The following is a 71,437-nucleotide window of genomic DNA, read 5'->3' as shown; positions in this document are numbered from 1 at the left end:
CGTGAACCCAGGAGGCGGAGATTGCAGTGAGCTGAGATTGAGCCACTGCACTCCAGCCTGGGCGACAGAGCAAGACTGTCTCAAAAAAAAATAAAATAAAATAAGGACATAAATAAATTGGGCAACATAGGGGGACCCCATGTCTACAAAAAAAAGGAAAAGAAAATAATTTCGTACAGCTGTACAATGTGTTTGTCTTAAGCTAAGTGTTATTACAAAAGAGTCAAAAAATTAAAAACATTTAAAAGTTTATAAAGTAAAAAAGTTATAATAAGCTAAGCATAATTTGCTATTGAAGAAAGAAAAATATCTTTTATAAATTTGTGCAGCCTGGCCGGGCGCGGTGGCTCACGCTTGTAATCCCAGCACTTTGGGAGGCCGAGGTGGGCGGATCACGAGGTCAGGAGATCGAGACCACGGTGAAACCCCGTCTCTACTAAAAAATACAAAAAATTAGCCGGACGTGGTGGCGGGCGCCTGTAGTCCCAGCTACTCGGAGAGGCTGAGGCAGGAGAATGGCGTGAATCCGGGAGGCAGAGCTTGCAGTGAGCCGAGATTGCGCCACTGCACTCCAGCCTGGGCGACAGAGCAAGACTCCATCTCAAAAAAAAAAAATAAATAAATAAAAAATATAAAATATAAATTTGTGCAGCCTAAGTATACAATGTTTATGAAGTCTGCCACAGGGCATAGTCATGCCCTCGACTTTCACATTCACTCACCACTCACTCAATGACCACAGCAACTTGCAGTCCCACAAGCTCCAGGCATGGTAAGCACCCTATAGAGATGCATCTTTTTTTTTTTTTTTTTTTTTTTTTTGAGACGGAGTCTTGCCCTTTCGCCCAGGCCGGAGTGCAGTGGCGCTATCTTGGCTCACTGCAAGCTCCGCCTCCCGGGTTCACGCCATTCTCCTGCCTCAGCCTCCGGAGTAGCTGGGACTACAGGTGCCCACCACCACACCTGGCTAATTTTTTGTATTTTTAGTAGAGATGGGGTTTCACCGTGTTAGCCAGGATTGTCTCGATCTCCTGACCTCGTGATCTGCCCCCCTCGGCCTCCCAGAGTGCTGGGATTACAGGCGTGAGCCACTGCGCCCGGCCGAGATGCACCATTTTTATCTTTTTTTTTTTTTTAATTGAGTCAGTCTCACTCTGTTGCCCAGGCTGGAGTGCAGTGGGGTGATCTCAGCTCACTGCAACCTCCACTCCCCGGGTTCAAGTGATTCTCCTGCCTCAGCCTCACAAGTAGCTGAGATTACAGGCACACGCCACCAAGCCTGGCTAATTTTTGTATTTTTAGTAGAGTTGGGGTTTCAATGTGTTGGCCAGGCTGGTCCCATACAGCCTAGGTGTGCAGTAGGCTCTTCCATCTAGGTTTGTGTAAGTGTACTCTGTGATGTGCACACAACAGAATTGCCTAAGGAGGCATTTCTCGGAACATATCCCCACCGTTAAGTGACACATGACTATACTTTAAACTGTCAGTCATGTGGTCTTTCTGCTTCCACATTCTCACTGCCTGCCCTATCCTTGTGAGAGTCAATGGGCAGGGTAGCAAGAGACAGGGCTTTAAAATCAAGAACCTGCATTCAGTTCAGGAAAATTACTTAAGTTCCGGGGATTCTCGACATTTTGTCTGTAAAAGAAAAAAGTGTCCTTTTTTTTTTGAGACAAAGTCTTGCTCTGTAGCCCAGGCTGGAGTGCAGTGGCACAATCTCGACTCACTGCAAGCTCCGCCTCCCAGGTTCACGCCACTCTCCTGCCTCAGCCTCCCGAGTAGCTGGGACTGCAGGCACCTGCCACCACGCCTGGCCAATTTTTTGTATTTTTAGTAGAGATGGGGTTTCACTGTGTTAGCCAGGATGGTATCCATCTCCTGACCTTGTGATCCGCCCGCCCTGGCCTCCCAGAGTGCTGGGATTACAGGGATGAGCCACCGCGCCCAACCCAAAAAGTGTCCTTTTTAACTGGTGTGTGGGGGTCCCAGGTTCAGTGATTTGCTAGGGGGACTCACAGAACTCAGAAAAGCTGCTATACTCATAGTTATAGTTTATTACAGCAAAAGGATACAGATTAAAATCAGCACAGGAAAACGTGCTTAGGGCAGAATCCAGGAGAGAGCAGGTGCGAGTTTCCATGTGGCCTTACTGGAAGACTTGTAGGGACCGTGCTTCATTCTCCCGAAAGGATGTGTGGCAGTCTGCAGGGAGTGTTGCCAACAGGGAAGCTCACCCAAGCCTCAGTGTGCAGGTTTTTTATTGAGGGTCAGTCACACAGCCATGGAGCACCCACCTGCTTGATCTTAGTCTCCAGCATGACCCTGCAACCACGTCAAACTCAGTGCAGCCCAAGACCCCAAGCAAACAGAAACAGACATTCACCCAAAAGCATATTTTTAGCACAAGTATCTGGCAGGGCCGAAGGCCCCAGGTATGCAAAGCCACTCTGTCAGGCAGGATATTTCAACTGTTTATAGGTTATCTTCCAGGAGCCAGTCTTTGGGATGTGCAGGGTTTGAGCATCGCAAGCCTGCTGAGTCACCTCTTTACTGCATAGCTTGGTCTGAACAATTACCGTGTGTATCAGCCACAGCCCAGGCAGAAGCACACAGAATTCAGTACAAGGAATTATTACACAGGAATGGAGGAGCTGGGAAGCCAAGCAGGAAGCGGTGAGGGAACTGGGAGATCAGCAACAGGGAGGACAGGAAGCCTCTCCTGCCTCTAGGATAGAGGTGGAAGTGGAGCCCAGGGGCTGGAGCCATCTGTGGGAACCAAGGTCGTGATGGGGGCCACCTGATGGGCACTGCAGCCACAGAGAGAGGGGCTGTCCTACTGGGAACCAGTATTCAGAGGAGAATTAGTTGCCCTCCCACCCCAGGCAGAGGGAGAAAGGGAGAAATACCCTGGTTACTCCCTCCCCCAAGCCACCAGTCTCCCACATGCATCTCCCAGCGGCTGGACCCGGCCTAAAACAATTGGCAAGGGAGCCTGGGAATGCAGTGTCCACAGGAGTGAGGACTCCTAGGAAATTATCACACACCATTCACTTAGGGCCTTTTCCACTGTGCCTGACACCGTGCCAGGCACATCCACCATTGCCATCCCACACAGTCCTGTACGAGCACTGCCCTGCGAGCAGACACCACCATCTCAGTTTTATGGGTGAGGAAATTTAGGGACTCTGGTAAAGAAAAACAGTCTGTTGGGAATGGAAATGGAGCAAGAGGGCTGGAGGAAAAGAAGGAGAGCTGTGGGCTTCACCCAGTCATAGAATGCACAGAATGTCCTGTGAAAACCTTCCAGGGCAGGAAGGACCCCCAGTAGCCAGAGCTACAGGTGGGAAGAGTAGGGTATTCATGAAGCACATTCTTTACTAACTTAACACAGTAAAGGATTTTCTCCTGCCAGTGGCGAGGTGGCTCACGCCTGTAATCCCAGCACTTTGGGAGACCAAGCTGGGCGGATCACGCGAGGTCAGGAGTTCGAGACCAGCCTGGCCAACATGGGGAAACGCTGTCTCTACTAAAAATACAAAAATTAGGCCAGGCGCAGTGGCTCACGCCTAATCCCAGCACTTTGGGAGGCCGAGGTGGGCGGATCACAAGGTCAGGAATTTGAGACCAGCCTGGCCAATATAGTGAAACTCTGTCTCCACTAAAAATACAAAAATTCGCCGGGGGTGGTGGCGCATGCCTGTAGTCCCAGCTACTCGGAAGGCTGAGGCAGAAGAATTGCTTGAACCCAGGAGGTGGAGGTTGCAGTGAGCCCAGATGGAGACATTGTACTCCAGCCTGGATGACAGAGAGCAAGACTCCGTCTCAAAAAAAAAAAAAGAATTTCCTCCTGCCTGGAGCCTCATTTCCTTCCTCAATCAAATCGCCCCCACCCATTTCTCCCCCTGGGAAGACCTGGGTCCATTCACAGCAGAAATTGTCTGCACTGAATCTTTTCTGTCTTTTTCCCCTTGCTTGCTAGGATGACTTGTGGGTATAGTTTGTTTCATCGCTCAAAGGCTTATTCACGTCTGTTTTTCATGTTATTTCACCCTGTTCATCAGTGGGGTCTTCCCAGGGCTTGCTAATACACAAGGCAGTTAATCACACGTGCTCAAGATCCAGGCAGCTGAGGCCTCCCATAGATGGCTTTAAGCACAGCTCTGAATGATGCTAACTTCAAGCATTTGTCCTAGCCTTCAAGAAGCACAAAGCCCTTTCCTTCCCACACCCTACATTTGGCCTAGCACCCTGGCTGAGTTTCTTGTGATTTCAGATATCTCAGTTATCTCCTTCCCCAAAACCCTTTTTCAAAGATTCTGTCTAAATATAGTTAATTTTCCTCAGTGTGACAATGCTATGGTGGTGACGTAGGAGAATTGAAATTACCTCTGAATCTTTGAGGAAAGGCCAGGCGCGGTGGCTCACACCTGTAATCCCAGCACTTTGGGAGGCTGAAGTGGGCAAATCATGAGGTCAGGAGATTGAGACCATCCTGGCTAACACGGTGAAACCTCTCTACTAAAAATACAAAAAATTAGCCCGGCATGGTGGCGGGCGCCTGTAGTCCCAGCTACTCGGGAGGCTGAGGCAGGAGAATGGCATGAACCCAGGAGGCAGAGCTTGCAGTGAGCGGAGATCGCGCCACTGCACTCCAGCCTCCGGACATGGTGTGAGGGAGCATGCAGTGAGAGGTCTTGTTGGATCTTTGGACGCTGCCTTGAAGCATTAGTTGAGTCAGGAGCTGCGACCCTTATTTTTCAGGCCGTGAGCCTGCCTCCTAAATGTTCTCCTCTGCATTTCCAGAACCTATTCTAAGAAGCTAGCTAGGTCTGGGGACTGCCAGACAGGGAGGGGCTCAGAAGGAGGTTAAAAAATATTGTAGCCTTGGAGGACTAACATCCTGTTGCAGACACTCTGACACAACATACACACAATCAGATGTGGTGTCTTGAATTAGATTCAGGACCCTGTTACCCATTTCTAATTATAACTAACATTTGTTTTCACATACACCATCCAACATAATCCTCACATCCAGCCAGGAGGAGACAGTCAAAGGGAGCAAACATTTGGGCAACCTACATGCTGAAGTGTGCTGTGGGCTTTCCTATGTGTTATCTTGGTGAATCTTCCCCACAACTCTGCGAAGAAGGTTTTATTACTATCTCCATCTTACAGTGGATGATATAGGCTCAGAGTTGACACAAGAAGTGGCAGAGCTGCAATTCCGCCCTGAGTCTTTTGATTCCAAGTCACAGGCTCTATCCACTCCCTGCTCTGGCTTTCCCACAGCAGGGCATGTCATGGGCGGGTGGCCAGGCTGCACACTCTCCAAGAGCTTCCTCTCCATACAAGGGTGTGCATGAGTCAGAGACACGCTGGCAGGATTAAAAGAAGATGCTTATCATATTACCTTGAATTTGTCTTTCTTTATCCAACCATAACATCTGAAATACACTATGCGTAGATAGGATATATATAAAATGTTTCTGTGTGTTCACTATACTTTTACAAATTAACAGTGGACTCCATTGTATTTTGTGGGGTTTTTGTTGTTGTTGTTTTTAAGACAGGGTCTCAGGCTGGGCGCAGTGGCTCATGCCTGTAATCTCAGCACTTTGGGAGGCCGAGGTGGGCGGATCACGACGAGGTCAGGTGTTCAAGACCAGCTTGGCCAACATGGTGAAACCCCATCTCTACTAAAAATACAAAAATTAGCCGGGCATGGTGGCACGTGCTTGTAATCCCAGCTACTTGGGAGGCTGAGGCAGGAGAATTGCTTGAACCTGGGAGGCAGAGGTTACAGTGAGCCAAGACTGTGCCACTGCACTCCAGCCTGGCAACAGAGCGAGACCCCATTTCAAAAAAAAAAAAAAAAAAAAAGACAAGTCTCATTCTGTCACCTAGACTGGAGTGCAGTAGTGTGATCTCTGCTCATAGGCTCAAGTGATCCCCCTACCTCAGCCTCGCCAGTAGCTGGGACTACAGGCATTCACCACTGTGCCTAGCTAACTTTTTTTAAAAAACAATTTTTGTAGAAATGGGGTATCACTTTGTTGCCAAGGCTGGTCTTGAACTCCCGGCTTCAACTGATCCTCCTGCCTCAGCCTACCTAAAATTAGGATTATAGGCATGAGCCACCATGACTGGCTAACTCCATTGTTTTAAATGTAGAGGTGCTTTACTTGAAAAGGTGACTAAAGGTTTAAAAAATTGTATATTACTATTTTAAAATAAGCTTACCTGGCCAGGCACGGTGGTTCACACCTATAATCCCAGCACTTTGGGAGGCTGAAGGAGGATTGCTTGAGCCCAGAAGTTCAAGGCTTCAGTGAGCTATGATTGTGCCACTGCACTCCAGCCCAGGAGACAGACTGAGACCCTGTCTCTAAAAACAATTCATAAATAAAATATAGCACACCAAAATTTTTAAGTTGTATTTACTATTTCCTCATATTCAATAAACAAAATTAGAAGTAGCCCAAGTCTCTCTCACTCCCTGAGATGCCCTGCTCCAGCTGATTTGAACCATGTCAAGTCTAGGATTTACGTTGCTTTTTAAAATTGCAGGGAAGTGATCTGCTTGGATTACGTTCAACTTGCAGTCCATGTTTAGCCATGGCAAAAACAAACTTGAGGGCAGATAATACTTGTTTGGCTTGGCAGAGCTTGCAGAGGAAGTCCTGTGGCTTCCTTCCACGTCCCAGCTTGCTGCAGATCCTCCTTCCGGTGCCCAGTATGCAGTGGCTGCCAGCATGTCCCAGTGCCCTGCTGTCCCTAGGCTGGAGCTGTAACTGAGCAAGAGGCTGTGTCCTAAATAACTCTCACAGTCACCGAGGCTGATTACAATTCTTTCACAAGATAGTTCTGATTTGCTTTCCAAAGGTCAGAAGCTTGAGCTAATTGTTTCAGGGACGCCCCAGTCAGCTTGTATTTAAAAAAGAGAATTTTTATAATTTGAAAAAGAAGATAGAGCATCCGGAAACTGAGAAAACAAATTAAAAGTTCGTTCTTCCCATTCTTGATGTGTATCTTTTTGGACTATAACAGGAAAGGAAATAAAAATTTTAAAACCCTTAACAGTCTCAGCATTCCTCCTTCAGTCCTCATCCATATAGGACTATAGTTTGATAACACTGTAATTCTAACAGGATACAAATTTCTGTTCTGTCTTCTCTCCTGTAATAAATTCCAAAAAAGGAAACCTAGCTTTTTATGGGGTAGGAGTTACTTTTTATTCTAAAGGCAGTGCAATATTACATAAAGTTTAAGGAAATTGAAAAAAAAAATTATTCATAAGCCTGTCATCCTTACTTAACAGCTTCTTGGCCGGGTGCGGTGGCTCACGCTTGTAATCCCAGCACTTTGGGAGGCCGAGGCGGGCGGATCACGAGGTCAGGAGATCGAGACCACGGTCAAACCCTGTCTCTACTAAAAATGGAAAAAATTAGCCGGGCGTGGTGGCGGGCGCCTGTAGTCCCAGCTACTCGGAGAGGCTGAGGCAGGAGAATGGCGTGAACCCGGGAGGTGGGGCTTGCAGTGAGCCGAGATCGTGCCACTGCATCCAGCCTGGGCGACAGAGCGAGACTCCGTCTCAAAAAACAAAAAAAAAACAACAAAAAAAACAGCTTCTTCTTTTTCTCTTTTTTTTTTTTTGAAACAAGGTTTGGATCTATCGCCCAGGTTGAAGTGCAGTGGTGTGATCTCGGCTCACTGCAACCTCCACCTCCTGGCCTCAAGTCATCCTCCCACCTCAACCTCCTGAGTAGCTGGGACTACCTGCCACCATGCCCAGCTAATTTTTTTTTTTTTTTTTTTTTTTTTTTGTAGAGATGGGGTTTTGCTATGTTGCCCAAGCTGGTCTCCAACTCATGAGCTCAAGCAATCCATCCCCCTCGGTCTCAAAAGTGCTGGGATTATAGGCCTGAGCCACCATGCTCAGCCAATTTTTGCATTTTATTTTATTCTTGTTTTTTTTTTTTTTTTTTTTTTTTGAGACGGAGTCTCGCTCTGTCACCAGACTGGAGGGCAATGGCACGATCTCTGCTCACCGCAACCTCTGCTTCCCGGATTCTCCTGCCTCAGCCTCCTGAGAAGCTGGGACTACCGGCGCGTGCCACCATGCCCAGCTAATTTTTGTGTGTTTTTTTTTTTTTTTTGAGATGCAGTCTTGCTCTATCACCCAGGCTGGAGTGCAGTGGCCCGATCTCGGCTCAATGCAAGCTCCGCCTCCTGGGTTCACGCCATTCTCCTGCCTCAGCCTCTCCGAGTAGCTGGGACTACAGGCGCCCGCCACCACGCCCGGCTAATTTTTTTGTATTTTTAGTAGAGACGGGGTTTCACTGTGGTCTCGATCTCCTGACCTCGTGATCCACCCGCCTCGGCCTCCCAAAGTGCTGGGATTACAAGAGTGAGCCACCGCACCCGGCCAATTTTTGTGTTTTTAGTAGAGATGGCATTTCACCATGTTGGCCAGGATGGTCTCTATCTCTTGACCATGTGATCTGCCCACCTTGGCCTCCCAAAATGCTGGGATTACAGGTGTGAGCCACCACGCCCAGCCTAATTTTTGCATTTTGTATCTACACTTTGTCCACTGCATCCATAGTTTGCATCTTTTACATAATAGAGCTGTTATGGTTATTCCCCACAAGTATTCACAAGTATTTATTTTAAAAAGACTATATCCTAGCTTATAAGTGGTACAGAAAAAAACTAAAATAAAAAAGATTACATACTTCATAGCATTCTAAAAAACCCTAAAAAACTTTTAAGTTCTTACCAGTCCTATTCACATGCATATTTTATTTTTACAGTTGTGAATAAAGCAGGAATTCAATTTAATATTTTTGTTGTCATTTTGTATTATAAAAAATTAGTATTTCCTTATAGTCTTTGTCATTTTTTCCTTAAATTTTCTTTAAGAATTGAAAGAATTACAAAAGTAATTTATGCTTATTTGTTACACACAAAATCCAACATTATGTGAAAGAAAAATGATATCTGCCCCACCTTACCCTAATTTCATCTCCTAAAGTAATAAATATTAACAACATGAAGTGTATAATCTCAAATCTTTTTTTCTCCATCTTTCCTATATGAACAATATCCAAACTTGCCCATTTTTTTGAGACAGGATCTCACTCTGGTGCCTAAGCTAAAGTGTAGTGGCATGATCTTGGCTTATTGTAGCCTCAACCTGGGCTCAAGCGATCCTCCAACCTCAGGCTCCCAAGTAGCTGGGACTATAGGTGTGCACCACCATACCTGGCTACTTTTTGTATTTTTTTGTAGAGTCGGTGTTTCATCATGTTGCCCAGGTTGGTCTCAAGCTCCTGAGCTTGAGTAATCTGCCCACCTTGGCCTCCACGAGTGTTGGAATCACAGGCATGAACCACTACACGTGGCCTACAAATGCTTTTCTTAAAACAAAACTGGGGCTGGGAGCTGTGGCTCAGGCCTGTAATCCCAGCACTTCGGGAGGCTGAGGCAAGTGGATTGCTCTAGGTCAGGAGTTTGAGACTAGTTTGAGACTAGTGAAACCCGCTCTCTACTAAAAAATACAAAAATTATCTGGACATGGTAGTGTGCACCAGTAATCCCAGCTACTAGGGAGGCTTAGGCAGGAGATTGGTTGAACCCAGGAGGCAGAGGTTGCAGTGAATCAAGATTGTGCCACTGCACTCCAGCCTAGGTGACAGAGCAACACTCTGTCTCCAAAAAAAAAGAGACTATGGACTATGTACATTTCTTGGCAACTTGCTTTAAAAAAAAAAAAAAAAAAAGGCCGGGCGCGGTGGCTCACGCTTGTAATCCCAGCACTTTGGGAGGCCGAGGCGGGTGGATCACGAGGTCAGGAGATTGAGACCACAGTGAAACCCCGTCTCTACTAAAAATACAAAAAATTAGCCGGGCGTGGTGGCGGGCGCCTGTAGTCCCAGCTACTCGGAGAGGCTGAGGCAGGAGAATGGCGTGAACCCGGGAGGTGGAGCTTGCAGTGAGCCCAGATCGCGCCACTGCACTCCAGCCTGGGTGAAAGCACGAGACTCCCTCTCAAAAAAAAAAAAAAAAAAAAAGGCCAGGCGCGGTGGCTCACGCCTGTAATCCCAGCACTTTGGGAAGCCGATGTGGGCGGATCACAAGGTCAGGAGATCGAGATCATCCTGGCCAACATGGTGAAACCCCGTCTCTACTAAAAATACAAAAAATTAGCCGGGCGACTCCAGCACACACACAAAAAAGGTTATAGCAAGTCACATTCCTACCAGCAATGAATGGGAGTTTCATTTTCTCTGAATCTTTTTTTTTGAGATGGAGTCTCAAAGTAAGCCTCCTGAGTAGCTGGGATTACAGGCACAAGCCACCAAGCCCGGCTAATTTTTTTGTATTTTTAGTAGAAACAGGGGGTTTCACCATGTTGTCCAAGCTGGTCTCAAACTCCTGACCTCAGGTAATCCACCTGCCTAAGCCTCTCAAAGTGCTAGGGTTTTTTCCCTGAATCTTTGCAAGTACTGGATTTTATTTCGCTTTTTAGTTTATGCCAATCTCACAAAAGAATATTACCATCTCATTATTACCTGAATTTGCATTTCCTTGATGACTGAGGTTGTGTTTCTTGGATTTCCTTTTATGAATTATCTGTACATATTATTTACCCATTTTTCTATTGGATTTTAATTTGTAGAAATTCTTGGTATGCTAACAATATTAACATTTATTGTAGGCCGGGCGCGGTGGCTCACGCCTGTAATCCCAACACTTTGGGAGGCCGAGGCAGGCGGATCATGAGGTCAGGAAATGGAGACCACGGTGAAACCCCGTCTCTACTAAAAATACAAAAAATTAGCCGGGCGTGGTGGCGGGAGCCTGTAGTCCCAGCTACTCGGAGAGGCTGAGGCAGGAGAATGGCTTGAACCCGGGAGGCGGAGCTTGCAGTGAGCCGAGATTGCGCCACTGCACTCCAGCCTGGGCGATAGAGCGAGACTCCGTCTCAAAAAAAAAAAAAAAAAAACAACATTTATTGTAGGTATTATAACTTTTTTTTTTTTTTTGAGACAGTCTCGTCCTGTCGCCTAGGCTGGAGTGCAGTGGCTCCATCTCAGCTCACTGCAAGCTCCACCTTCCGAGTTCACGCCATTCTCCTGCCTCAGCCTCCTGAGCAGCTGAGACTACAGGCGCCCGCCACCACGCCCGGCTAATTTTTTTGTATTTTTAGTAGAGACGGGGTTTCACCCTGTTAGCCAGGATGGTCTCGATCTCCTGACCTCGTGATCCGCCTGCGTTGGCCTCCCAAAGTGCTGGGATTACAGGCGTGAACCACCACGCCCGGCCAACTTTTTTTCTGCTCTATGCTTTGTTCGTTTGACTTCATAGTATCTTTTGTCACAAAACTTTAAACATTTTAAGTAGTCAAATATGAGTATCTTTGCTTGCTTCCATAGCTTCTGGATTCCCTGATAAGCATCACGCATTTTATTTATTTTGTGTTGTTTTTCCTTTTAAGATATAAGTGGCCAGGTGCAGCGGCTCATGCCTGTAATCCCAGCACTTTGGGAGGCTGAGGGCCAGAAGATCACTTCAGCCCAGGACTTCAAGACCACCTTGGGCTCAAGTGAGACCTTGTCTCTAAAAAAAAAAAAAAGGCTGCGCGCTGTGGCTCACGCCTGTAATCCCAGCACTTTGGGAGGCCAAGGCGGGCAGATCACAAGGTCAAGAGATCGAGACCATCTTGGCTAACATGGTGAAACCCCATCTCTACTAAAAATACAAAAAAAATTAGCCGGGCATGGTGGCGGGCGCCTGTAGTCCCAGCCGCTCAGGAGGCTGAGGCAGGAGAATGGCGTGAACCCGGGAGGCGGAGGTTGCAGTGAGCTGAGATGGCGCCACTGCACTCAAGCCTGGGAGACAGAGCGAGACTCCGTCTCAAAAAAAAAAAAAAAAAAAAAAGCTGGGCCTTGTGGCTTGTACCTATAGTCCCAGATACTCAGGAGGCTGAGGTGAGAGGGTTGTGGGAGCCCAGGAGTTCAAGGTTGCAGTAAGCTATGGTCATACCATTACACTCCAGTCTGGATGATAGAGTGAGACCCTGTCTCAAAAAAAGTAAGATGTAAATATTTCCCATTTGTTGCAATTCTCAAAATTATAAGTATTAATGGCTACATAATATCCCATCCAGTGGATGGCCCATAAATTAATTAAAAGTAGTCTTCTCCTGTATATTTAGGTTGTTCTTTTTTTTTTTTTTTTTGGAGATGGAGTCTTGCTCTGTCACCCAGGCTGGAGTGCAGTGGTGCCATCTCAGCTCACTGTACCCTCCACTTCCCGGGTTCCAGTGATTCTCCTGCCTCAGCCTCCCGAGTAGCTGGGATTACAGGCATAGGCCACCACGCCCAGCTAATTTTTTGTATTTTTGGTGGAGGCGGGGTTTCCACCATGTTAGCCAGGATGGTCTCAATCTCCTGACCTCATGATCCACCCGCCTCGGCTCCGCAAGTGCTGGGATTACAGGCATGAGCCACTGCACCTGGCCTATTTTTCATTTTTAATTGAAACATCTTTGTGCACATGCCTTTTTCTACTTATTCAATTAATTACTTTCAATAATTTCCCAGGAGTAAGGCCCTGGGTTTTGAATAGACATGTAATTTAAAGACAGTAATGTAAAGGAATACCAGCCTAACATCAGCAAAGATTTCATAGTTCAGTATAAAATGACATTTATAATAGACCTAGAGTTTCAAGAGTTGACCACAACAACCCCAAGTGTGCTTAGAACCCACTGCTGGCTGGGCATGGTGGCTCATGCCTGTAATCCCAGCACTTTGGGAGGCCAAGGCGGGTGGATTGCCTGAGGTCAGGAGTTCAAGACCGCCTGGCCTGGCCGGGCGCGGTGGCTCACGCTTGTAATCCCAGCACTTTGGGAGGCCAAGGCGGGCGGATCACGAGGTCAGGAGATCGAGACCACGGTGAAACCCCGTCTCTACTAAAAATACAAAAAATTAGCCGGGCGTGGTGGCGGGCGCCTGTAGTCCCAGCTACTCGGAGAGGCTGAGGCAGGAGAATGGCGTGAACCCGGGAGGCGGAGGTTGCAGTGAGCCGAGATCGCGCCACTGCACTCCAGCCTGGGTGACAGAGCGAGACTCCGTCTCAAAAAAAAAAAAAAAAAAAGACCGCCTGGCCAATGTGGCAAAATCTCATCTCTAATAAAAAACACAAAAATTAGGCCAGGTGCAGTGGCTTACAACTGTAATCTCAACACTTTGGGAGGCCAAGGCAGGCGGATCACCTGTCAGGGGTTCGAGACCAGCTTGGCCAATATGGTGAAACCTGTCTCTTGTGTCCGGGTGAAGAGACCACCAAACAGGCTTTGTGTGAGCAACATGGCTGTTTATTTCACCTGGGTGCAGGTGGGCTGAGTCCAAAAAAGGAGTCAGCACAGGGGGGTGGGATTATCATTAGTTCTTATAGGTTTTGGGATAGGTGGTGGAGTTAAGAGCAATGTTTTGGGGGCAAGGAGTGGATCTCACAAAGTACATTCTCAAAGGTAGGGAGAATTACACAGAAACTTCTTAAGGGTGGGGGAGATTATAAAGAACATTGATCAGTTAGGGTGGGGCAGAAACAAATCACAATGGTGGAATGTCATCCGTTAAGCTATTTTCACTTCTATGGATCTTCAGTTGCTTCAGGCCATCTGGATGTATATGTGCAGGTCACTGGGGATATGATGGCTTAGCTTGGGCTCAGAGGCCTGACAAAACCTCGCCTCTATTAAAAATACAAAAATTAGCTGGGTGTGGTGGCAGGCACCGGTAATCCCAGCTACTCGAGAGGTTGAGGCAGGAGAATTGCTTGAATCCAGGAGGCAGAGGTTGCAGTGAGCCAAGATCGTGCCATTGCACTCCAACCTGGATACAAGAGCGAGACTTCATTTCAAATAAAAACAAACAAACAAACAAAGACCCAAAAATCAACCAGGTATGGTGGTGGGTGCCCGTAATCCCAGCTACTCGGAGGCTGAGGCAGGGAGAATTGCTTGAACCCGAGAGGTGGAGGCTGCCGAGAGCGGAGATCACGCCACTGCACTCCAGCATGAGCGACAGAAGGAGACTCAAAAAAAAAAAAAAAAAGAAAGGAAAAGAAGAAAGGGAAAGGAAGAAAGGAAGGAAGGAAGAGAGAGAAAGAACCAATCCACTGCTGCCCCTGGCTCAGGGTAGAAAAGAAACCGACTCTTGGTGTCCCCTGCGCTGAGCTTGCTCTTTCCCTTATCTCATTTAAGTGTTCTCTACCCACTCTCTTATCTCCGTTTTACAGCTGAGTAAGCAAGCTCAGTCTGAGTGGGTGGACCCAGGATTGCATCCCAACTGTGACTATAACTCCAAAGCCCACGGTCCCTCCACTGTATCTACAGGTGAAGTGGCATTTGTGGAGCTTGTTAGTTTACAAAAGCCCTTCCACAGCCTTCCTGGCCTCCCGGGAGTTCCTCCTTGTTCTTCAAGACTCGCATGAAATGCCTCCTTCTCCAAGTGGTTCTCTCTATCTGCATGGTGACTCCTCTTTCTGTAACACCACTCACACCACTGATTTTCATGGGTCGTTTATGTGTCAGTCTCCCTGACTGAACCCAGCTACTCTTCCCACTTTGAATTCATCGGAAGAGCTGGCTGTGCCTTTGCTAGCTAAGCATGGGAAGGGGCCGCATGGTGAGTTCAGCGTGGGGCGGGGTGGAGGTGGGAAAGACCTGGTACAGTTGGCTGCAGCCAGTGACCAAGAGCCTTGCTCGCCATGCAAGGGATTGAGCTCCAGCCCATGTCAGTCAGGAGCCGACTGCGAGGCTTGAGTACGATCAGACCTGGTAAGTCGTGGTAGTGTGCCGACTGACGACAGTGTCCAGATAGCAAGGTGCCTAGCAGAGGCAGCTGGGATGGAAGACAAGGATGTGTCTGGATCTCAGAGAAACATCAGGTTTTGAAACAATTTTTGGCCACTGTGGTGTCTGCGGCTATTCAGGACTGATTTCTCTCTTAAAAACTTTACAAGTCAGGGCCAGGCGCGGTGGCTCACGCCTGTAATCCTAGCATTTCGGGAAGCCGAGGCGGGCAGATCACCTGAGATCAGGAGTTAGAGCCGAGCCTGACCAACATCAAGGAATCCCATCACTACTAAAAATACAAAAATTAGCCGGGCTTGGTGGCACATGCCTGTAATCTCACCTACTCGGGAGGCTGAGGCAGGAGAATCGTTTGAACCCGGGAGGCGGAGGTTGCAGTGAGCCGAGATTGTGCCATTGCATTCCAGCCTGGGCAACAAGAACGAAACTCTGTCTCAAATAAACAAAACAAACAAACAAACAAACTTTACAAGTCAAACTTTCTGGCACTGACGACCTCCCCAGGAGAAAATGCCTCTCGAAAAGGAGCTCCCTCATCCTTCTGCAGAAAAAGAGATAAGGAAACACAAGAAGCCCCTAGCGCAGAGTCCCAATTCCTCCCTCACAGATGTGAAACGCCAGGATGCTGGAAAGCCACTATGGCCTCTGGCCATGCACCAATTGTAGTTTTGTGTGTTGGCTGCTCCACTGTTGTCTGCCAGCCCACAGGTGGGAAAGTGAGGCTCCTGGAAGGACGCTCCTTCAGATGGAAGCAGCATTGGAAGAGCCCCAAGTTGAGGTGCATGGGACACAAACTAAGTGAACATATTTTGGATTTGAAAAAAAAGAACTTCATAAGTCATGCCTGGGTGTGGTGGCACATGCCTGTAGTCCCAGCTACTTGGGAAGCTGAGGCAGGAGGATGGCTCGAGCCCAGGAGTTTGAGGCTGCAGTGAGCCATGATAGCGCCTATAGATAACCATTCCAGCCTGGGCAATATGGTGAGACCCCCATCTCTCCCTCTCTCTCTCTTTTTGTTTTTTTGAGACAAGAGTCTGGCTTTGTCACCCAGGCTGGAGTTCAGTGGCGCAATCTGGGCTCACTGCAACCACCTGGGTTCAATCGCCTCCAGGATTCAAGCAATTCTCCTGCCTCAGCCTCCAGAGTAGCTGGGACTACAGGTTCACACCACCACACCAGCTAATTTTTGTATTTTTAGTAGAGACAGGGTTTCACCATGTTGACTAGGCTGGTCTCAAACTCCTGGCCTCAAGCAATCCGCCCACCTTGGCCTCCCAAAGTGCTGGTATTACAGGCATAAGCCACCAGGCCTGGCTGAGACCCCCATCTCTCTCTCTCTTTTTTTTTGAGACGGAGTCTCGCTCTGCCACCCAGGCTGGCGTGCAGTGGCGCCATCTCGGCTCACTGCAAGCTCCGCCTCCTGGATTCACACCATCTTCCTCCTTCAACCTCCCGAGTAGCTGGGACTACAGGCACCCGCCACCATGCCCGGATAATTTTTTTGTATTTTTAGTAGAGACGGAGTTTCACTGCGTTAGTCAGGATGGTCTTGATCTTCGGACCTTGTGATCCGCCCGCCTCGGCCTCCCAAAGTGCTGGGATTACAGATGTGGGCCACTATGCCCTGCCAAGAGCCCCATCTCTTAATTAAAAAAAAAGAAAAAAAAAGAAAAAAAAGGTAGACATTGTCAATGTTATTTAGTGTGGTGAGTTACAGTCACTCCACTGGCTTTGATTTAATGATGTGGAAACAGAGGCAACTTTAACAACTACTTATATTTTTTATAAAATTATTCAACATAATAAAACATTGTTCAATATAAAAGTATCTGATATAGCCAAGTTTCCTGTGAAAACAACAGCACACACAGGCATATCGCTGCAGGGTAGGACCAGACAGTCCCTTCACTTCTAGGTGGGTGTCGCATTAGGGATGCTCCCTCCCTGCGGCTGCCGATGTGCTCCCTCCCTGTGGAGTGGATCCAGAACAAGAGCTCCCTCATCACAGGGCGGGCCAGAACCCTCAGCCAGAGACTCTTCACCTTCAAGGGTTAGGACAGTGGAGAGACCGCATGCCACTCCTGCTGTGGTGGGCACAAATGCCACCAAGCTCTGCAAGCTCAGGGCTCTTTTTTTTTTTTTTTTGAGACAGAGTCTCACTCTGTCGCCCAGGCTGGAGTGCAGTGGCATGATCTCAGCTCACTGCAAGCTGCATCTCCCAGGTTCACGCCATTCTCCTGCCTCAGCCTCCTGAGTAGCTAGGACTACAGGCGCCCGTCACCACACCCGGCTAACTTTTTGTATTTTTAGTAGAGACGGGGTTTCACCCTGTTAGCCAGGATGGTCTCGATTTCCTGACTTCGTGATCTGCCTGCCTCAGCCTTCCAAAGTTCTGGGATTACAGGCTTGAGCCACCATGCCCAGCCCCTCAGCTCAGGGCTCTTGCACTCTGGAGTGGGGAATGGCTTTCCGAGATTGATTTCTTTGGGGATGTTGCCTCACATAAGCTGCTCTGATGGGCTGCCTGCAAATTAGTAAACCCTAGTATGCTGGTCCCAGATATGACAAGTGCACCCCTTGCTCTGATGTAGATTTTATGAACATGTAAGTAGGCAGTCCTAGTATATTGATAGTGATAAAAGATATGTTGACCCTCACTGGGTCACGTAGGGCAGCCCCCATATGTTGGAATTGATAATGTGCCCAGAACTGAGACCTAGGGTCATAGTTCATATAACAGCCCACTCTACATGCATAAATGAATAGGAAGAAAATCTTAATTTCTCATAATCCTGCTAGCTAACAGTTTTTTGAGGTTACACACATTTATGTATTCATGCATTTGTTGTGATTTTTTTGTCTTTTTTTTGGTTTTTTGAGACACGGTTTTGCTCTTGTTGCCCAGGCTGGAGTGCAATGGCATGATCTCTGCTCACTGCAACCTCTAGTTCCCAGGTTCAAGCGATTCTCCTGCCTCAGCCACCCAAGTGGCTGGGATTACAGGCATGCGCCCCCACACCCAGCTAATTTTGTATTTTTAGTAGAGACGAAGTTTCTCTATGTTGGTCAGGCTGGTCTAGAACTCCCGACCTCAGGTGATTCACCCGTCTCAGCCTCCCAAAGTGCTCGGATTACAGGCGTGAGCCACCGCACCCGGGCTGTTTTAACTTTTTCAAAATATGTATCTGTGCATATAAAACATCACAACAGGCCAGGCGCAGTGGCTTATGCCTGTGATCCCAGCACTTTGGGAGACTGAGGCAGGCGGATCACAAGAGGTCAGGAGTTCGAGACCAGCCTGGGCAACATGGTGAAACCCCTTCTCTACTAAAAATACAAAAATTAGCTGGGGGTGGTGGCAGGTGCCTGTAATCCCAGCTACTTGGGAGGCTGAGGCAGAAGAATCTCTTAAGCCTGGGAGGCAGAGATTGCATTGAGCTGAGATGATGCCACTGCACTCCAGCCTGGGCCACAGAATGAGACTCCATCTCAAGAAAAAAGAAAAAAATTAAAACAAAAAATACAGCAATAAAATTGAGATAATACTATGCATACTGTCGCATACCTTATTTTTCACATAAACACATATTAGTGGACATATTTCTGAGTTTGCCCAGAAATGATTAATTAGGTGGTCTCGAGCAGGTTACTTTCCCCATGCTTCAGTGTTGTCATCTACAAAGATAAAAATATAAGTAACTTTTTTTGAGACGGAGTCTTCACTCTGTCTCCCAGGCTTGAGTGCAGTGGCGCGATCTTGGCTCACTGCAACCTCCACCTCCCTGGTTCAAGCAATTCCCCTGCCTCAGCCTCCTGAGTAGCTGGGATTACAGGTGCACTCCACCATGCTCGGCTAATTTTTTTGTATTTTTTTTTAGTAGAGATGGGGTTCACACGTTGGCCAGACTGGTCTCAAACTCCTGACCTCCAGCAATCTGCCCGCCTCAGCCTCCCAAAGTGCTGGGATTACAGGCGTGAGCCACCATGCCCAGCCAAAAATACAAGTATCTTAATCACAAGGAGTATTGTCAGGATTAAATAAAATAATGTCTATAAAGCGCTTAATACAGGTCTAGTAAATTAAGTATTTTTAAATATTTTTCTCCAAAATTTTAAATGGCTGTAGAGCATTTCATTGTTCTGATATACTGGCATATGTATAAATAAACATACATTTACGTATTATAAATGTGTTTAAATATTATTTATGCTATACATTACTTATATATGATATATCTGACATAGATATTGATATATTTATATACTGATATATGTATTAATCAAGATTTCATATACATTATATAGTTTATATATACACACACACACAAACCAATTCCTTACCTTTAAACATTTAGATTGTTCTTTTTCAAGATTATTAAAAAATCCAGGCCAGGCACAGTGGCTCACACCTGTAATCTCAACACTTTGGGAGGCCAAGGCAGGTGGATCATGTGAGGCCAGGAATTTGAGGCCAGCCTGAGCAACATAGGGAGACCCCCATCTCCACAAAACAATAAAATTAAAAAAGAAAATTGCCGGGTGTGGTGGTTTGCACCTGTAGTCCCAGCTACTCAAGAGGCCTAGGTGGGAAGATAGCTTGACCCCAGGAGTTCAAGGCTGCATTGTGCTATGGTCACACCACTATACCCCAGCCTGGGCAACACAACCAGAACACATCTCAAAATAAATAAATAAAATTATATCTTAAATATTTGTCCAGTTATATATTATATTTCATTTTATTATTTTTTTTAGAGACAGGGTCTCAGTTGTGTAATCCAGACTGGAATATAATGGTGCAATCATAGCTCATGGCAGCCTCTACCTCCTGGGCTCAAACAATCTTTCCACCTTGGCCTCCCAAAGTGCTGAGATTACAGGTGTGAGCCACTGTGCGCAGCTTCATATGGTATTTTAAATACCAAAGTGTTGGCCAGGTGTGGTGGCTTCTGCCTGTAATCCCAGCACTTTGGGAGGCCAAGGTGGGTGGATCACCTGAGCTCAGAAGTTTGAGACCAGCCTGGCCAACATGGTGAAACCCCGTCTCTACTAAAAATACAAAAATTAGCAGGGCATTGTGGCATGTGCCTGTAATCCCAGCTACTCAGGAGGCTGAAGCAGGAGAATCACCTGAACCTGGGAGGCAGAGGTTGCAGTGAGCTGAGATCGCACCACTGCACTCCAGCCTGGGCAACTGAGCAAGACGTCATCTCAAAAAAAAAACCAAAACAAAAAACTAAAGTGTTAATCCAAATTGAAATCAGGAAAAACATCATTGATTATATTTACCCATTTCTAAATGTTTTATAAAGGGAGTCATATAGCGTGTATGATTGTGAGACTCATTCATGTTGTTGCAGGCAGTTGTGCTTAGTTTGTTTTCCCTGCTGTATCATATTCCATGACCCTACCTGTTTCACCACCTCCTTTTAGTTGCTTATAAAATTTTTAAAAATTGACATGTAGTTTCACTACATTGCCCAGGACAGATTCAAAGTCCTGGGCTCAAGTGATCCTCATGCCTCAGCCTTCCAAGTAGCTGGGACTACAGGTGCATGCCACCAGGCCCAGCAGTTGCTTCTGCATTTAACTATGTGTTGCTAATATCCAGATTCTACCAAAAGTCCTAGACTTACATTGATGAGCTAAGGCCAACAAGAATAACTATCATTTTCCTTTGGCTAATTTATTTTGTGGAAATCCTAATAACGTAACAAACACTAAAATTCTTGACTAAGTCAATATCGAAACTCTTAATTTTGGTGAGTTAAAGATTTTTTTCAGCTGAATGCAGTGGCTCACGTCTGTAATCCCAGCACTTTGGGAAGCCAAGGCAGGAGAATTTCTTGAATCCAGGAGTTCAGACTAGCCTGGGCAACATAGTGTGACTGCCCCCTATCAAAAAGAAAAAAAAAAAATTACCCAGGCGTGGTGGTGCACACCTGTGGTCCCAGCTACTCAGGTAGCTGAAGCTGGAAGATCTGGTCTTCCTGGGAGGTTGAGGCAGCAATGAGCCATGATCATGCCATTTGCACTCCAGCCTGGGTGACTCATAGAGACTGTCTCAAAAAAAAAAAAAAAAGATTTTGTTTCCATTTTTCTCTCAAGAAACTTTAAAGACTGCCCCAATAAGAATAAAATCATCAACTGAACATTTCAGGAAGGCTTTCTCCTCTAAAGAAGGTTACCTCTACCCTGCAGTTCTTTGCTACCCAATTTTAGTCACAAAACCTTGGAATGGGCCGAGCACGGTGGCTCACGCCTGTAATCCCAGCACTTTGGGAGTCGAGGAGGGCAGATTGCCTGAGGTCAGGAGTTCGAGACCAGTTTGGCCACCGTGGTGAAACCTCGTCTCTACTAAAAATACAAAAAAAATAGCCAGGCATGGTGGCGTGCGCCTGTAATCCCAGCTACTCAGGAGGCTGAGGCAGGGGAATTGTTTGAACCAGGAGATGGAGGTTGCAGTGAGCCAAGATCGCACCACTGCACTCCAGCCTGAGCGACAGATCAAGAATCTGTCTCAAAAACAAACAAACAGAAAACCTGGAGTGAAAAACACCCTTGTAATCCCAGTTCAGTCTCTCATTTTGCAGAAGAGAAAGCAGACTCAGGGAGACAGGGACTCTTCCAGGGCCACCAATGAACTGGAGGCAGAGACGCTAAGCTCAACCACCTTCCTGACTAGTGCAACTCGAGTCCTAAGGCCTGGCCATGGCCAGCCCTGCCTCCACCTGCTTGGCTTCCTCTCCTGGTCCTTATCATGACTGAGCAGAAAGCCCTGGGCAAGCCCAGGTGACTCAGAGCTGAGGGTTAGGAGGGTCAGGGTGGGGTAGTGGGTGGTGCAGGAGTGCCTGGTTACTCACAAGAGGGAGAAAGGCTCTTAGACCGGGAACCTGGGAAGACTTCATGGAGCAGGGCCAGTCGGCTTTGGACTCAGGCCAAGAGCAGCCTAGAAGCTGCACAGGAAGGATCTGAGGAGGCAACTGGTGGGAAGAGAGGGCTGCAGAGGCCGAGCGGAGCCAGCATGGGGCCTCCCTGCCAGTCATGGGGCTGTGGAGTTTTCATTCTGCAAAGCTACAGAGCCACTGAAGGGCTGGTTGGTTTGTTTTCTTTCTTATTTTGGTGGCCAAATGTATATAACAAAATTTGCCATTTTAATCATTTTTAGGTAGCAATTCAGTGACATTAATTATATTATTGTGCAACTATCACTGATAACTATTTCCAAAACTTTTCCATCACCACAAACAGAAACTCCGTACCCATTATGCAATAACTCTCACTTTCTGTCTCTATGAATTTGTCCCCTTTTATTTATTTTTTTAAGACAGGGTTTTGCTGAGTCGACTACCCAGGCTGGAATGCAGTGGTGCCATCATAGTTCACTGCAGCCTCAAATTCCCTGGATTTTGCCTATTACAGATGTTTCTTATAACTGGAATCATACAATATTTGTCTTTTTGTGCCTGGCACATTTAACCTAGAAATGTTTTTAAGATTCATCCTTGTTGGCTGGGCGCGGTGGCTCACACCTGTGATCCCAGCACTTTGGGAGGCCGAGGCGGGTGGATCACAAGCTCAGGAGATCGAGACCATCCCGGCTAACACGGTGAAACCCTGTCTCTACTAAAAATACAAAAAAATTAGCTGGGCGTGGTGGTGGGCGCCTGTAGTCCCAGCTACTCGGGAGGCTGAGGCAGGAGAATGGCGTGAACCTGGGAGGCAGAGCGTGCAGTGAGCCGAGATCGTGCTACTGCACTCCAGCCAAGAAAAAAAAAAAAGATTCATCCGTGTTGTACCTACCATGTATCAGAATTTCTTTTCTTTTTCCTTTTTTTCTGAGATGGAGTCTTGCTCTGTCGCCCAGGCTGGAGTGCAGTGGCGCTATCTCAACTCACTGCAAGCTCTGCCTCCCGGGTTCATGCCATTCTTCTGCCTCAGCCTCCCGAATAACTGGGACTACAGGCACCCACCACCACACCCAGCTAATTTTTTGTATTTTTCATAGAGACGGGGTTTCAACGTGTTAGCCAGGATGGTCTCGATCTCCTGACCTCGTGATCCACCCACCTCAGCCTCCCAAAGTGCTGGGATTACAGGCGTGAGCCACTGCGCCCAGCTCATGTATCAGAATTTCATTTCTTTTGGTTTTTGGTGGGGCTGAATATAACATGGTTTTTTTTTTTTTTTTTTTTTGAGACATAGTCTCGCTCTGTCACCCAGGCTGGAGTGCAGTGGTGCGATCTTGGCTCACTGCAGCCTCCGCCTCCTGGGTTCAAGTGATTCTCCTGCCTCAGCCTCCTAAGTAGCTGGGACTATAGGCATGTGCCACCACGCTCGACTAATTTTTGTATTTTTAGTAGAGATGGGGTTTCACCATGTTGGCCAGGTTGGTCTCGGTCTCCTGACCTCCTGATCCGCCCACCTCGGCCTTCCAAAGTGCTGGGATTACAAGCCTGAGCCACCACAGCCAGCCAATATCATGCTTTTGTTTGTTTTTATTGTGGTAAAACATACATAACTTAGAATTTATCACTTTAACCATTTTTATATGTAAAATTCAGTGGCATTAAGTGTATTCACATTGTTGTGAGCCATCACAACTCTCCATTTCCGGAATTTTTCATCTTCCCAAACTGATACTCTGTACTCATTAAACACTAACTCCCCATTCTTTCTCATCCCAGCCACTGGCAACCAGTACTTTCTGTCTCAAGAAATTAGACTATTCTGCATACCTCATATAAGTGGAATCTCATTTGTCCATATGCAGTTAGTTTATTTCACTTAGCATACATTTCTCAAAGTTTACCCCTGTTGCAGCATGTGTCAGAATCTCATTCCTTTTCAAGGCTGGATAATATCTCATTGTGTGTGCAATAATACTCCATTCTGCATTTTGTTTATCCATTAATCCATTGTTGGATGTTTGGGTTACTTCTGCCTTTCAGCTATTGTAAATGATGCTGGTATGATGACTGGTATACACAAAACCGTTAAAATCCTTGCTTTTGATTCCTTGCAATATATACTTAAAAATGAAATTGCTGGATCATATGGTGGTTTGGTTTATATTTTTAAGGACTCATCAAACTGTTTTCCAGAGAGACCCACCAGCAATGCATGAGGGTTCCAATTCGTCCACATTCTTGCCACCACTTGTTATTTCCTATTTTCATTCCATTTTAAGGCCAAGTAATCTTCCATTGAAGAGTATATACCGTGTTTTGTGTACCTGCTTATCTATTGATGAACATGAGTTGTTTCTGCCTTTTGGCTGTTGTGAACAATGCTAATGCTTCAATGACCATTGGTGTTTGTGTCCCTGTGTTTAATTCTTTGGGGTATACACCTAGGAGTAGAATTGCTGGGTCATACAGTAAGTCGATGTTTAACTTTTTGTTTTATTTTGTTTTTGAGACAGAGTTTCGCCCTGTCGCCCAGGCTGGAGTGCGGTGGTATGATCTCGGCTCACTGCAACCTCTGCCTCCCAGGTTCAAGCGATTCTCCTGCCTCAGCCTCTTGAGTAGCTGGGATTACAGGCACCCACCACCACGCCCAGCTAACTTTTGTAATTTTAGTAGAGACGGGGTTTCACCATATTGGCCAGGCTGGTCTCAAACTCCTGACCTCAAGTGATCCACCCACCTCGGCCTCCCAAAATGTTGGGATTACGGGCGTTAGCCACTGTGCCTGGCCTGGTTGGATTGTTTTCTAGAGACACCAGCAGTTATTTCTTTGACTTTGGTTTGATTAACTGACGACTAGAAGAGGTGATAAAATTACTGTACTTGGAAAATATTATATGAAATATATATATATAGGGGGGCTGGGCGTGGTGGTTCACACTTGTAATCCCAGCACTTTGGGAGGCTGAGGTGGGCGATCACTTGTGGTCAGGAGTTCAAGACCAGCCTGGACAATGTGGTGAAACTCTGTCTGTACTAAAAACACAAAAATTAGCCAGACGTGATGACGGGTGCCTGTAATCCCAGCTACGCAGGAGGCTGAGGCAAGAGAATAGCTTGAACCCAGGAAGCGGAGGTTGCAGTGAGTGGAGATCGTGCCATTGCACTCCAGCCTGGGTGACAAGAGTGAAATTCTGTCTCAAAATAAAATAAAATAAAAATAAAAACAAAACTTAGCTGGGCATGGTGGTGGATACCTGTAGTACCAGCTATTTGGGAGGCTGAGGCAGAAGAATTGCCTGAACCTGGGAGGCAGAGGTTGCAGTGAGCACAGATCATGCCAATGCACTCCAGGCTGGGTGACAAGAGCGAAATTCCATCTCAAAGAAAATAAAATAGGCTGGGCACAGTGGCTCACGCCTGTAATTCTAACATTTTGGGAGGCCAAGGCGGGCAGATTGCCTGATCTCAGGAGTTCGAGACCAGCCTGGGCAACATGGTGAAACCCTGTTTCTACTAAAATAAAAAAATAAAATTAGCCAGGCATGGCGGCGTGCGCCTGCAGTCCCACCTACTCGGGAGGCTGAGGCAGGAGAATTGCTTGAACCAGGAGGCAGAGGTTGCAGTGAGCTGAGATCATGCCACTGCACTCCAGCCTGGCAACAGAGTGAGACTCCGTCTCAAAAAATAATAATAATAATAATAAATAAAATAAAAATAAAAACAAAAATTAACTGGCCAGGCACGGTGGCTCACACCTGTAATCCCAACACTTTGGGAGGCCAAGGCGGGCAGATCATCTGAGGTCAGGAGTTTGAGACCAGCCTGGCCAACATGGAGGAACCCTGTCTCTACTAAAAATACAAAAATTGGCCGGGTGTGGTGGCATGCCCAGCTACTCAGGAGGCTGAGGCAGGAGAATCGCTTGGACCCGGGAGGTGGAGGTTGCAGTGAGCTGAGGTCGCACCACTGCACTCCAGCCTGGGTGACAGAGCGAGACTCCCTCTCAAAAAAAAAAAAAAAAATTAGCTAAGCATGGTGACAGACGCCTGCAGTCCCAACTACTTGGGAGGCTGAGGCAGGATAATTGCCTGAACCCAGAAGGCGGAGGTTGCAGTGAGCCGAGATCACGCCACTGCACTCCATCCAGCCTGGGCAACAGAGCGAGACTCCATCTCAAAAAAAAATATATATATATATATTATATATTATAAAAATATATTATATTATATATAATATATAGTAGAATATTAAAGTATAAGAATAAAGCATAAAATATTTTATGTATTGCTAGTTTCATATAGACTACAAATGTCCTTGAATCAATTAATGCATTCCTTTTATAAAGATTTATATAATGCTATAAAATCCATGATTTATATTTACTTGGCTTGTCCTAGGCTGGGACAGCCTGAGATATTTTGTACGTGGACTCTGCCAACTCATTTGTGTTTATTTCTCAGAAAGACAGTTCCAGAACGCAGGCTGATTATCTGAAAGCCTGCTGGATAAAGTAAAATATTTAAAAGCAAACAATGTTTATAGTTGTTCTGATTCAGCACAATTTAGATTCTGTTTTGGCAAAGAAAACTTAATGTTCTGCTACTTCTCAGCCACCATCAATAGGAGAGCTTCAAGCCCCTTGTCCAAGTGACCATCCTTGCAAAGACAGCCTTTGGAGACAGTAGCTGGCAGCCAGCGTGGACAGGCCTCTCAGGCTGCATCGTGCCTTTATGTCGCTTTGGCACATTTGTTTGCAAAATCAGGGCTGACTCGTGTTGTTTTAATTTGAGGCGAAATGAAGGGATAAGAATTCAACTAGAGACTTAAAAAGGAAATAAATTCTGAGCATGAGCTACAACATGGGTGAACCGTGAGGACATCATGCTAAGTGAATAAGCCAGTCACAAAAGGAAAACACTGTATGGTTCTACTTACATGAGGGCCCTAGAGTAGTCAAATTCATAAAGACAGAAGGCAGAATGACAGTTGCTAGGGGGTGGGGGAGGGAAAATGGGGAGTTAGTGTTTCATGGGGACAGAGTTTCAGTTGAGGAAGACAAAAAAGTTCTGAGACGGATGGTGGTGATGGTTGCCCAACAATGTGAATGTACTTAGTGCCACTGGACTCTTCACTTAAAGTGGTAAATTTTATGTTATGTGAATATATATATATATATATATAGTTTTTTTTTTGAGACAAGAGTCTCGTTCTGTCGCCCAGGCTGGAGTGCTTTGGCGCGATCTCTGCTCACTGCAAGCTCCGCCTCCCGGGTTCACGCCATTCTCCTGCCTCAGCTTCTCGGAGTAGCTGGGACTACAGGCGCCCACCACCACGCCCAGCTAATTTTTTTTGTATTTTCAGTGGAGACGGGGTTTCACCATGGTCTCGATCTCCTGACCTCGTGATCCGCCCGCCTCGGCCTCCCAAAATGCTGGGATTACAAGCGTGAGCCACCGCGCCCAGCCATTATGTATATTTTACCACAATAAAACATTCAGATAGAGAGTCCAGGCCGGGCGCGGAGATCGAGACCACGGTGAAACCCCGTCTCTACTAAAAATACAAAAAAATTAGCCGGGCGTGGTGGCGGGCGCCTGTAGTCCCAGCTACTCGGAGAGGCTGAGGCAGGAGAATGGCGTGAACCCGGGAGGCGGAGCTTGCAGTGAGCCGAGATTGCGCCACTGCACTCCAGCCTGGGCGACAGAGCGAGACTCCCTCTCAAAAAAAAAAAGAGAGTCCACTCCAAAGCCGCAGAAGGCCTTGGCTTGTAAAACAGAAATCTGCTAGCCAAGCATGGTGGTATATACCTGTAGTCCTAGCCACTTGGGAAGCTGAGATGGGAGAATCGCTTGAACCCAAGAGTTCAAGGTTGCAGTGAGCTAGGATTGTGCCACTGCAGCCCAACATTCCAGCCTGGGCAACAGAGGGAGACCCTGTCTCTAAAACAACAACAACAAAAACAACCAGAGATCTGTTTAGTCTTCCTTTAGTGAACACTGACCCTTTTAAAAAAATCAACTTAAAATATAGTGAGGTGGGCAGGGCGCAGTGGCTCACGTCTGTAATCCTAGCACTTAGGGAGGCTGAGGCTGGGGGATCACTTGAGGTCAGGAGTTTAAGACAAGCCTGGCCAACATGATGAAACCCCTTCTCTACAAAAACACAAAAAGTAGTCGGACATGGTGGTACATGCCTGTAGTCCCAGCTACTCAGGAGGCTGAGACAGGAGAATTGTTTGAACCCAGGAGGTGGAGGTTGCAGTGAGCTGAGATCATGCCACCGCACTCCAGCCTGGGCAACAAAGTGAGACTTCATCTCAAAAAAAAAAAAAAAAAAAAAAAGTGGTGAGGTGGAGACTTAGAAATTAAAAAATAAATCCTTCCAGATTAAAGTTCTAAGTCAGACTCCGTGTCAGATGCAGTGGGCGCAGGGGGTCAGTATCCAGGGCCATCATTCTGCCACGTACACAATGTAGCCAGGCTGATGATGGGCTCAGCCTGCCTTTGTACACTTGTCCCTTTCAATTTAACAAATGGCTGTAAGCACCTACTCTAGACCAGCACTGGGGAGACAGAAAAGTACTTGTGACCTAGTCCTGTCCTAGGAGCAGCCATCCTGGTGGGGAAGCCCCCATGTGTTTCTGTAGAACCTTTCAGCCCAGTACATAGCATACCTGGTGGAGTGGGGGCGGGGCTCTGCCAGGGCATTTCCTCCTGAGGGTGTGTGGGCCACTGCCTGCAAAGACCGTGACCCAAGGATGCGTGATTCACCTGGGAGTTGGCAGGAGGGGCAAGCACAAGAGTGGTCCAGGCAGAGTATGTGCAGGGCATGAAGGCAGGAAACTCCCGAAAATTCTCCACAGCCCGTGTGGCTGCAGGGAGAGGCAAACCTAGAGCACAGAGGCCCACGCGTCTTTAGCGTGTCCTGGCGTCATAGGATACTCTGCTTGTGTGGTAGGCTCTTGTCATTTGTAGGCTGAAGCAGTCTTAGTTTGGCCTGTTCTCTGGTGACCCTGAAGGCCCAGGACAGTGTTACCTGGTCATTCTGCTAAGGCATAGAGTTGGGCTTTTCTTGGCTGAGAGCGGGAGAACTTTGTTGTTGCTATTGTTTGCCTACCTCACTACGTGGCATTCTCCCGTTGGCAGTGTTTGTGTATTTATGTTTTGGCAAAGCTCTCTCTAAACACAGCCCTGGTAAAGTAAACTCCATAAGGCTGGGCACAGTGGCTCACACCTATCATCCCAGCATTTTGGGAGGCCAAGGTGGGTGGACTGCTTGAAGCCAGGAGTTCGAGACCAGCCTGGGTAACATAGGGAGACCCTACCTTTACAAAAAATACAGAAATTAGCTGGGACTTACACCTGTGGTCCCAGCTAGTGGGGAGGCTGAGGTGGGAGGATCATTTGAGCTTGGGAGGCGGAGGTTGCAGTGAGCCGAGATCATGCCACTGCATTCCAGTCTGGGCAACAGAGAGAGACCCTGTCTCAAAAACAACAACAACAACAACAACAACTCCATAAGCCAGATGATCCTCTGTGTCATCTGCAGTGCCTGGAACATGCCTGTCACACAGTAGGTTCTCAATAAATGTTTGCTGAGTGTACTTTTTTTTTTGCAACCCTATTAACTGAAGAATGAATTATTGAATCATTTGCCAGAGTTCTACTGCATTTGGTTCTGTATTCTTCTCTACTGGAGTGTAGCCTGTGGGCAGGGACAGTGTCTCTTTAGTAGGAGCCAAGAATTAAATGAATCCTGTTAAATTACCATGTTGCTTATAAGCAAATGCAGGTTCAGGGCTGATGCAGAAACAAAAAAATTTTTGCTAATGTGATTTGGGCTATATGTTTTTTACATTCATTTACATACCAAAATTCGAGTAATATCTATTTTTTAATTCTAAATTTATTCAGTTATTTAGTTTATTTAATTACATAGTTTTTCTAAAGTTTCAACTAATTAAAATTTCCTAGCTTTATTTTATTATTTTGATCAGAATTTGTATATTGATTATTCCTATGTATTCAAACTGTGTATAAAACTGTGTAAAACAGCTTTTCACATGAAGAAATATGATGTCTATTTTAATGCCTCTTTTGTTTTTTGTATAATATAGGTACAGAGGGAATGAAACTAATAATTATTCAGTGGCCAGTAAATACTAGGCTCGAGCTGGGCACTTTTACATATGCGATCTCATTTCATTTAAGCCTCACAAAGTCATGTGAAGATGATCTATGTTTTGGAGACAAGAAAACTGAGCTCACAGAGGTTGAAGGACTTGCTCCAAGATAAAGTCCTGATTCAAACCCTGTTCTGACTGTTTTCAAAATGTATGCTTTTTTGGTATTTCTATTATTATTATTATTATTTTTGAGATGGAGTCTTGCTCTGTCGCCCAGGCTGGAGTGCAGTGGCACAATCTAGGCTCACTGCAAGCTCCGCCTCCCGGGTTCACGCCATTCTCCTGCCTCAGCCTCTCCGAGTAGCTGGGACTACAGGCACCCGCCACCACGCCCGGCTAATTTTTTTTTGTATTTTTAGTAGAGACGGGGTTTCACCGCGGTCTCGATCTCCTGACCTCGTGATCTGCCCGCCTCGGCCTCCCAAAGTGCTGGGATTACAAGCGTGAGCCACCGCGCCCAGCCGCTTTTTTGGTATTTCTATAGCACTCAGTAATGGTTGTTGGACTATAAGCAACAGAAATTGTGTATTTAAGGTATGAGGACACTCTGGGCACAGTAGCTCCTGCCTGCAGTCCCAACTACTCAGGAGGCTGAAGCAGGAAGATTACCTGACTCCTGGAGTTTGAGGCTGTAGTGAGCCATGATTGTACCACTGCATTCCAGCCTGGGCAACAGAGCAAGATCCCATCTCTAAATAAATTAACAAAAATTTAAATATAAAGCAACAATTATCAATATGTTAAAGGTTACAACAGACATAATGAATGAAAAGATTAGTTATTGCTGGAGAGAAATGGAAACTTAAAAGTAGCCAGGCTGGGCATGGTGGCTCACACCTATAATCCCAGCAGTTTGGGAGGTCAACACAGGAGGATCACTTGAGGCCAGAAGTTCAAAACCAGCCTGGCCAACATGGTGAAACCCCGTCTTTACTAATAATACAAAAATTAGCTGGGCATGGTGGCATGCACCTGTAATCCCAGCTACTTGGGAGGATGAGGCAGGAGAATCACTTGACCCTGGGAGGTGGAGGTTGCAGTGAGCCAAGATTGCGCCACCACACTACAGCCTGGGCGACAGAGTGAGACTCCATCTCAAAAAAAAAAAAAGAAAGAAATACCTGAGACTGGGTATTTTATTAAGAAAGGAGGTTTAATTTCTCACAGTTCTGTAGGCTGTACAAGCGTGGCACCAGCATCTGATCAGCTTCTGGGGAGGCCTCAGGGAGCTTTCACTCATGGAGGAAGGTGAAGCAGGAGCAGGCACATCATCACATGGTGAAGGCAGGAGCAAGAGAGTGTGGGGGGAAGGTGCCACATGCTTAAACAACCAGTCTCATGATAACTCACTCACCATTGCAAGGACAGCACCAAGCCATGAGGGATCTGCTCCATGACCCAAACCCCTCCCACCAGGCCCCACCTCCAACATTAAGGATTACATTTCAACATGAGATTTGAGTGGGGACAAATATCCAAACTATATATCGTATGCCCTTAGGGAATTGCAAATTAAAACAAAAATGAGATACTATTACACATCTATTAGAATGGCCAAAATCTAAAACACTGACAATATCAAATGCTGACAAGGATGTTGAGCAACAGGAACTCTCATTCATTGCTCAGAGGAAGGGCAAATGGTACAGACACTTTGGAAGACAATTTGGCAGTTTCTAACAAAAATTAAATATACTCTTACCATATGAACCAGCAATTTGCTTTGTGGTTATTTAACCAAATGAACTGAAAATAGGTCCACAAAAAACCTGCACACAGATGCTTATACCAGCTTTATTCATGATTGTCAAAACTTGGAAGTCACCAAGATGTCCTTCAGCAGGTGAATGGATAAACTGTAGTACATTCAGACAATGGAATAGCATTCAGCACTAAAAAAATGAACTATCAAGCCATGAAAAGACATGGAGGACCCATAAATGCGTATCACTAAGCCAAAGATGCCAATCTGAAAAGGCTACATACTGTGTGATTCCAAATACTGTACATAACAGTCTGGAAAGGCAAAAATACGGAGAAGTTCAAGTTGCCGAGGATTAGGAGAGAGTGATGAATAGGCAGAGCACAGAGATTTTGGGGGCAGTGACAACCACTCTGTATGATACTACAAAGGTGGATACATATCGTTATACTTTTGTCCAAACCCATATAATGTATGGCACCAAGAGTGAACCCTAATGTAAATTATGAACTTTGGGGGGTAACGATGAATCAGTGAAAGTTCATTGATTGTAACAAATCTATCACTCTAGTGGAGATGTTGATCCTTGTTTATGCATGTGTGGGGGCAGGGGATGAATGGGAACTCTGTACTTTCTGCTCAATTTTGCTGTGAACTTAAAACTGCTCCAAACAATGTTCTGGGCTGGGCACCATGGCTCATACCTGTAATCTCAGCACTTTGGGAAGCCGAGGCACTTTGCATCACTTGAGTTCAGGAGTTTGAGACCAGCCTGAGCAACACAGTGAAACTTCATCTCTATCAAAATTTTTTAAAAACCCAATGTTCTGGAGTTAGTGATAACAACTAATTTGATGTCATGGCACTGTGAATGTACTAAAACCTACTGAATTGTACATTTTAAAAGGGTGGCTTTTATGGTATGTCAATTATATCTCAATAAAGCTGTTATTAAAAAGACACTATTTCACAAGATTATTGTGTGGATTAAACAAGATCATGTGGCATTTTATATATGTCTGTTATAATACTTGGTAAATATTGTTTTGTAAATACTTGTTGCCTTCTACCCATAGACATTAACACCTGCAGAGCCTGGCCTGGGCTGTCTTTTCAACTTTAGTTTTATTTTTATATTTTACTTTTTAGAGACAGGGTTTCACTTTGTTGTCCAGGCTGGAGCCCAGTGGCACAATCATGGGTCACTGCAGACTTGACCTGTTGGGCTCAAGCAATCCTCCTGCCTTGGCCTCCTAAGTAAGCTGGGAGTAAAAGTGCCCACCACCACCACCAGCTAAGCTTTGTATCCTCAGTGCTTAGCATAATACCTGGCATTTGGTGCTTAAGGAAGGAATTGCAGGTGAGAGACAAAGTAGAGAGAAGGACCACAGATGGCTCCAGGGCTTCTAATCTGGACTAACAGATGAGTGGTGGCCGACAGAGACTTTAAAATGATAAGCTGGTTTTGTTTGCTTGTTTGTATGTTTGGTAAAGTACATTGTAGTTTAAATGAGTTGTATTTGAGCAGTGTGTGGAAATGCCCAGCTTAATCTATCCAAATTTTAAGTAAAGATACAAGTCCCAAACTCAAAAAGGAGATGAGGGCTGGGCGTGGTGGCTCACACCTGTAATCCCAGCACTTTGGGAGGCCGAAGCAGGTGGATTATCTGAGGTCAGGAGTTAGAAACCAGCCTGGCCAACATGGTGAAACCCCATCTCTACTAAAAAAAAAATACAAAATTAGCTGGGTGTGGGCGCATACCTGAAATCCCAGCTATTTGGGAGGCTGAGGCAGGAGAATTGCTTGATCCTGGGAGGCAGAGGTTGCAGTGACCCGAGATTGTGCCATTGCACTCCAGCCTGAGCAACAAGAGTGAAACTCCATCTCAACAACAACAACAAAAAAGAGAGCACGAGAGAGAAAGACCTGAGGGGTAAAGCTTGAAAAGGTGTCATCAGTCACCAGTGGTCTGTGAGCAAAATCCATCCTGCTAATGGGTTTCATTTGGCCAGAACAATCTTTTAAATAAGTTGCCAACAGTTGAAAATTAAAAGATTCTCAAAAATATCAAGAATTTTAACTTCTGCCAAAAAGTCAGATATCTGGCAACGCTAATCTCGTGTTCCCTAAAGGCAATGACCAGCTGCCCTGAAGTGAGCTTAGTTGGCTCCTTTCATCTTAGATGAGAGTTGAAACGAAGATTCTGAAGAGCAAGGAGGGACACGGCAAAGGACAGATCCTTCAGAATCACCAGCAAGTGGCCAGGCACGGTGGCTCATGCCTGTAATCCCAACACTTTGGGAGGCCAAGGTGGGCGGATCATGAGGTCAGGAGATCGAGACCATCCTGGCTAACATGGTGAAACCTTGTCTCTACTAAAAATACAAAAAATTAGCCAGGCGTGGTGGCTCATGCCTGTAGTCCCAGCTACTCGGGAGGCTGAGGCAGGAGAATGGTGTGAACCTGGAAGGCGAGGCTTGCAGTGAGCCGAGATCACACCAGTGCACTTCAGCCTGGGCGACAGTGCAAGACCCAGTCTCAAAAAAAAAAAAAAAAAAAAAAGAAACACCAGCAAGTACAGATGAGGAGGTGAAAGCAGGCATGGGGTGGCAGGTCTTGCATTCTCTGGCCTTTCTATCTCCTTTTCTGGGTCACCAATGTTTAGCCTGGCTTCTTGTCTTGTTGCTTCACCATCAAGAATCTCAACATAGTTGACTTTGGAGGTCATGGACCCTTGTACTTGAAACTCTTTTCTACTCTATCCCCTTTCTCTTTCCCAGCAGAAGGCTAATGGAAACCAGAAATTAAAAGTAGCTCTATTCTTCCTATTTATTCTGGCAAAACTCTTGGACTGGGTAGTATGGGTAATTGAAATACGAAGTTTTGAGATATTTTGCCAAAGTGATTAACTGACCAAAAATGTTGAGAACCATTGCTTTGTCACATAGGATGAACATGACTGGAATCATTCTTTATAAGGTCCTATGGGTTGTTTCCTGATATAATAACAACAACAAAACATTTGAGTAGCACATTACAGTGTAAAAAGTACTTCTTTCTTTTTTTCTTTTGAGACGGAGTGTCGCTCTGTGCCCAGGCTGGAGTGCAGTGGCGCGATCTCGGCTCACCGCAAGCTCCGTCTCCTGGGTTCACGCCATTCTCCTGCCTCAGCCTCTCTGAGTAGCTGGGACTGCAGGCGCCCGCCACCACGCCCGGCTAATTTTTTGTATTTTTAGTAGAGATGGGGTTTCACTGTGGTCTCGATCTCCTGACCTCGTGATCTGCCCGCCTCGGCCTCCCAAAGTGCTGGGATTACAAGCGTGAGCCACCGCGCCCGGCAGTACTTCTTATATATACTTGATTCCAAACTCACAGACCTCTTGTGGGTAAGTGATAACTTCCTCATTGTATGGCAGTTCCATTTAGAAACTATTCATATTGACATCGATTCTGGAGATTCCAGATTCCATTTGCTGTATCATTGCAAAGGCCAGCATAAAATACAAGCCAACTGCTGTTATCAGCAAATCAAGGTTGGAAGGTACTTAAAAAACAGGAAAAGCCTGTGGAAAATGCCTTGTCTTAGCGACTCTCAAATGCAATATAATAAATGCTGGCTCTGAGGACAACGTATAAATCGGGCAATCTCAGGTGTGGTGCCAAGAGGGAAAATGAGGTATTCATAAAGTAATAGTTCATTGGCTGGGCGCGGTGGCTCACGTCTGTACCCAGCACTTTGGGAGGCCAAGGTGGGCGGATCACGAGGTCAGGAGATTGAAACCATTCAACACGGTGAAATGCCATCTCCACTGAAAAAAAAAATTAGCCAGGCGTGGTGGCGGGTGCCCATAGTCCCAGCTACTCGGGAGGCTGAGGCAGGAGAATGGCGTGAACCCGGGAGGCGGAGCTTTTAGTGAGCCGAGATCGCGCCACTGCGCTCCAGCCTGGGCAACAGAGCGAGACTCCGTCTCAAAAAAAAAAAATAGTTCATTGAAGGCCCATGTGCCAAGTACGCTGTTAGATACCAGGCCCTTGCCTACCCTGGGCCTGTAGAGTCTGCTCTTAATTTATTTTATTTTATTTTATTTTAGGGACAGAGTCTTGCTCTGTCACCCAGGCTAGAGTACTCTAGGTATGTGCCACCACACTCGGCTAATTTTTATTTTTTAATTTTTTTGTAGAGACAGGGGTCTCACTTTGTTGCCCAGTCTGGTCTCAAACTCCTGGCCTCAAGTGATCTCACCTCAGTCTCTCAAAGTGCTGGGATTACAGGCGTGAGCCACTGCACCCAGCCTGCAATTTAGAAACATATAATGAAATGATGAGATTTGTTTTTAAGACCTTCTATGATTTTAGTTGGCAGAGTTAGCTTTTTTTCCTCTCTACTGTGAATCCTAAGATATAATTTCACCTTTTATGCCCCTGTGTAACAACCCAGTGTATTATTCTTCACATAGAAACATATTGCTTGGCACAGGGGCTCACTCCTGTAATCCCAGCACTTTGGGAGGCCAAGGCGGGCGGATCACTTGAGGTCAGGAGTTTGAGACCAGCCTGGCCAACATGGTGAAACCCTGCCTCTACTAAAAGTACAAAAATTAGCCGGACGGGGCATGGTGGCGGGCACCTGTAGTCCTAGCTACTTGGGAGGCTGAGGCAGGAGAATCACTTGAACCTGGGAGGCAGAGGTTGCAGTGAGCTGTGATCACACCACTGCATTCCAGCCTGGGTGACAGAGCGAAACTCTGTCTCACAACAACAACAACAAAACAACAACAACAACAAAATTAGCTGGGCATGGTGGTGGGTGCCTGTAATTCCAGCTACTTGGGAGGCTGAGGCAGGAGAATTACTTAAACTCAGGAGGTGGACAGCACTTTGGGAGGCCGAGGCGGGCGGATCATCTGAGGTTGGGAGTTCGAGACCAGCCTGACCAACATGGAGAAACACCGTCTCTACTAAAAACACAAAAAATTAGCCAGGCGTGGTGGCACATGCCTATAATCCCAGCTACTAGGGAGGCTGAGGCAGGAGAATCGCTTGAACCTGGGAGGCGGAGGTTGCGGTGAACCGAGATCCTGCCATTGCACTCCAGCCTGGGCAACAAGAGTGAAACTCCTTCTCAAAAAAAAAAAAAAAAAAAAAAAAAGACTCAGGAGGTGGAGGTTGCAGTGAGTCAAGATCGTGCCACTGCACCACTCCAGCCTGGGTGATAAAGTGAGACCCTGTCTCAAAAAGAAAAAAGGAAAAAAGAAATATATCAAAGTAGGTATTAGGAGAAAGTGAGTAAGGGTCTGTAGGTCTGATGTGAGGAAACTCAAGGAGACTGCTCCTTGGCTTCTCTAGGAAATCTACCACAAGAGATTTAATGCGGCCTTCAAGAAAGACCCTTGGAAGAAACCCTGGAAATGCTAAGACCTTGGCCAATGTCCCCTAACTTCTCAATGGGAAGTTATTTACTGGTTCTTATTCAGCTGAGACCACAACCTATGAGTACTGGAAAGGTAACAGGAAGGAAAGGGAAAGGGAGATGTGTAAAAAGAGACAGAAATTAAAGAAAAATTCCACCCTTTAGTTGTGCCTTAGGTCTCTCCGAGTCCCAGTCAATACCCTGGGGCTTAATCCTGCTGTATTATTCTTCCAGTTTTCCATTAATAAAGGAAGTGCAAGGTGCTGTGTGCAGCTGTGAACATGCGGGTGCATGTACACACACACATACACACAGTTGGATTGTTGTTCAAAACTTGGGATGTTGCCTGTGTCTATCCTGAATTTTTCAGACATACACACATTCCTCACCCACTGCCAAGCAGCCCTATAGACAGTCTCCTGGGAATAGCAGGCCAACAGGAAAAGCTTGCTGAACTGCCAATGTGCAGACACTCACATGTCCCAGGCCCCAGCCCCTGCAATCCCTAGGGTTCTTCTGCTCTAACCCCACACAGAAAGAATATGAAACAGAAACTTGTTTCTGTCCTCTTTTCTTCTCCCTGCGATCTAAAACACACTAATTCTCAAGGATATCTGGCCAAAGCATTGATTACAGAGTTCTTGCTGTATTCAAGGGAGGAAACAATCTTGTGTTTTACTTTTAATGGCAATAGTGTATTTCTTGAGAATCTTCTCTTCCAACAGAATTAGCACACAAATCATCCGACAGGTGACCCTCAAGCCTGTAAGATGCCAATATTTCATTAGGTGAGAGGCCCTGAAAATGCTGCCCTATCTCCTGCGCTTCTCTTTTACCACCGTTAAACATTCCTTTAGATTATTCCAAGTATGGATTCCCACACTTGGCTCCACTTGCATGCCATCAGCTCAGTTTTTGCCAAATCTATTGTTGTGCACCATCTTTCTAAATATTTACAACAAAATCATAGTCCCTGATGGATTGTAGCAGGTCAGTCTTGGAGAGAGAAGGAAATGGCCCTGACTGCCCTAGAATGTCCCAAGGAAACTAGCTGTGTATTTGTAGTATCCAAAAGGAAAGAAAAGGGAGGCACAGAAAGGATCGTATTAGCCACCATTTCAGTTTTGTTCAGAGCTATCTTTGAATTCTGTGTCACCCAAAGCAAACCTCATCTGGGATAAATCTTCAACATCAGTAACATTTAGTCCCTTGAGAATATTACTTCAAATGGGGAAGTCAAAATCTCAAAAAGAAAATTACTTTCAATCATTATTCGAATACAATAGAAATTCTATGATTGCCTATTCACATGTCAAAAATATTTCCTTATATGTAATAAATCAGTGTAGACTTGATTTCATGACTTGGATGTATGAGACTGACAGAAACTGATTTTAAAAATCTTTTATCTTGGTACAACATTTTGGAATTCACAAAACATTTTCATATATTATGCCTTATTTAATCCTCACCACAGCCCTTTGAAAATATCCAAAGCCCATTTTCTTTAACATTGTTTGTGGGGCATAGATATAAATTCCATATTCCCAGAAATCCTAGTTCTTCCCTTCATGTTTTTGCTATGGTTTGAGGGGAAATTATAAGAAACATTGTATATCAGTTTCTCCATGGCTAATTTGGGGTAATTGCAAAATTCATATAAATAAGCTACTCAAGGTAATCTTGGTCAGTGAGTGTTTTATAAGGTAATTTATTGAAATTAGAGCTGAAGTTTGAATTGTTAGCTCAGCTATGCAGACGGTTTCACTGTGAGCATTGCACCACAGCCAGGCTCTTTCAGTGCAGATCAGAAGGACAGTTCACTGAACTCAGTAGGGCAGTACTGGCTGTGCCAGCTTGTACAATTCACAGCTTTATGGCCAGGACTGCAGAATCATGGCTTCCGCTTCCATCAGGGGAGAAAGCAGCAGCATCTGAGCAGATGAGAAAGTTAGAAAAGAAAAGCTTGGCTATTATCTGAAATTGCACTGGCTTTGACTTGTCCAAAAGCTATTTCCCCTTTCAAAGTCACTTCGTGAGCATTGACTGTACCAGAATAATCAGCATTCTCTGTGGCTGGCTGAAGGGTGAGTCAGGATTCTAAATTCTAGCTGCAGTGCTGGGGAAAATGGAAACACCAGGCAAGGAATACATCATGATGTCAGCAGTTTCCAAGGGCTGGTCAAAATGCCAGAAAACACGGCTGGTTTTACAATGCAATAAATGTATCTGAATGTTCCAAAAAAACAAGGCAAAGGATTTGTGCTCGTGACATCTGCCCTCAAGCAGGTAGATGTTTTGATATTGGGTGCCTAGAACCTAACATGCCACCAATTAAAGTGTATCGCTGGCATGCAAGGATGCAAAGAAAACACTGCTACATGTAAGGTGCAGCAGGCCCAAACTTCCACAAGGTGGGCAGCCCCGAATGAAACCCCTTGGTCACTTCATCAGCGATCCAAATTCAAGTTTCAGAAATCATTCATCTATTCCTAAACTTTACAGCACGTTCAGAAACAATGACCACCAAAATGTCAACACAAACAATTTCATGTAACTGACAAAAGATTGCTATGCAGAACATATAAAGAACTTTTAGGCTGGGGGCGGTGGCTCATGCCTGTAATCCCAACACTTTGGGAGGCTGAGGCAGGTGGATCACCTGAGGTCAGGAGTTCAAGACCAGCCTGACCAACATGGAGAAACCCCGTCTCCACTAAAAATACAAAATTAGCCGGGCGTGGTAGTGCATGCCTGTAATCCCAGATACTCAGGAGGCTGAGGCAGGAGAATCGCCCGAACCTGGGAGGCGGAGGTTGCAGTGAGTCGAGATTGCACAAAACTCCGTCTTAAAAAAAAAAAAGAACTCTTACAAAGTAGTAAGAAAAAGACAAACAACCCAACAGAAGAAATAAGCAAAATAGCTCCTTCTCAAAAGAGGAAACCTGAATAGTCTACAAATATTATGAAGAGATATTCAACCCCACTGGTAATCTGGGAGACGCTAATTGAAAAAAATGAGACACCAAATGGAAATTAATGTTCGCACAAAAAACCTATACATAAATGTTAACAGCAGTTTTATTTGTAATAGCCCAAACTTGGAAATAAACATAGGTCCTTCAATGAGTGATGGCTGAACAGACTGTGGTCCATCCATACCATGGAATACCAACAATAAAAGGGATGTTTTTTTTTGTTGTTTTTCTTGTTTTTTTTTTGAGATGGAGTCTCGCTCTATCACCCAGGCTGGAGTGCACTGGTGCAATCTTGGCTCACTGCAACCTCTGCCTCTCAGGTTCAAGCAATGCAAGTAGCCTCGCAAGTAGCTGGGACTATACGCATGCACCATCACGCCCAGCTAATTTTTGTATATATATATTTTTTGAGATGGAGTCTTGCTCTGTCACCCAGGCTGGAGTGCAGTAGTGCAATCTCGGCTCACTGAAATCTCCGCCTCCCAGATTTAAGCAGTTCTTTGCCTTAGCCTCCCAAGTAGCTGGGATTACAGGCATGTGCGACCATGCCCAGCTAATTTTTATATTTTTAGTAGAGACGGGGTTTCACCATCTTGGCCAGCCTGGTCTTGAACTCCTGACCTCGTAATCCACCCACCTCTGCCTCCCAAAGTGCTGGGATTATAGGCGTGAGCCACTGAACCTGGCCTACTTCTTGTATTTTTAGTAGAGACAGGGTTTCACCATGTTGTCCAGGCTAGTCTCAAACTCCTGGCCTCAGTGATCTGCCTGCCTCGGCCTCCCAAAGTGCTAGGATTAAAGGTGTGAGCCACTGTGCCCGGCCTTGGATTACTGATACATGCAACAACTTGGATGCTGAATATGCTGAGTGAAAAAAGCCAATCTCTAACGGTTACATACTACATGGTTCCTTTTATACAACATTTTGTTTAATTTTTATTTCTTTTTCTTTTTAAGTTTCCACATACAATATTGAATACAACATTTTTGAAAAGATAAATTTTTTTTTTTTTTTTTTTTTGAGATGAAGTCTTGCTCTGTCACCCAGGCTGGGGTGCAGTGGTGCGATATCAGCTCGCTGAAACCTCTGCCTCCTGGGTTCAAGCAATTCTTCTGCCTCAGCATCCCAAGTAGCTGGGATTACAGGTGCCCACCACCACACCCGGCTAATTTTTTTTTTTTTTTTTAGATGGAGTCTCTCCCTGTCATCCAGGCTGGAGTGCAGTGGTGCAATCTCGGCTCACTGTAACCTCTGCCTCCTGGGTTCAAGCAATTCTCCTGCCTCAAACTCCCTAGTATCTGGGACTACAGGCACGTGCCACTGCGCCCGGCTAATTTTTGTATTTTTAGTTGAGACAGGGTTTCACCACATTGGCCAGGCTGGTCTCAAACTCCTGACCTCGTGATTTGCCCGCCTTGGCCTCCCAAAGTGCTGGGATTACAGGCGTGAGCCACCGCGCCCGGCCTAATTTTTTGTATTTCTTTTTTTTTTTTTAGTAGAGACGCAGTTTCACCATGCTGGCCAGGCTGGTTTCGAACTCCTGACCTCAAGTGATCTGCCTGCCTTAGCCTCCCAAAGTGCTAGGATTACAGGCATGAGCCACCTTGCCCAGCCTGAAAGGATAAAATCTTGCAAATGAAGAACAGAGATTAAAAAGGAAGGGGAGGCCAGATGCAGTGGCTCACACCAGTAATCCCAGTACTTTGGGAGGTCGAGGCAGGCTGATCACTTGAGGCCAGGAGTTCCAGACCAGCCTGGCCAACATGGTAAAACCCCGTCTTTACTAAAAACACAAAAATTAGCCAGGTGTGGTGATGCATCCCTGTAGTCCCAGCTACTTGGGAGGCTGAGGCACAAGAATCGCTTGAACCCAGCAGGTGGAGGTTGCAGTGAACTGAGATTTCACACGACAGGAAGATCCTTGTGTTTTAACTGTTCTGTATCTTAAGTGTGGAGGTGGATACATGGACCTACATATGACATAAAATTCTATATAATTAAACGCACTCACATACACATAAAATGAGTCTGAGTAAAACTAGGGAAACTTGTACAAAGATGTTCTGGTTGTGACTATACTTTTGCAAAGTATTATCATTAGTAAGATCTGGGTTAACGGTATGCAAGTTCTCCGTATTATTTCTTTCGACTACATATGAAATCTACAGTTACTTGAATAAAATCTTTTTTTTGAGACAGAGTCTCGCTCAGGGTGGAGCGCAGTGGCACAATCTTGGCTCACTGCAACCTCCGCTCCTAGGTTCAAGCGATTCTCCTGCCTCAGCCTCCTGAGTAGCTGGGACTACAGGTGCTCACCACCATGCCCAGCTAATTTTTTGTATTTTTAGTAGAGATGGGGTTTCACCACGTTGGCCAGGATGGTCTCAATCTCCTGACCTCGTGATCCACCCGCTTTGGCCTCCCAAAGTGGTGGGATTACAGGCATGAGCCACTGCGCCCGACCTGAATAAAAATTTAAATAAAAAGAGACACCATGTTTCACCCATGAGATTGGCAAACAAATTTTAAAATCTCACAGTATAAAGTTCTTGCAAGGGTGTAAGAAACATGAAGCCTTCATCCACTGCTACTGAGAGTATAATTAGCTATGGCCACTTTTGAGAGTAATATGACAAGCAACCAGTGAAATTTAAAATATCACCCTTCATTGCTCAACATTCACCTCCTGGGGCATATATACTCTAGAGAAATGATTCTGCATGGGCCTGAAAAAAATTGCAAATTTGCATGTAAGGGTTTATGATAGCAAAGGAGTGAAAATAATGTAAATATCCTCTAATAGGTGAATGAACAAATAGAACATAGTTTATTTATAATATAAAGCAGCATAAAGTAATGAACTAGATGAGAATGAACATGTATATATATACACACACACACACACACACACAAGCAGATAGATCTTAGAGACACAATATCAATTTAAAAAGCAAGTTACGGATTGATATTTATTTATTCAACAAATACTTGGGTGCTTACCATGTGTCAGGAGCTGTTCTAGGAGCTAGCAGTACAGCAGAAAACAGACAAAGCAAGATAAAGTCTGCTTCACATATCTTACATTCTTGTACAGGAACACAAGCAAATAGACACGATACTATTTATGTAAAAATGTTAAGGGTGCATGTATGGTTTGGAATATATATCACATGTATACACATACACACACATATGTTAATGTATACGCACATTTTTTAACTGCTCCTTGTGGAGCAGGGGTACCCTAAAAGCAGTGTGCCTAGGGAAGCCATACTTTTTAAAAAATAATATTTAACACTGGGCATGGTGGATCATGCCTGTAATGACAGCACTTTGGGAGGCCAAGGTAGATGGATCATCTGAGGTCAGGAGTTCGAGCCCAGCCTGACCAACAAGGTGAAACCCCATGTATACTAAAACTACAAAAATTAGATGGGCATGGTGGTGTGCACCTGTAATCCCAGCTACTTGGGAGGCTGAGGCAGGAGAATCACTTGAACCCGGAAGACAGAGGTTGCATTGAGCCAAGATGGCACCATTGCACTCCAGCCTGGGCAACAGAGCAGGACTACATCTCGAAATAAATAAATAAATAAAATCTTAAAAATAATATTTTAAAATGGACTAGAATGATATACATAATTTTTTTGAGACAGGCTCTTGCTATGTTGCCCAAGCTGCTCTTAAACTCCTGAGTTCAAGGGTCCTTCCACCTCAGCCTTCTGAGTAGCTGGGACTACAGGCACATATCTGTGCCCAGTTTATACCATTTTTATGATATTGGGAGGAAGGAAAGTAAGTAGGACTTGGGGTGAGGGTGATTGAAGGGAATGTTAACTATATCTGCAATATTTTAATTATCTAAAAGCCATTCTTTGGCCAAGTATAAACACAAATGTTTTCTTTTGTAGTTACAATTAATAATTGAAAAAAAATATATATATATTTTTAGACAGAGTCTCACTCTGTCGCCCAGGCTGGAGTGCAGTGGCACGATCTCAGCTCACTGCAAACTCCGCCTCCTGGGTTCACGCCATTCTCCTGCCTCTCTCAGCCTCCCGAGTAGCTGGGACTACAGGCGCCCACCACCACGCCTGGCTAATTTTTTGTATTTTTAGTAAAGATGGGGTTTCACCGTGTTAGCCAGGATGGTCTCAATCTCTTGACCTCGTGATCCGCCCGCCTCAGCCTCCCAAAGTGCTGGGATTATAGGTGTGAGCCACCGAGCCCAGCCATGAAAGATATTTTTATAGTATAAAAATTTAGAGTCTAAGTTAATATTTCATAAATTGAGGTCTGAGCACATTTCTCAAGATTGAAAACTACTGAGGTATTTATTGATTCATCCTTGCCAAACTCACGAGTGACTAATTTATAAACTAGAATGGCCATTTGTGTTAATTTCTGAAGAAAGGGGCTAGAAACTCAATGAACAAATGGGTAGTATAAAACCTAAGCTCTCCTTTTCTTATCATCACTGCAATTAATTGCATTAATCAGGCATTAAGCCCCTTATGAGATGTGGCTGGCACCCTAGTTTAGATCATGTTCAAAACATTTGCTCTTTTTGGGATTTGTAGGAACTCTGTGCAACTCTGTAAGTTTCCTTTTTTCATTTAAAATGAATGGATTAGGCTAAATATCTGTGATTAGACTAAATACTTTTCGGATCTTAGATTCTAATTCACCTAATTATATAGTAGTTCTTTTTCAATTTAATTTTTACAAATTTGTTATTATTATTATTATTATTATTACTATTTTTGAGACGGAGTCTCACTCGTCTCCCAGGCTGGAGTGCAATAGAGCGATCTCAGCTCACTGCAACCTCCTGCTCTGATTCTCCTGCCTCAGCCTCCTGAGTAGCTAGGATTACAGGCGCCGGCCACACCCGGCTAATTTTTGTATTTTTAATAGAGACAGGGTTTCACCACGTTGGCCAGGCTGGTCTCCAACTCTAGACAAATGGCTAGAAAGTACTAGAATCAGGATTTCTTTTTTTTGTGTGTGTGTCATCAGCGCCAGGCCACAGAGGCTTTTGTTAAGAGTTAAATGAGGCTGGGCACGGTGGCTTACGCCTATAATCCCAGCACTTTGGAAGGTGGAGGAGGATGGATCACCTGAGGTCAGGAGTTTAAGACCAGCCTGGCCAACATGGTAAAACCCTGTCTTTACTAAAAATACAAAAATTATGGCCGGGTGCGATGGCTCACGCCTGTAATCCCAGCACTTCGGGAGGCCGAGGTGGGCAGATCACCTGAGGTCAGGAGTTTCAGACCAGCCTGGCCAACGTACTGAAACCCTGTCTCTACTAAAAATACAAAAACCTACATGATGAAACCCCATCTCCACTAAAAATACAAAAATTAGGTGGGCATGGTCGCACACGCCTGTAATCCCAGCTACTTGGGAGGGAGGCTGAGGCAGGAGAACTGCTTGAATCAGGAGGTTGCAGTGAGTCGAGATGGCGCCACTGCACTTCAGCCTGGTGAGAGAGTGAGACTCCTTCTCAAAAAAAAAGAAAAAGAAAAAGAAAAAAATTATACGGGGGTGGTGGCACATGCCTGTAATCCCAGATACTCAGGAGGCTGAGGCAGGAGAATTGCTTGAACCCGGGAGGTGGAGGTTGCAGTGAGCCAAGATCGCGTCATTGCACTCCAGCCTGGGCAACAATGCGAGACCTCGTCTCAAAAAAACAAAAAGTTAGCCAGGTGTGGTGGTGGGTGCCTGTAATCCCAGCTACTCGGGAGGCTAAGGCAGGAGAATCACTTGAGCAGGCGGCAGAGGTTGCAGTGAGCCAAGGTTGCACCAGTGCACTCTAGCCTGGGTAACAGAGTGAGACTATGTCTCAAAAAAATAAACCATACCAAAAAAACCTCATTATTTTGATATCCATTGTTAAGTTCCAAGTTTAATTAAATTATGTAGATACTTGATATAAAATTACTTTTTTAAAAAATGCAGCTTTTCTTTTCTTTTTCTTCTCTTTTTTTTTTTTTTTTGAGATGGAATCTCACTCTGTCACCCAGTTTGGAGTTCAGTGGTGCTATCTCGGCTCACTGTAACCTCCACCCTGGGCTCAGGTGATTCTCCCACCTCAGCTTCCTGAGTAGCTGGGACTACAGGCAGGTGCCACTACGTCTGGCTAATTTTCTGTATTTTTGGTAGAGACAGGGTTTCACTATGTTGCCGAGGCTGGTCTGAAACTCTCGAGCTCAGGCAATCCACCTGCCGCAGCCTCTCAAAGTGTTGGAATTACAGGCGTGAGCCACTGCACCTGGCCAGCTATTTTTCTTTTAAGGAAAAAAAGAGGCTGCTTTGCTTATGGAGTAGCCCTTCTTTATTCCTTTACTTTATACAAAGAAAAAGAAAAAGAATGGGTGGTTTTACTTTCAAACTCTTTTTTTTTTTTTTTTTTTTTTTTTTTGAGACAGAGTCTCGCTCTATCACCCAGGCTGGAGTGCAGCTGCACAGCCTCAGCTCGCTGCAAGCTCCGCCTCCTGGGTTCACGCCGTTCTCCTGCCTCAGCCTCCCGAGTAGCTGGGACTACAGGCACCTGCCACCACGCGGGTAATTTTTTGTATTTTTAGTAGAGACGGGGTTTCACCTTGTTAGCCAGGATGGTCTTGATCTCCTGACCTCGTGATCCACCCACCTCGGCCTCCCAAAGTGCTGGATTACAGGCGTGTGCCACCGCGCCCGGCCTACTTTGAAACTTTTAACTATTTGCAAATAAAATTTTTCTCTAACCAGTTAGTTTGCAGTAGAGAGTTTCAACTCAAGATCACAGAAGAAGAAGCCAACTAACTAATGAAATGCTCACTAAATGATTTGTCAGTGTTTCATATTTTCTTTATCATCAGTTAGCATTCCCTACACCATCGCTTTAGGGAGTCAACAGAATTTTATAGTACACCTCAGTAAGTACTGGGAGGCCAGTAGCACTGTTGAAGCACATAGGCTGTCTGTGTTTGAAGCCTGATCTGTCATTTGTTCACTTTCTGACCTTGAGCAGATTACTTAAACTCTCTCGACCTGTTTCCTCATGGGGATAATACAAGTACTTCTAGGGGGTTTGTGAAAACTCATAAAGAGGTTAAAAGCATTGCCTGGCATATAGTAAGCACCCAATAAATAATAAGAAATAATATTTGCACAGTAATTATGCCAGAAACTGTTATAAGAGCTGTATATATATTAACAATTAGCTATTACTAGTATTAATAATTCCTAGTTCAGGATTTAGCTTAGTAAACTTTCTGCTTCAGAAGCAAATATGAGAGGTGAAAACATCAATTTATTCTCCTCAGTCTTAGTTACACACTTTCCAAGTAAAGTCACAGAGCACCATTGCCTTGCTGGCAGGGACAAGACATAGGTTTACATAGTATCACCTATCCCCTCAACTTAACAGCATGTACTATGCAGTTGGGCATTTAAGCAGAAATTAAGAGTTGGCAGGTATTGCTCAACTGGTACACATTTTAGGAATGATGCTGAATCATAGCATTTTATCTGGTCTTCTCTCAGGATACTTAATGCTAATTTTTTGTATTTTTAGTAGAGACGGGATTTCACCTTGTTAGCCAGGATGGTCTCGATCTCCTGACCTCATGATCCACCTGCCTCGGCCCCCCAAAGTGCTGGGATTACAGGCGTGAGCCACCGCGCCCAGACTTTTTTTTTTTTTTTGAGACAGAGTCTCCCTCTGTTGTGCAGGCGGGAGTGCAGTGGCCCAATCTCTTGCTCCCAGGTGCAAGCGATTCTCCTGCCTCAGCTTCCCAAGTAGCTGGGATTACAGGTGCCCACCACACTTGGCTAATATTTGTGTTATTAGTAGAGACAAGCTTTCACCATGTTGTCCAGGCTGCTCTCAAACTCCTGACCTCAGGTGATCCACCTACCTCGGCCTCCCAAGTGCTGGGAAGCTTTTTTTTCTTTTTTTTTTTTGAGACTGAGTCTCGCTCCGTCACCCAGGCTGGAGTGCAGTGGCGTGATCTCGGCTCACGGCTACCTCCGCCTCTCAGGTTCAAGCGATTCTCCTGCCTCAACCTCTCAAGTAGCTTGGACTATAGGTGCCCACCACCACGACTGGCTAATTTTTTGTATTTTTAGTAGAGATGGGATTTCATCGTGTTAGCCAGGATGGTCTTGATCAGCTGACCTCGTGATCCGCCCACCTCGGCCTCCCAAAGTGCTGGATTACAGGTGTGAGCCACCGAACCCGGCCGACACTTAATACTTTCTTATGGCCCTTGTTATCTTGCAAGTTCTTCAAGGGCAAACTCTGTGTCTTAACTAGTCACCTTTGTAACCCTTGCAATGCTGAGCATGAGACTAAACACTGGAGGAAGGGAGGAGAATAAAACATCTCTAGGGAAGAGGAATGTAATGGGAGTCTCTTCAAGTCCCACTGGCAGCTTATCTTTTGAGTGAGCTTTTTCCTATTTTCAAACATCTCTAGTAAAATAGGCATACCAAAGGGCATATCCAGGCAACACAAGCCATTGTAGTTAAATTCCACCATACACCTTTTCTGGTGCTTCATGATCAGCCTGGCTCTATTAATAATAGTCATTACAGGAAGCTGCACGCCAGGTAGAAAGAGCCATTAGCTGTTACTACTCCACTGCCAAGAAGTAAAGACATTATGTTTCCATTTCTTCTACTTAAGTCTTTTAAAACCTATAGAACATTATGTCCAGTATCTCTATCTCACACTCACTTTCATTTTCTATAGCTGTTAAAATTTTTGTTTTAAATATTAGGAATATTCCATTCCTGGGTCTATAATGAATAGCAAACATTTTATACAGTACTATGGTTGGAATGTTAAACAAAAATAAGTCCGAAAATATTAATTTTTGGTCCTATGGTAATTTTAACTTGTCTTCTTGGTGTGGTGTGGACGCATCCAGGTTGGACTTCATACACAGCCTCTTGCATTATATTGACTCATTGTCAGAGCTCACGAAGTCACTACCTAAGTGTCTGATTGCTACAGTATACATTACCTCAAGATACTATGAAGGTTAATCAGATTACAGAGGGGAAATCTATAAAGCTGAGTAAGCTTCTTGGTAATGAAACTATATAAATACAAAATACTGTTTTTTATTGGCAGATAATATATCGTGTTTTAGCACAACACATAAGCTGCTAGGCATTTATTCAATCTGATTGGGAATGGGTTAAATTTGGTTAAAAAATTTTACCTTAGGTTGCGTTAATTAAAAAAATGTTTAAGGCTGGGTGCGGTGGCTCACACCTGTAATCCTAGCACTTTGGGAGCACTGGGTGCAGTGGCTCACACCTGTAATCCTAGCACTTTGGCCTAGCACCGCTTGAGGCCAGGAGTTCAAGACCAGCCTGGCCTACATGATGAAACCCTATCTCTACTAAAAATACAAAAATTAGCCAGGCATGGTGGTGGGCGCCTGCAGTCCCAGCTACTCAGGAGGCTGAGGCAGAATTTGTCAAACATGGGAGGCGGAGGTTGCAGTGAGCTGAGATAGCACTCCAGCCTGGGCGACAAAGGGAGACTCTGTCTCAAAAAATAGTAATAAAATTAGAAAGTTCGGCCAGGCGCGGTGGCTCATGCCTGTAATCCCAGCGCTTTGGGAGGCCGATCACCACTTTGGGTAGGCAGATCACCTGAGGTTGGGAGTTTGAGACCAGCCTGACCAACATGGAAAAACCCCGCCTCTACTAAAAATACAAAATTAGCCGGGCGTGGTGGCGCACGTCTGTAATCCCAGCTACTGGGGAGGCTGAAGCAGGAGAATCGCTTGAATCCGGGAGGCGGAGGTTGCAGTGAACCAAGATCCTGCCATTGCACTCCAGCCTGGGCGAGGGAGCGAGACTCTGTTCTCAAAAAAAAAAAAAAAGTTTAAAATATCATTGGTCCTTAAAGTTATACATTCATTCTTTGATAATGGCTATGTTGAACACAACCTCCTAACTGCTTTACAATGATTAAGCACTAACGATTTGAACCCAGGTTTAATGCCTGACTCTCAACACATGTGCTCTGCCTTCTCACGAACATGATTTCAAAAATCATAGCCCCCGGATTCGGGAGTGGCGGCTCATGCCTGTAATCCCAGCGACAGAGCAAGACCCTACTCTTTAAAAAAAGAAATCATAGTATTGAACTGGGAGGTTTCACTGAGACGAAACTTGGGACTCTTCCTTTTTTTTGTTTCGAATAAATCCATTCTAGAATGAGACAAAATTCTAAAATATTTTATAGTTAACAATTTAAATTGGGTTTAATCTTGACAAGGCTATCTAGTGTTATATACACAAATCTCTTTTGGAGAAAATACCGCATCTAAACTGAAGTATATTCCTGAATATGATAGACCAGGTCAAATGGTTCTCCTGGCCCTCCCGGGGGATGTCACTCATAAACGTGCTAAAAGTCACAGTATGGGCCCCATAACCTTACATGCTCATGACCTTCCCAGGGAGGCCCCTCGCCCTTACCAGGCACTTTCATCTTGGGAAGATACATCAGTCCTGGCGGAGAAAGCAGCAAGCCCTTTCCCCGGCTCACAAAAATTAATACAAATCTCAGAGGCTGCATCCCACAGCCGTGACCACCGTGACCTGGCATCCCCTTTTCTGCAAACTTAAACGTTATCTGGAAATCGGGCCTGGCTCTGAAAGCCAAGGGCCTGGCAGGAGCCCGAGAAGGGGGAGAAACTTTCTGCGGCCCCAAGCTAATGGCAGTCACTGCACCGAGACCCGTCCCCTGGCATCCCTTTGCTCCAGCTGGCAAGACAGACCACCAAGGTCAGCCAGATTTCCACCCAGTCTGGCTGGGCCCGGACCCAGCTGCGAACGGCCCGAGAAGCACCGGGACCAGGATCCCGGCGGGAAAGGCCGCGCGCGGGGCACTGCGGGAAAAGACGCGGCACGCAGAAACAGCCGCCCCGCCCCGCGCCGCGCCGCGCTGCGCTCTGCTGGGCGGCCCTCCCGCGGGCGGCTCTGATTGGACTGCCGAACCCCGCGCGCTGATTGGCCGCGTGGGCGAGGCGGAGGAGAGCCGTGCGCAGCGCCGTATGTGGGGCCGTGTGCAGACCCGCGTGTGGCGCAGGCAAGGACCCTCAAAATAAACAGCCTCTACCTTGCGAGCCGTCTTCCCAAGGCCTGCGTCCGAGTCTCCGCCGCTGCGGGCCCGCTCCGACGCGGAAGGTGAGGGCTGGGGGAGGGGGTCGGCGCTGAGGGAGCCGCAGTGCGGGTCGGTTCTGTGGCGGACAGAGAGGGTAGGGAGCGGCGAGGTGGCGATGGCGGCCGCACTTTGGCCTGCACCGTGCTGCGTCAGGCGGGAAGCTCGGCTGCTGCCGTCGCCTCGGACCCGGGTTTCTGGCGCACCGCTGTCGGACGACACTTCTGTCCTTTCTTTGTCCTGGAAAGCTGGGTCGCCGAGCATGCGGGTCTTTCGGCGCCAGGGCCGCACCCCAGGCCGCAGGCTTACGGCAGAGGAGGCCCGCCCGTGCGCCCTTGGGGCCGAGGCCCTGACGCTTCGAGGGTCGCGGAATGAGGGACCGAGGGTGGATTTGGCGGGAACTCACTGGAAGGAGTCCGTGTGGTGGGGAAAGGCTCCCGGCTGCGGATGAAGGGGGGATGGGGTGGGTATAGTCGTGCCGGCCATGTGCTGGGGTCGTGCGCCTGGCGGGCCGTGTGCCAAGGGTTTTGGGGGCCTTAGAAAAGGGTTCTTAGGCCGGGCGCGGTGGATCACGCCTGTAATCCCAGCACTTTGAGAGGCCCAGGCGGGCGCATCACGAGGTCAGGAGTTCGAGACCAGCCTGGCCAGTATGGTGAAACCTTGTCTGTACTAAAAATACAAAAATTAGCCGGGCGTGGTGGCGGGCGCATGTAGTTCCAGCTACTCGAGAGGCTGAGACAGGAGATCGCGTGAACCCGGGAGGCGGAGGTTGTGGTGAGCCGAGATCGCGCCACTACACTCCAGCCTGGGCAACAGAGAGAGACTCCGTCTTAAAGAAAAAAAAAGAAGAAAGAAAAAGAAGAAAGAAAAGGGTTCTTGAAGAAGTCTTTGTGTTTGGGGTGGCGAGACTCTGCTGGAAGACTTGGGAGCCTTTAGAGTTTATACTCCCTATACTTGATAGTTTCCCGATTCTTGAATTTTTATCGTCGTTTAAATACTAAGTTGCTTGTGTTACATTACCATTCCAAAAGGGGCTGATGGGGCTCACTTTCCCTGAGTCAACACGATTTAAGTTGCTGGGATCCTTTAAAAGCGCCATTACCAGAAAAAACACGAATTTGTCAAACCTCCAAAACCACAGCAGCGGGCGGTAGTCTGCATCATTTCTTGGATTAATGAAACAGATGTAATTACAAACGAGACACGAAATTCAACTAGCTCCCTTCCATCTAGGTTTTTCCATATCGTGAGAACCTATTTTAGAATGGCATAATGGTCCACATTTGGGTTTAGGTGTCGATTTTATTATGGGTAAGGCTTGTGCTTGTTCCCACATGTTAACCACATGGCCTCAGCCACAGGGCACTTCCAAAGGAAGTGACTGTTTCTGGTCTTGGGGGTCTTGTGAAAAGAGAACATTGCTCAGTAATCGTCTGTGATTTTAGCTAGTGTGTTTCAGGCATTATTCAGAAGGACTCAGAAGAGGTAAGATAAGCCAAAACTGAATTTGTTTTTTGTCTTTTTCAGAGTGAAGGAGGTCTAATGAATATCCCCATCTTGCTTTTAAATTACATTTTTAAAAGTAGATTTTTCCCCCTTTCCTATTGTTTGACCCAATTTTGGAGTGAAACGTAACAGTTACTATTTCCATTCGAATTTAAATTAGCAATTTTATGTTATTTGTTTGCTCAAGCAGTATAACTGGCGTGTAGAGCTTTCAGGGTTTCAAAAAGATACGAGGTGTAGTCCTTATCTCCTGAGCTTCCCCCTCCCCCCTCCTAAATAGTTTTAAATGCTTCTAATGAGTTACTCTGGTTAAGGATAATCAAACACCTGTAAACTGCCAGGATCCTAGGTACATGCTGTTTTTAGTTTGTTGAGCCTGATTCTTGTCTACAAGAGTTCTTTTTGTATTGGAATATAAAAGGAATAATTTATTACAATTCCCAAGGGCAGAATTAAAAGACTTGAGTTTTTCAGATTTCATCTCTTGATAACAGTTTTTCTATAAAAAAATAAGTTTGTGTTTTTCTGAGGAACCAAAGGTCCTCTTTTTTTTCATATTGGTAACAGGAGAGGTAATGTATTTCAGATGGTGCAGTCTGTAAAATATTTTGAACCAAATCAGTGGAAGACCAGGGGTTTTTCTTTTTTTTGAGACAGAGTCTCACTCTGTCGCCCAGGCTGGAGTGCAGTGGCGCGAACTCGGCTCACTGCGACCTCCGCCTCCCGGATTAAGCGATTCTCCTGCCTCAGCCTCTGGAGTAGTTGGGATTACAGGCGCCCGCCGCCACACCCAGCTAATTTTTGTATTTTAGTAGAGACGGGGTTTCACCATGTTGGCCAGGCTGGTCTCGAACTCCTGACCTTGTGATCCGACTCCCTCGGCCTCTCAAAGTGCTAGGATTACAGGCATGAGCCACCGCGCCTGGCCAGGTTTTTCTTAAACTGGCATTTGAACATCTGGAACAGGCAGGGAGGTGTCTTTTTAAAGTATAAATGCGTTATATGATTTATGACAATTCTACTTGTCTTTTTTTTTTTTTTTTTTTTTTTTTTTTTTTGAGACAGAGTCTTTCTCTGTTGGCCAGGCCGGAATGCAGTGGCACAATCTCGGCTCACTGCAACCTCCATCTCCCGGGCTCAAGCAATTCTCTGGCCTCAGCCTCCCAAGTAGCTGGGATTACAGGCATGTGCCACCATGCCCGGCTAATTTTTGTATTTTTTGTAGAGACGGGGTTTCATCATGTTGGCCAGGCTGGTCTCGATCTCCTGACCTCAGGTAATTCACCTGCCTCGGCCTCCCAAAGTTCTGGGATTACAGGCCTGAGCCACCGTGCCCTGCCAACAATTCTACTTGTCTTTTAAAGTTCAATAAAAATATGTGGCATGTATATGGGATAGTACCAAACTGGTGCCTAAAAGCAGTGAAACCACCATTGGACTAATTGGAATGATTTGTCTATTGGCTGAAGATTTGACCACAGAGAGATTCTGCTTTTTTTTCCTTGCAGGGATGAAAAATTAAAAAAAAAAAAAGAAAAAAGATTGGTTCCTTTTTCTCTTCCTAGCTTCCTGACAGTAAGTAGAGAGCCAGAAGAATGATGCCAAGGCATCCTGGCCTGCTCTGTGGAGAACGCTCTTTCCTTACTGTCTCACTTAATAGAACTCCTGTTCTGGCAGTGTCATATGCTGCAGCAGCAAGGGAATGCCATTGAGTGATTGCAGTAAGCCATGCAGCATTTTCATGTTTAAAACTACTGAGATAATAAAGTGAGAACTTGAGGCCACCAAATTTTAAGTTGTAATTGGAAGGATTTTGTTAATTAGGAATATGAGAGTGCTACAGTGATCACCTGGAATGGTTCCATAAATACAAATGAGGTGTTAACTAGCGAATCAAGTTGCCAGTGTTTGTTTGGTGAGATTCCTAAGTTCTGCCATGAAGTTAAAGAAAATATCTATCTTTTAAGATTCAAGGAACCTGTGTGAATGAATTCAAAATTATTATGACTAGATTTTTTTAAAAGCTATCAGTTCTAGTTTTACTTTGATTTTTATCTAAAGAGAAATACAGAATGAATACTTAACAGCATTACAATTCAAATGTTTGTGGCTTTTTTTTCTTAATTACTAGATATATGGTAGTAATACCTTTATGTAAGATTTTGAAGTAGAGAGTGAATTGGTATAATTCCCTACCTTAAAAATATTACACAATAGCATTTTTGTCGTATATTACGATAGCATTTTTGTGTACTTTGCCACTTAACTTTTTTTTTTTTTTTTTGAGACAAAGTCTTGCTCTGTCACCCAGGCTGGAGTGCAATGGCAGAATCTCAGCTCACTGCAACCTCTGCCTCCTGGGTTTAAGCCATTCTCCTGCCTCAGCCTCCTGAGTAGCTGGGACTATAGGCACGTGCCACCACGCCCGGCTAATTTTTGTTTTTATAGTTTTTTTTTTTTTTTTTTCCTTCGGAGACGGAGTCTCGCTTTGTCATCCACATTGGAGTGCAAATGGCATGATCTCGGCTCACTGCAGCCTCCACCTCCTGGGTTCAAGTGATTCTCTTGCCTCAGTCTCCTGAATAGCTGAGATTATAGGCATGCACCACCATGCCCAGTTAATTTTTGTATATTTAGTAGAGACAGGGTTTCACTATGTTGGCCAGGCTGCTGACCTCAAGTGATCTTCCTGCCTCGGCCTCCCAAAGTGCTGGGATTACAGGCATGAGCCACTGCGCCTGGCCTCAACTCTTAACAAAAGCCTTTGCAGAGGATTGAGAGCCAGACTCTTGAAATCCTGATTGTAGTACTTTCTAGCGGTGTGGCTTTGGGTAAGTCACTTGGTGTCAGATTTTTTTATTTATTTTTTTGAGATGGAGTCCCGCACTGTCCCCCAGGCAACCTCTGCCTCCAGGGTTCGTGCCATTCTCCTGCCTCAGCCTCCCGAGTAGCTGGGACTACAGGCGCCTGCCACCACGCCTGGCTAATTTTTTATATTTTTAGTAGAGATGGGGTTTCACTGTGTTAGCCAGGATGGTCTTGATCTCCTGACCTTGTGATCCGCCCGCCTTGGCCTCCCAAAGTGCTGGGATTACAGGCATGAGCCACTGCCCCTGGCCGATGTCAGATGTTCAGTTTGTCATTAAAATGGAGCAAGAATACATAACTTGTGAGGTTGTAAGATTATAGATATGTTTACTAATGCCTGACTCATAGATCTCCAGCTATTAAAACTCTTCAAGAAGTAATCAGGGCAGGCGGAAATGGATGTAATTAACCAAGGTCAGGCAGTAAGTTCAGGAACCAGGATAAAAATATAGAATTGCTCCCGAGTAGGTACTCTGTTTTCCACTATTCTGGCTGGAATGCAGGTAATACAGAAAGGATATTGCTTCCTTTCATTGCCTTTTTTTTTTTTTTTCCTTTGAGGTGGAGTTTCACTCTTGTTGCCCAGGCTGGAGTGCGATGGCGTGATCTCGGGCTCACCGCAACCTCTGCCTCCTGGGTTCAAGCGATTCTCCTGCCTCAGCCTCCTGAGTGTCTGGAACTACAGGCATGCGCCACCACACCCGGCCAATTTTGTGTTTTTAGTAGAGACGGGATTTCTCCATGTTGGTCAGGCTGGTCCTGAGCTCCTGACCTCAGGTGATCCGCCCACCTCAGCCTCCCAAAGTGCTGGGATTACAGGTGTGAGCCACCACACCTGGCCCCCGTAGTTTGTTTTTATTAAAACAATCTGGGCCATCTTGGCTAACACAGTAACACAGTGAAACCCTGTCTCTACTAAAAATACAAAAAAAAAAAAAAAAAAAAAGCCAGTCGTGGTGGCAGGCATCTGTAGTCCCAGCTACTCGAGAGGTTGAGGCAGGAGAATGGGGTGAACCTGGGAGGTGGAGCTTGCAGTGAGCCGAGATCCTGCCACTGCACTCCAGCCTGGGCGACAGCAAGACTCTGTCTCAAAAAAAAAAATCTGAAGTGTTTCAGTACCATGTTGGAACAGTAAACTGACTTAATGGAGCATAATAATGCGTATGCATATAAACATTCAGTGGGCAAAAGCTCTAATATGGTCTAAATGCAGTTAAGTGAACAACATGAATGAGTCAGGGATAACCCTGAGCTTGCGAAAAGTAAGGATATATACAAATGTGAATGTGTACAGCTGTGTTAGGAAAACCATATAAAGTAATAAAGATAGCCAGAATCATACACTACTTTGCTAGTGTCATTTTTATCTCCAACTTTCCTGTTGCTACTTTATTTTAAACGTATTTTCTAGGACAGAGTTATGATCATACTATTTATTTATTTATTTTTTTTTTTTTTTGAGACGGAGTCTCGCTCTTTCACCCAGGCTGGAGTGCAGTGGCGCGATCTCGGCTCACTGCAGGCTCCGCCCCCTGGGGTTCACGCCATTCTCCTGCCTCAGCCTCCCGAGTAGCTGGGACTACAGGCGCCCGCCACCTCGCCCGGCTAATTTTTTGTATTTTTAGTAGAGACGGGGTTTCACCGTGTTAGCCAAGATGGTCTCGATCTCCTGACCTCGTGATCCGCCCGCCTCGGCCTCCGAAAGTGCTGGGATTACAGGCGTGAGCCACCGCGCCTGGCCTGATCATACTATTTATTAGAACCCTGGTTGTTAGTCTTGACCACATACTGTTAGATTTTAGTAGTTTACTGTATTTGTTTTTAGTATCAATAGTATGGTGCAATTACTGACATTAAGGAAGACAAATTTAGTATAGTAACCATTTGTGGTTTCTTTAATTCCAAGATAAGTTCAAAATTTGTAAAATAGTTAAACACTTCTTAGTTTAGCATACATGGCTCCTCACAGTGAATCTTAAGTCTTATCAGACCTTATCTTTTTTTTTTTTTTTTGAGACAGAATCTTGCTCTGTTGCCCAGGCTGGAGTGCAGTGGTGCGATCTCGGCTCACTGCATCCTCTGCCTCCTGGGTTCAAGCAATTCTTGTGCCTCAGCCTCCTGAGTAGTTGGGATTACAGGCACGCACCACCGTGTCCAGCTAATTTTTGTATTTTTAGTAGAGACAGGGCTTCACCATGTTGGCCAGCTGGTCTCGAACTCCTGACCTCAGGTGATCCATCTGCCTCGGCCTCCCAAAATGCTGGGATTACAGGCGTGGGCCACCCCGCCCAGCCCAGATCTTATCTTGACTGTCTTAGTCATTTATTCTCTTGCCTGACATGCCCTGTGCTCCTACCACCTTTTAAAGTGGTTTGTGTCATAAACATTTGATACACAAAAATTGAAACTTAGGACAAATATCTTGATGTCTGGTAGCTGAAAATGTGAACTGATTTGGAAATCACCAGGTTTTCTCCTCTTAATCTCTTCTCCATTCCATTCAGGAAATAGACTGTAAGGTGGGAAACAAGTATAAGCAGTTAGCCTCACTCCAAACCTGCTATGTAATAGACATTGGACTGAATTCTGTCTACTATCTGTAAGCAATCCAAGGTAATTGGCAAAAGCGGAAAGAATATGTACTCAGAAGACCAAAACTTTGGTTTTTAAATTGAATATCTATTAAGCACAAGGTAACAATTCTTACCACACACATCAGTTTTATTATTTCCCTTTTACAAATAAGACAGAGATGGGTAGTCAGATGTCTTTGAGGTAACACAGCAAGTAGTTAAACTGGGTTAATTGATTAACCCAGGTTGAGTATGGTTCCAAAATCTCTTACAGTGTCAGGCAGGCTACATCAGTGCAGTATACATATATCAGGTTTCACGAAAAATTTTTTCCAGAGAAAACACAAACCCAAGGAACCTTCAGTAAGTGGTCCCTTTTATTAGTGGTTTTTAGCAAAAGGAAGAAACTGTTTTCCTGCTGCCTGACAAAAGTAAAAAACAGTATTTTGTTTTTTATTGAAGTTAGTATGTATGTTTTGTAGCTTGCATAAAATAGTATTGAAATCCAATTGATAATGAATTCTTGGACTGATAGAACCTGGATGACAAATTAGAGGTTCTGGCCTGGCTGCTGGCTTTTTTTTTTTTTTTTTTTTTTTTTTGAGACGGAGTCTTGTGTCACCCAGGCTGGAGTGCAGTGGCGCGATCTCGGCTCACTGCAAGCTCCGCCTCCCGAGTTCACGCCATTCTCCTGCCTCAGCCTCTCCGAGTAGCTGGGACTACAGGCGCCCGCCACCACGCCCGGCTAATTTTTTTTTTTGTATTTTTAGTAGAGACGGGGTTTCACCGTGGTCTCGATCTCCTGACCTCGTGATCCACCCGCCTCGGCCTCCCAAAGTGCTGGGATTACAAGTGTGAGCCACTGCGCCCGGCCGTGGCTGCTGGCTTTTTTAGTTGTCTTGGGTGTAAATTTCTCAGCCACACGTGGGGATTATGTTAGATAATCTGAAAAAAATCTAATTTTCATGGTTTTATGATTCAGCAGCTTTCTTCCTTTGATATTTTCTAGTATTTGCTTTATTATAGATTGGAATCCCCAAAATAGCATTTACAAGTAGAAGATACTTCTGTTACTGGATTTTAAAAATAATTACATTGGGAATGTCCTTTGAGTGGTTGGCCCTAATCCCTGTCAGAAGCTGAAAGTTGTGGATCCTAAATTCATCTGGGCAGAATCTTACCTATGATTTCAGAAAGCTGAGAGTTTCAGAGAGTGACTGTAGTCAGTCCTTAGTACAAAATTGAGAATACATCATTACTTTAATGGTGCAGTAACTCTTGTGACTGATAGCAATAATTTAGGTGCTTTGTTGTTAGTACTGGATTAGATTGGATTAGGTCAGTAGTTTCACCAAATTACTAAAGACCCCTGCCCCCCAGAATTAAAATACTGAGTTAACATAATGGCTGGTAAAAGGATAACTATATGGGGTGTTCGATGATTCAAAGGTGAATTACTTGGTCTCTACCTTCAAGGAATATGATACAAGGCAATATGGTACTGCCATTGGACAGATATTAACAGAGTGTCCTGGGACTTAATAGGAAGCGTAGTTCCAGGCTGGGAGATGTAGTCAGATTCTTTTATAGAGTTGGCCCGTGAAGGTTGGAAAAAGTTGTGACAGGTGGAAAAGGAGCAGGGGAGACCAGGACAGTGCATTGAAATTCCAGCCAGGAGCAGTCATAGGCAATGAGACAGACTCATGGAGCCATGATTCTCAGATGTCTTACCTTTAGTTTTCGTAAGGAATATAATGGAATTCTGTAAAGACCTTTAAACTAAATACATTCATATGAGATGAGTGCTAGGATGGGGACCTGCTGCCTAATATAAGTAGTGTGAGTCTAAAACATTGTGGAAAGTGGTTAGTTTAATAATGTTATTAAAGAGACAAGTCTATCACAAGGGACCAGTTACCAGTGAAACCGTAGACCACCTGATTCACTGTGATAGGGTTAGCCAAAGGGAGGAGAGGGCAGATTGCATACATAGTACCTAAGGCCACTCAAAGACCTCTTTTAAAATCATGTGTCATATTGATGACATTTGGAGGCTATTAATGTTTTTCTTTTAAGACTTAGTGTTTTTTTTTTCTTTATTAGCATTAATTTAGTAAACAAAATTATGTGTGACTAAAAATGGCAAAACAGGCTGGGCGCAGTGGCTCACGCCTGTAATCCCAGCACTTTGGGAGGCCAAGGCAGGTGGATCACTAGGTCAGGAGATCAAGACCATCCTGGCCAACATGGTGAAACCCCGTCTCTACTAAAATACAAAAAATTACCCGGGCATGGTGGTGCACGCCTATAGTCCCAGCTATGCGGGAGGCTGAGGCAGGGGAATCGCTTGAACCCGGGAGGTGAAGGTTGCAGTGAGCCAAGATTGCGCCACCGCGCTCCAGCCTGGTGAGAGAGCGAGACTGTCTCAAAAAAAAAAAAAAGAAAAAAGAAAAACATCTAAAACTTCTGTTCTATTCTAGTGTGTAAAGTTCTGCCTTTGCCACTGAGGTGCATATCTGTTTTACAGAATAGTTTTTTTTTTTTCTTTCTTTCTTTGAAGACAGAGTCTCGCTCTGTCACCCAGGCTGGAGTGCGGTGGCCCAGTCTCAGCCCCCTGCAACCTCCACCTCCCGGGTTCAAGCGATTCTCCTGCCTCAGCCTCTCGAGTAGCTGGGACTACAGGCGCGTACCACCACGCCCGGGTAATTTTTTTATTTTAGTAGAGTTGGGGTTTCACCGTGTTGGCCAGGATGGTCTTGATTTCCTGACCTCATGATCCGCCTGCCTCCCAAAGTGCTGAGATTACAGGCGTAAGCCACCGTGCCTGCCTTAATTTTGTGTTTTTAGTAGAGATGGAGTTTCACTGTGTTGGTCAGGCTGATCTGAAACTCCTGACCTCAGATGATCCTCCTGCCTTGGCGTCCCAAAGTGCTGGGATTATAGGTGTGAACCACTGTGCCCATCCTTGTTTTGTATTTTCTAAAAGATATGTATCTTGTTTAAATATTAAATTATAGATATTCAGGCCTTGCAGATTGTCTGGATTACACTGTAAAAGTAATCATTTATGTGCAAATAATTCCTTGAGATCAATAGTTAGATGAGCTCAAGCTGATCTGACTAAACTGGAGAAGATACAAAATGAAGATGGGGAGGAAGTGGTGCCATAAGCAGCTTTTTTTCTTTGACCATTTTATATGCTTTTTTTTTTTTTTTTTTTTTTTGAGATGAGTTTCACTCTCGTAGCCCAGGTTGGAGTGCAGTTGCTTGGCTTGCAACAACCTCCACCTCCCGGGTTCAAGAGATTCTCCTGCCTCCACCTCCTGAGTAGCTGGGATTATAGGCATGCGCCACCAAGCCGGGCTAATTTTGCATTTTTAGTAGAGATGGGGTTTCTCCATGTTGGTCAGACTGGTCTCGAACTCCCAACCTCAGGTGAACCATCCTCCTCGGCCTCCCAGAGTGCTGGGATTACAGGTGTGAGCCACCGTGCCCTGCCTGCCATTCTTTTTTTTTTTTTTTTTTTTTTTTTTTTTTTTTTTTTTTAATTCTGACTTTCTCTGTGGTGGAAACCAGCAAATACTTCACATAATTTAGGATGCTGATACTAGTACAGTTAACAGAATGATTACAAAGCAGATACTATTTCAAATTCTGTAAAAATCTGTTTTTAATATCCTTCACTGGCTGTTTCTTCTGACTAGAAATGTTTTGTATATCTGAAAGCACCAGTAACTCATAGCCAAATAATTTTTTTGGTAATATGTTCATAGGCAAGTGGCAAGAGTTAGTAGAAAGATTTCTCTAAGAATTTATCCTAAATCAGATTGCACAGAGTTGGGGTGAGTATTGGGTTATTTTCTTTTGTATATTTGGCAATGAGTACTTTTTGAAACTCAACTTCAGCGTAATTTTAAGTCACTAAATTTGTCTACAAGTTAATGATCAAACAGTTACTGAAAGTGGAGAACCTTGCCATTTTTCTGACTGCCTTTTGGGTCTTTGGTACTGTGGTTGGGTTAGCTAATTCGATTATCCACTCAAGTTTTACTCAGTTGGAAATATGTTTTCTAGATGATGGTGCCTGTGCTTAGGTTTGAGAGGATATTCAAAATACGACTTTGTGTGCCATTGTTTGACAGTGGAATTAAGGGTAAAAATATTTAGATATGGAAGTGTGAAAATATAGTTGCATTGTTTTCATTCCGTTCTATTCCATTTCATTCTATTTTAAGAATAGCCTCGATTTATTTTTAGATTGTTACATAAGAAGTACAAAATCCATTTGCTTTAGTGGGAGTTTTATTTTTATTTTAAAATGATACCCAATTAAAGGAGTTTATTATGAAATTCTAAGTAGCATTGTTTAAAATGTAAAATTACATTACAGAAACATTTGGAAAGGGGAGAATAAAAGAAAAGAAAACAAAACACAAATGTTCCCAGCGCTGTAGGTGCTATTATTAGCGCTTTGGTGTAACTCATGGTCGTTTTCCTACTATTTTTATTATACAGTCATCTCTTGGTATCTGTGAAGTGGTTCCACGAACTCCCTCAGATACCAAAATCCTCCTATGCTCAAGTTCCTGATACAAAATAGTGTAGTACTTGGATTACAACCTTTGCACATCTTCCCATATACTTTAAAATCATCTCTAGATTACTTACAATACCTAACACAATGTAAATGCTGAATAAGTAGTTGTTAACGTTGTGTTGTTTAGGGAATAATGGCAAGAAAAGTCTGCATGTTCAATACAGATGCAACTTTTTTCCACTGAATATTTTTATTCCGAGGTTGGTTGAAGCCATGGATGCAGAACCCATGGATATAGAGGGCCTACTGTACTTGTACCATCTAGAGATAAGATTTGTATCTTGCATTTGTTTTAACATATCTGTTCTAAGGAATATCTGAGTCACCAGGCAAGTGCTGCAGTATAACTATGTACTACGTCAGGTGCTAAGGTTAAGAGAGTATTTTCCTTCACTGACTCCTCACTCCGAGAATCCATTTTACAGCTTCATTGGTTTGGGTTATTCCAATTTTCTGATGTGAGTAAATAAATTACTTCTATTTGCCCAAAATAAAGCTTATATAGGCCTTATAACCATGCAAATGTGTCCATTAAGTTGGACCTGGAATGAGTGAATATTACTGCCAATTTGTGTGTGTGTGTGTGTGTGTGTGTGTATGTGTTTGTGTGCCTGTCTGACTTTGTCCCCTAGGTTGGAGTGCAGTGGCATGATCTCGTCTCACTGCAACCTCCACCTCCCGGTTTCAAGCGATTCTTCTGCCTCAGCCTCCCGAGTAGCTGGGATTACAGGCGCATGCCACCACGCCCGGCTGTTTTTTGTATTTTTAGTAGAGACGGGGTTTCGCCATATTGGCCAGGCTGGTCTCAAACTCCTGACCTCAGATGGTCCACCCGCTTCGGCCTCCCAAAGTGCTAGGATTACCGGCATGAGCCACCGTGCCCAGCCACTACCAGTTATTTCTCATAATGGATTTTCATTGACCCTAACCCTGTAAATTCCATCACTTCTATCAATAACTATTAACGTGTATATTATAATAGGTCTATAATACCCAAGCATGTAGTTGTGTGATTATTTTTTGAGACGGGAGTCGCACTGTTGCCCAGGCTGGAGTACAGTGGCACCATCTCAGCTCACTGCAAGCTCCGCCTCCCGGGTTCACACTATTCTCCTGCCTCAGCCTCCCAAGTAGTTGGGATTACAGGCGCCCGCCACCTCGCCTGGCTAATTTTTTGTATTTTTAGCAAGAGACGGGGTTTCACCATGTTAGCCAAGATGGTCTCGATCTCATGATCCACCCACCTCGGCCTCCCAAAGTGCTGGGATTACTGGCATGAGCCACCACACCCAGCTATTTTTTTAACCAATATATTAGCTAGCTTTTTTCCCCAGAATAATTTTCCAAAAATACATTTAATGGAGAATAAAAGTTAAAAGAACTTTCAGTGGTTTAATGCTGTTACTTTTAATATTTCAAAGATCTGACTACAGCCATGAGCAGCAATGAGTGCTTCAAGTGTGGACGATCTGGCCACTGGGCTCGGGAATGTCCTACTGGTGGAGGCCGTGGTCGTGGAATGAGAAGCCGTGGCAGAGGTGGTTTTACCTCGGATAGAGGTATTTTGTCGAATAGAAAAATTTGAAGTACTTCAGTATTTGTTAGTATCAAGACTGATCTGACTAGCCGAATTATTTGTTTTTGCTCAAAACAGGTTTCCAGTTTGTTTCCTCGTCTCTTCCAGACATCTGTTATCGCTGTGGTGAGTCTGGTCATCTTGCCAAGGATTGTGATCTTCAGGAGGATGGTAAGTATTTAACACTTCCTTTTCATACCCCTCTAGAGCTTGGAGAGGTGAGCACATGCAACTGTGTATAGCATTTCCACCTTTGAGGTTTTGTATTGTATAATTTAAAACGTAACACTTTGTAAAGGTTCTATAGTCTTGGCCTGTTTCTTTTCCTTATTGTTGAAGCCTGCTATAACTGCGGTAGAGGTGGCCACATTGCCAAGGACTGCAAGGAGCCCAAGAGAGAGCGAGAGCAATGCTGCTACAACTGTGGCAAACCAGGCCATCTGGCTCGTGACTGCGACCATGCAGATGAGCAGAAATGCTATTCTTGTGGAGAATTCGGACACATTCAAAAAGACTGCACCAAAGTGAAGTGCTATAGGTAAGGTGTCAGAATGTTGTTAGAAGAAAACTCATTGCAGAGATTCTTCCAGAGATGAATTAGCTATAAATAGACGGGCCTTAGTAAATTCAGTGAAAGTTAGCTGTGACCACATAAGACCAATTTTCAGCATATGTAACTGGCAGTCTATCTGTATATAATTCTGTATTCTGCCCTGATATCCTGTGGCTTATGGTACCTGGGCAGTTTTCACAACTGGACTTTTTTAATATATAAAAGTAAGAGTGTTATAATTTGAAACTACCAGAGACTTCATAGAAAGCTCTGTAATATACATAAATCTTTTATCATGTAACCAGAAATCTTTGCCTGTTTGTGACATGTAAGTGTATAATTTGATAAATGTTGTTGTGTACATATCTGTGAAACCTTAGGGGTTAATTGCATGAAAACAAAGATCAGGTGTTTTGTTCTGCATGGTGACTGTTGCTTTGGTAGACAGTTTTGTTCTGAGGCCCATTGTGAAAACTATTTTAATTTCTTTTTTAGGTGTGGTGAAACTGGTCATGTAGCCATCAACTGCAGCAAGACAAGTGAAGTCAACTGTTACCGCTGTGGCGAGTCAGGGCACCTTGCACGGGAATGCACAATTGAGGCTACAGCCTAATTATTTTCCTTTGTCGCCCCTCCTTTTTCTGATTGATGGTTGTATTATTTTCTCTGAATCCTCTTCACTGGCCAAAGGTTGGCAGATAGAGGCAACTCCCAGGCCAGTGAGCTTTACTTGCCGTGTAAAAGGAGGAAAGGGGTGGAAAAAAACCGACTTTCTGCATTTAACTACAAAAAAAGTTTATGTTTAGTTTGGTAGAGGTGTTATGTATAATGCTTTGTTAAAGAACCCCCTTTCCGTGCCACTGGTGAATAGGGATTGATGAATGGGAAGAGTTGGGTCAGACCAGTAAGCCCGTCCTGGGTTTCTTGAACATGTTCCCATGTAGGAGGTAAAACCAATTCTGGAAGTGTCTATGAACTTCCATAAATAACTTTAATTTTAGTATAATGATGGCCTTGGATTGTCTGACCTCAGTAGCTATTAAATAACATCAAGTAACATCTATATCAGGCCCTACATAGAACATACAGTTGAGTGGGAGTAAACAAAAAGATAAACATGCGTGTTAATGGCTGTTCGAGAGAAATCGGAATAAAAGCCTAAACAGGAACAACTTCATCAGTGTTGATGTTGGACACATAGATGGTGATGGCAAAGGTTTAGAACACATTATTTTCAAAGACTAAAACCCAGAGTAAACATCAATGCTCAGAGTTAGCATAATTTGGAGCTATTCAGGAATTGCAGAGAAATGCATTTTCACAGAAATCAAGATGTTATTTTTGTATACTATATCACTTAGACAACTGTGTTTCATTTGCTGTAATCAGTTTTTAAAAGTCAGATGGAAAGAGCAACTGAAGTCCTAGAAAATAGAAATGTAATTTTAAACTATTCCAATAAAGCTGGAGGAGGAAGGGGAGTTTGACTAAAGTTCTTTTTGTTTGTTTCAAATTTTCATTAATGTATATAGTGCAAAATACCATATTAAAGAGGGGAATGTGGAGGACTGAAAGCTGACAGTTTGGACTTTTCTTTTTGTACTTATGTCTTCAATAATGAAAATTGCTGTTAAAAGGATGTATGGGATTTAGATACTTTTGCAAAGCTATAGAAAATTCACTTTGTAATTTATTATAATAATGCCCTTGAGTTCTGTGTTCAGTCTGAACAGGTTTTTTGGTAGTGGTGGTTTTGTTTTGTTTTTTGGAGACGGAGTCTCGCTCTGTTGCCCAGGCTGGAGTATAATGACGTGATCTTGGCTCACTGCAACCTCCACTTCCCGGGTACAAGCAATTCTTCTGCCTCAGCCTCCTGAGTAGCTGAGATTACAGGCACCCGCCACCACCCCCTGCTAATTTTTTGTATTTTTAGTAGAGACTGGGTTTCATTAAGTTGGTGGGGCTGGTCTCGAACTCCTGACCTCAGGTGATCCACTTGCCCCCCCCCCCCCCAAAGTGCTAGTGTTACAGGCGCGAGCCACCGTGTCCAGCCGATTCTGAACAGTTTTAATACCATTGTTGTTTTAGTGTTTTGTGTTTTTCCTGGGCTTTTTTTTGAGACAGAGTCTCGCTCTGTTGCCCAGGCTAGAGTGCAATGGTGCGATCTCAGCTCACTGCAGCCTCCACCCCCCACCCCCACACCCCGTTCAAGTAATTCTGCCTCAGCCTCCCAAATAGCTGGGATTACAGGTGTCCGCCACCACACCCAGCTAATTTTTGTTATTTTTAGTAGAGATGGGGTTTCACCGTGTTGGTCAGGCTGGTCTCCAACTGTTGCCCTCAGGTGATCCACTGTGCCCATCTTTTCCTGGGTTTCATAAGGATCTGAAGTGGTGTGGATTCCTTGTTTTTGCTAGTATCTCATTTAGAGTTGAGATGGACCTTAAAACTCATCTGTTTTAACTCACTTTTTAATAGATGAGTTAAACTTAATTTACTTGAGGATGTACAGTTAGAGCCTGGAACTTCAACCATTATTCACTCCCCATGTCCTCTGTTTCCCCCCACTTTGAAATTAAATGCAGTTAGCGTCATATACTTTTTCCATTTAGTTAATTTTCCCCCTCCATGTGATTCTTTCCTTTGGGTATGAGTTTTTCATCCTTCTTGCAGGGTTCTGTCAGTTCATGGTATAGTGCTTCAGTGTTAAAATGGTGGTGTCTCAGCTGTGCTGTGCACATTCCAATCTTGTCAAATTAATAGTCCCGAGCAAGCAAGAAAAAGAGGTAATAACATACTCATTTCTTTATGAATATAAGCTTATAATATTTTTTCATGTGCTATTTTTACTGAGCAAATTGTATGTCTCATGTTAACACAATAAATATCTTGACAATTTTATTTTCTACCATATATATGAAACAGCATAAGGAAAGACTTGTTTTCGAAGGCATCACTGTTAGGTTGGGGGAAAGACTTATTTTTGAAGGCATCACTGTTAAATGAGGTTTGGGGGCTGGTGTGCACATGGAGTTATTTCCCCCCAAATTCTGGGCCTCTTGTAGGAAAACCTAAAACATAGCAAATGGGATATGTTGTTATGGCTCTTTAGGTCAGCTTAGTTCTCGTTAATAATACTTTCTCCGGCCGGGCGCGGTGGCTCATGCTTGTAATCTCAGCACTTTGGGAGGCTGAGGCGGGCGGATCACAAGGTCAGGAGATCGAGACCACGGTGAAACCCCGTCTCTACTAAAAATGCAAAAAAAAAAAATTAGCCGGGTGTGGTGGCGGGTGCCTGTAGTCCCAGCTACTCGGAGAGGCTGAGGCAGGAGAATGGCGTGAACCCGGGAGGCGGAGCTTGCAGTGAGCCGAGATTGCGCCACTGCACTCCAGCCTGGGCGACAGAGCGAGACTCCGTCTCAAAAAAAAAAATACTTTCTCCTGCGTTAATCACAGCTTTATGTGTTGGGAAGGGAAAAAGTAAAGTGGGTTGATCAAAATTTAGAACTCCTTTGCTTCATGCACGCATTCCTTGTGCTGAATTTGTAGTACTTTAATTGCCTTTTGAGGCCTTTTGAAACAACATAAGGACCTATTCACAGGAGACCACAAAGTGTTCCTTTATAAGATCAAATTTATTTGCATTGACCTTGATGACTGGAAAGCAAATGCAACATGAAAATGTATATTTTACAGAGAAATCAGCTAATTAAAAGGAGTCATGCTGGGCGTGGTGGCTTACGCCTGTAATCCCAGCACTTTGGGAAGCCAAGATGGGTGGATCATGAGGTCAGGAGTTGGAGACCAGCCTGGCCGACATGGGGAAACCCCATCTCTACCGAAAATACAAATATTAGCCAGGTGTGGTGTCACATGCCTTCTCAGCTACTCAGGAGGCTGAGGCAGGAGAATACCTCGAACTGGGAGGCAGAGGTTGCAGTGAGCCAAGATTGGCGCCATTGCACTCCATTCTGGGGAACAGACAGACTCCGTCTCAAAAAAAAAAAAAATCAGTACAATGAACCCGTATATGTTCTCGATCTAGATTTAACAATACCATTATCATACTTAATGTATCTAAACATTATTCACTAGTATCTGATATACTATATTCAAATAGCATAATTGTGTCTAAGAAGTGTTATGTAGCTACTTTTTCCAAACCAGGATCCAGTCAGCGTTTATGAGTTGCATTAGGTTAATGTGTTTTTCTTATTTTGAGAAGGAGTCTCGCTCTGGAGTTCAGTAGCATGACCTTGGCCCACTGCAACCTGCGCCTCCTGGGTTCAAGCAATTCTCGTGCCTCAGCCTCCTGAGCAGCTGAGATAACAGCTGCCTGCCACCAAGCCCAGCTAATTTTTTTAGTAGAGACAGGGTTTCACCCTGTTGGGCAGGTTGGTCTCTAACTCGACCTCAAGTGATCCGCCCACCTCAGCACCCCCCAAAGTGCTGGGATTACAGGTGTGAGCCACCGTGCCCGGCCAGATTAATCGGTTTCTTTAGTTTGTCTTACTCTCCTAACTTAACTGTTAGGAGGCTATAACAATTTTTTTGGAATGTCCTCTGTTTACTGGTTTCCTTATGGTATCATTTAACTTGTTTTTCTATATCTCTGTATTTCCTGGTCTAGAGGCTAAATTACTAGGTTCAGCTTAAAGTTTTTGCCTTTTTTTTTTTTTTTTTTTTTTTTGAGAGAGTCTTGCTATGGGCACCCAGGCTGGAGTGCAGTGTCTTAACCATAGCTCCCTGTAGCCTTCAACTCCTGGGCTCAAGGGATCCTCCCACTTTCAGCCTCCATAGTAGCTGGGACTACAGGTGTGTGCCACCAAGCCTGGCTAATTTTTTAATTTTCTGGTAGAGACGAGGTCTTGCAGCCAGGCACCGTGGCTCACGCTTGTAATCCCAGCACTTTGGGAAGCCGAGGCAGACGAATCACCTGAGGTCAGGAATTCAACACCAGCCTGGCCAACATGGCGAAACCCCATCTCTACCAAAAATACAAAAATTAGCGGGGTGTGGTGGCAGTCCCTGTAATCCGAGCTACTCAGGAGGCTGAGGCAGAAGAATCACTTGAACCTGGGAGGTGGAGGTTGCAGTGAGCCGAGATCGTGTCACTGCACTCTAGCCTGGGGGATAGCGCGAGACTCTGCCTCCAAAAAAAAGAAAAAAAGAGATGAAGTCTTGCTATGTTGCCTGGGCTGCTCTGAAACTACTGGCCTGAAGTGATCCTCCTGCCTTTGCCTCCTAAAGTGCAGGAATTATACACAAGAGCCACTGTGTCCAGCCTAGTAATTCTTTAGTGGCATGAATAAGTCTGTGTTTAATTTTCTTCACTTAAAATTAGCCGGGCATGGTAGCGGGCGCCTGTAGTCCCAGCTACTGGGGAGGCTGAGGCAGGAGAATCACGTGAACCCGGGAGGTGGAGCTTGCAGTGAGCCGAGATCCCGCCACTGCACTCCAGCCTGGGCGACAGAGCGAGACTCCGTCTCAAAAAAAAAATTTTTTTTCTTCACTTGATGAAAATATTTTTTCTAATTTGTTTTTTTTTTGAATCGAGATCCAAATGCTCTGTATACATGTGTTTTGTAATGTCTCTTAAGTGTCTAAGTCTCTAACAGTTTCCTGTCTTTACTGAAGAAAACCTGAGGTTGATCCTATGACCTATATTTGGCTGATTGTATCATTGTGATATTGTTTCACATGATTTTTAATCCCCGTGATTTTTGTAAAATGGTAAATTCAGAAGGTTGATTTTACGTATATATAAACCTATATATATATATATATGTTCTGTTTTTTTTTCTTTCTTTTTTGAGACAGTCTTGCCTTGTTGCCCAGGTTGGAGTGCAGTGGCGCTATCTCGGCTCATTACAACCTCTGATTCCCAAGTAATTCTCCTGCCTCAGCCTCCCAAGTAGCTGGGATTATAGGTGCCTTGCCATCACGGCAGGCTAGTTTTTTTTTCCTTTGCGTTGGAATCTCGCTCAGTCGCTAAGGCTGGAGTGCTGTGGGAGCGTGATCTTGGCTCACTGCAACCTCCACCTCCCGGGTTCAAACAATATACCTGGCTAACTTTTGTATTTTTAGTAGAGATGGGGTTTCTGCATGTTGGCCAGGCTGGTCTCCAACCCCGGACTTCAAATGATCCGCCTGCTTCGGCCTCCCAGAGTGCTGGGATTACAGGCGTGAGCCACTTCACCCGACCTCTTTTTCTTTCTTTTAGACAAAAATATATCACAGGAAATGCAGTGTGCTTCCTGTTGCATCATATCAAGAGGTGCAAAATGTCAGGTTTTAGTTTTGGTGATCATAATCAGTTGGTTCGGTGATTTCAGTTTTGTCCATTCATCTTGAAGTTCCCCATTAATCTTGTACTAAGTGGTTTTTACGGTTTGAGAGCCATGGATGATAGATATCCTGGATGACTTCAGTTATTAGGAACAATTAATGGAAGAATTCTAAATCATTTAAAATGCAAGCTCAGGGGAGAAGACTCCCAGGAATTAATGTGTG

At 44.9% G+C, this 71,437-nt stretch overlaps 1 protein-coding gene and 1 long non-coding RNA gene across 8 annotated transcripts; one reads left to right on the top strand and one right to left on the bottom strand.

Moving 5' to 3' along the window:
- Positions 1-38,794: 38,794 nt before the first annotated feature.
- Positions 38,795-50,964, bottom strand: LOC129471131 (uncharacterized). The gene is made up of 2 exons (XR_008653492.2): positions 50,567-50,964; positions 38,795-39,033 (listed from the first exon to the last, which is right to left on the bottom strand). It is a non-coding gene; the product is annotated as an uncharacterized lncRNA (long non-coding RNA).
- A 146-nt stretch (positions 50,965-51,110) lies between these two features.
- On the top strand, positions 51,111-66,498 carry CNBP (CCHC-type zinc finger nucleic acid binding protein). 7 transcript variants are annotated; one of them, XM_055259462.2, is made up of 5 exons: positions 51,111-51,277; positions 64,217-64,333; positions 64,450-64,542; positions 64,711-64,909; positions 65,420-66,498. In XM_055259462.2, the coding sequence occupies exons 2-5, from the start codon at positions 64,231-64,233 to the stop codon at positions 65,535-65,537; spliced, it is 513 nt and encodes a 170-aa protein (XP_055115437.1). In that variant the 5' UTR covers positions 51,111-51,277; positions 64,217-64,230; the 3' UTR covers positions 65,538-66,498. The 7 variants fall into 7 exon arrangements, with proteins under 7 accessions (XP_055115437.1, XP_055115436.1, XP_063486326.1 ...); XM_055259461.2 differs by having other exon boundaries at positions 51,131-51,277; positions 64,217-64,354; XM_063630256.1 differs by having other exon boundaries at positions 51,139-51,277; positions 64,480-64,542.
- The last annotated feature ends 4,939 nt before the right edge of the window (positions 66,499-71,437 follow it).

This window comes from Symphalangus syndactylus, chromosome 21, assembly GCF_028878055.3.
Source record: "Symphalangus syndactylus isolate Jambi chromosome 21, NHGRI_mSymSyn1-v2.1_pri, whole genome shotgun sequence".
Classification (NCBI taxonomy): domain Eukaryota; kingdom Metazoa; phylum Chordata; class Mammalia; order Primates; family Hylobatidae; genus Symphalangus; species Symphalangus syndactylus.
The sequence above is the reverse complement of the archived record's forward strand: the minus strand, read 5'-3'. Positions and strand labels throughout refer to the sequence as shown.

Coding starts and splice junctions, on each gene's coding strand:
- CNBP (XM_063630252.1), top strand. CDS start 64,231: ATGAGCAGCAATGAGTGCTTCAAGTGTGGACGATCTGGCCACTGGGCT. Junction 64,355..64,449: donor TGGTTTTACCTCGGATAGAG/GTATTTTGTCGA, acceptor TGCTCAAAACAG/GTTTCCAGTTTGTTTCCTCG. Junction 64,543..64,707: donor TTGTGATCTTCAGGAGGATG/GTAAGTATTTAA, acceptor TCCTTATTGTTG/AAGCCTGCTATAACTGCGGT.